Below are 60,948 nucleotides of genomic sequence, written 5' to 3'. Positions count from 1 at the left end.
CATGAGAAGAGTGAAGAATCAGAGTCTAGTATCTCAAACAGCTAGTTTTCAATAAGAAATTACAAGAGACTCAAAGAAACAGCAGTGTATAAAAATGTGACTCCTAAAAGCAAGCAACAAGCCAGGCACCAGTGGCTTATACCTGTAATCCTAGCTACTCAGGAGGCTGAGATCTGAGGATATAATTTCAAAATCAGCCTGGGAAGGAAACTCTGTGAGCCTCTTATTTCCAATTAACCATGAAAAAGCCAGAAGTAGGGCTATGTTTCAAGTGGTAGAGTGCCAGCCTTGAGTGAAAAAGGTAAGAAACAGTGCCTAAGCTCTAGGTTCAAGCCACAGTACAGGCACACATAAAACAAAGCAGGCAACAGGATAGCATCTGGGAAGGACCAAGGCTGATGTTTTACAAAGACTTCAAGATTTTGAGAGGTTGAATTAGGAGTCTTTGTTAAAAGGCCAGCATCTGCAGGTCGACTGTCATCTCAAAAATCTATAGCTCTGAACAGAGCTTACACAAAGCTTTTTTTTAAAAAAAACTTACTGAAATAGCCCATCTTTAATGGTTTCATGAATGTATCATGTAATTGTAATTATAATGTATTCCATAAATGGCCTTACTTTGCAAGGGCACACCTATACATCCTTTTTTTTTTAGTTTTTAACTTTTTTCTTTATTGTCAAAGTGAACTACAGAGGGGTTACAGTTTCATATGTGAGGCAGTGAGTACATTTCTCATCCAACTTGATACCTCTTCCCTCCTCCCTCATCCCTCCCCGCCCCCCACAAAGCTTTTAAAGATAAAGACTGGGTGAAGAAGAAAGATGGCAGAGGTGCAACTGAAGTTTGACTGAGCTCTCTCCAAGAAACCAGTTTGAGAATTACAGTGCTAGAAAGTCATACCAAGTGAGCTGTAATAGTACAGAGACTCTGGCCAGAGAGTAAAAATTAAAGCAGCCTGCTTAAGAAGGCAGATTTGAGCACATGCCAGTACCAGTAGTGGCAGCAGTCATGACAATGACAAGACAGAGCTGGGACAAAGGCACCAGAGACTGATTGCCGGTGGCTTTCCCCTCACCTCCAGCACAAACTGGATGATGAGGAGTGGAAATCCACATCCTGCTGACCATAGACAAATGCAGATCACAGATGTCCAAAAAGCCAAGGGAAAGCATGAGTATCTCACCAAAGACAACCTCATTCCTTCTCATGGAACAGCTTTTGGAAGGTAGCCCTTTACCCCTACCCAAGAGGAATGCTATCTTTGATACTGGCACAGATCCTGCCAGAGCAGCTAGAAGATAACTCACCTGCTGAGCCAGCTGGCAGTGAACAGGAATCCTGACTGAGGGCGGCGAGGATTAAGGAAAAGGAAAAATAAGGCAAGAGAAAGAAGACAAGAGACAAAGATGGGGTACGGGAAGTCTGCAGCCATAAGGTTGAAACGCAAGACTGCAGCCATGTTTATTCTTAACTTCCAGCTTATATGCAGTTTGAAAACCAGGAAACAGCATAGGCTTAAAATTCCAGAACACAAAACGCTTGGAGTTAGCAATACCCCACGATAGCTAAGACAGGTTGAGGTTGGTTAACATAAGAATGGACTCCAGAGCAATATCTGATGGTAGCTAAGACAGGATGAGATTGATTAACATAAGAATGGACTCATGGCAAACATAGTAAAGCATTTCCGATTTTCCATTAAGCCATGTCCTTGCACGTCCTTGAAAACACAGCCAGAGGTCAGGAAGAATTTAGCTGCTAGCTCGGCTCCCAACAAACTCACAGTGACTATGGCACCATTTTTCAACAGGGCAAAGGAATGTGACCAGTGAGAGTCAGCTCCACCCAGAGAAAGGTTGCCCCACTGAGGAGAAGGAAGCTTCTCCTAGGGAGGAACAACTTTCTTTACCAGGTAAATAACATCAAGAGACAACCCCACACCTCCACAGAGAACAAAGACATTCCATTCATATAGCAGCCAAAATGGCAGCTTAGCTGGCTGCAGGAATTAAAAAGACAAAAATCTGTAAAATCTCACTGAAAAAATAAAATACAAAAAACGGGATAGGCCATAAAAGCTGAGTGTGGCTCCAGACTGGGCCAAAAGAGTCTCAAGAGCTAGCCCTTCTAGGAAAAGCTACTGATTCCAGACACATCACAACCCCACCCACACTCAAGCTCACTTGCAAAAACTCCAAGCTACTGAAGCTAGCCACCTTGTTCCTCTGTGACACATGAAATAGATTGCTCTCCCACTAAATTAGTCTGGGAGGAGGGACACAGAGACCCCAAGTCTGTAAGCCTTTTCTGCCCACTCAAACAAACTGATTTGAGGAAGCAACTAAGCCACAAAAAAAATTGACCACCAGAGGAAATGAAAGGTTCCATCCAGAGACTGGATAGCAGACACAGAGGAGACACAAGATCCCCCAAAGAAGTTGAAGAAAGTTATATATATATATTTCATTTAATTTTTTTCCATTTTTTTCTTTTTTTCCTTCTTCATTGCTGTTCTGTTCATTCCTAGACAGCAAAAGGTGATTACTAGGCTTCCTCCTTCATTCTGTTCATGCTTAATTCAGGCCAAATTTTGATTGCTCAATTCTCTATTTTCCAATCTTAGTATTTTTAATTTTAGTATTACTACTTTATACATATATAGTTTTTAAATTTTTTATTTCTTTATTAAAATTTTTTTCTTTTCTTGTTTTATTTTTTCTTTACCTGAATTTAGGTCTTAGTTTTCTTCCTTCTGTTCCTTTCCTTCTCTATATTCTTCTATTCTTATTTTATCATCCTATTTTTTCATTATACGTCTTCATTCCTTTGTTTTCCTTAGTTCATTGATCACTAATTATTTGTCATTCAGCTAGACTGTTTTTGTGTTCATTTGGACTGTGTCAAAGTGGCTCATTGAGTTATCCTTTTGGTCCAAATTGCTGCAAATCTCATGACATTTTTGTTCACTGATTACAACTATATATAATCCCCACACCTGCATCATAATATCCTTCCCCTAACAAAGAAAAGCAGAGATAGGCAGGGGAATAGCTACCTTTGAGTTTGAACCTCTAAAATCAGTGCAATTACAGGACTCAGGGTTAGTTTTTGTGTTAAGACTGTGTTCTGTGGTGGTATTGGGTCTACTGTTATATAAAAAAAAAAGAAGAAGAAAGAGAGTGAAAATATCTATCTATGGATTGTGAGCCTCTAAAGCCTATGCAATTACAAGGTTCTGGGTTGGTTTTTGTCTTAAAATTGTATTCTAGTGTAGAATTAGATCCACAGAAACACCAAGAAAAATGGTAAGTTAAGAAACTTCAACTATCACTCAAAATAAACAGGCAACAGAACCATCAATGAAAAATCTAGAAGATAATTCTCAAAATGCTCTGCAAACACTACTGGCAAACATGCTGAATGAAAAGATTCAAAACCTATATATGGCTATGCCTGAGTGTGATGAAGCTAACCAATGATTAATAGAAGAATTCATGAAAACCAGAAACAGAAAGCTGCATGAAGGAAAGGGTGTCCAATGAAAATATAGCTACTCAGCTAAAGGATTTGAGAGAGAACACTGAAAAACAAATCAAGGAGGTACACAAGTCCAAACAAGATCTGAAACAAAGCTTCAATAAAGAAATAGAAGCCATCAGAACTGACCAATTAGAAGGAAGGCAAATAAAAAACAAAACAGAAAGTCTTGACAGCAGAATAAAGGATGCAGAAATTGATATATCCGCAATTGAAGATAGTCTAGACTATGTAGAGAAAGAATGGACCATTACTGAAAACAAGCCCAAGAAACAAGATGGATCCCTACAGGAGATAAAAGATATCATCAGAAAATCTAACTTAAGGCTAATAGGTATTGAAGAATGCCTAGAGAAGGACACTAATGGAATAGGAAATATATTTCACAGAATCCTAGCAGAGAACTTCCCAAATATCCAAAAGGATAGGACCTCCAGATACAAGAAACACTTAGAACTCTAAACAGACCAGACCAGAACAGGACATCCTACTGTCCCAATGTAATCTACACAGGATCAATAGAGACCAAGGAAAGGACCCATAAAGCCTCTAGGGAGACAATCACCTAAAAAGTAAAATCAATCAGAATAACTACAGATTTCTCAGCAGTGACCATGAAAGCAAAGAGAGCCTGGAATGAAGTATGCCATGCTCTAAAGACAAACAACTACAAACCAAGAATAGTGTACCCAACTAAACTCTCATTCATAGCCAAGGGACAAATAAAAGCCTTCCACATCAAGGAAAAAAAAATGAAACAATATATCTAAGCCAACAATACAGAAAATACTGGGAGATGACACATAGAAAATCAACAAGAACCAACAAGAAACCAACAAGAAAACCAACAATATTGGCAGAGAAACAGCCTTAAACAGAGAACCAGATAATTATAGTAAGAATTGACAAGTCACAGTCCCTAAGAAGGTAAATAATGTAGCAGGAAAGACCAAACACCTCTGAATCCTAACTGTCAATATTAATTGTCTTAACTCTCCAATTAAATGATATAGAGTGCCTAGTTGGATCAAAAAGCAAGATCCATATTCTGCTGTTTTCAAAAGACATATCTAGCCCACAACACAAACATGTTCTGAAAGTGAAAGGCTAGAATAAAGTCTATCAAGTAAATGACCCTCATAAATAGGCTGGTGTTGGAAACCTAATATCAGATAAAATAGACTCCAAATTAAAATTGATGAGAAGAGACAAAGAAGGCCATCAGATACTAATAAAGTGATTTCTCCTACAGGAGGATATAACCATCCTAAATATCTATACACCAAATGCTGGAGCACCCAAATTCATCAAACAAACACTACTTACACTAAAAACCATACGCAGATTAATTGTCGGTGACTTTAACACACCACTGTTGTCTCTGGATAGATCAACATGGCAAAAACTCAACAGAGAAACTTCAGAACTAAACAATTTCATAGACCAACTAGACTTAACAGACATCTACAGAATATTCTACCCAGCAACACCAGAAGATACATTCTTCTTGGTAGCACACAGATCATTCTCCCAAATAGATTACATTTTAGGGCACAAAGAAAATCTGTGCAAATTCAGAAATATTGAAATTATTCTCAGTATGCTCCCAGAACCACAATAGAATAAAATTATAGCTCAACACAAAAGGTAGCATAGAAAATCCTGTAACTCATTGGGATTCAACTCATTATTGAATCACCTGTGGGTTATTGAAGAGATCAGAATGGAAATTCCAACATTTATGGTAGTTAACAAAAATGAACACACAAAATACAAGTTCCTCTGGGGTACAGCAAAGGCACTACTCAGAGGAAAATTTATAGCTCTGAGTGCATACATCAACAAATTGGAGAAATCTCAAACCAACTATTTAAGGTCTTTGAAAATGAGCAATAAGCCAAACCCCAATCCGGTAGGTGGAAACAAACAACTAAAATTAAATCAGAATTAAATGAGAGTAAAAAAACAACCATAGAAAGAAACAACAAAACAGAATTGCTTCTTCAAAAAATTAACAACATTGACAGACCCTTAATAAATCTTAGAAAAAAGAGAAAAGAGCACATCAAAATAAAATCAGAGAGAAGAGTAGAAACATCACAACAGAAACACATAAGATTCAGAACATTATAGGATAATACTTTGCAATACTTTTATGCTAACAAATTTGAAAATCTGGAAGAAATGGAAGAATTTCTAGCAAATTTTGATATTCCCAAACTAAACCAAGAAGATTTAAACCAACTAAATAGATAAATATCATGTAATGAAATAGAAACAGCAATAAGAGACCTCCCATCCAAGAAAAGCCCAGGACCAGATAGATTCACAAATCTATAAGGCCTTCAAAGGATAACTCATTTCAATACTCCTCAAGCATTTCAATGAAATTGAAAGCAAAAGTTCACTACCTATCTCATTCTATGATGTCAGCATAACCCTCATCTACAAACCAGACAGGGATTCATCAAAGAAAAAAAAATGTATACCCTTTTCTTTTCTTTTTTTTTTTTTTTTGCCAGTCCTGGGGCTTGAACTCAGGGCCTGGGCACTGTCCCCGAGCTTCCTTTTGCTCAAGGCTAGCACACTACCACTTGAGACACAGCATCACTTCCATCTTTTTCTGTATATGTGCTACTGAGCAATCACACCCAGGGCTTCATGTATGCTAGGCAAGAACTCTACCACTAGGCCATATTCCCAGCCCCATATGCCCATTTCTTAGATGAACATTGATGCAAAACTTCTCAATAAAATTTTGACCAATTGAGTTAAACACCTTATAAAAAAAATTGTACACTATGATCAAACAGGATTCATTCCAGGGAGGCAAAACAGATTACACAAGTCAATTAATATAATCCATCATATTAATAGGAACAAGGCCAAGAACCATATGATCACCATATATGCAGAAAAAGCATTTGACAAGATCCAACACCCCTTCATGATGAAAGCTCTCGAGAAACTAGGAATTCATGGAACATTCCTCAATATAATAAAAGCTTGTATGACAAACGTACAGCTAGCATTATACTTAATGGTGAAAAGTTAAAGCCATTTCTTCTAAAATCAGGAATGAGACAAGGATGTCCACAATCTCCACTCCTCTTCAATATAACATTAGAATTCCCAGCGATGGCAGAAATGCAAGGGGCCAACATTAAGGATATTGAAATAGGGAAAGAAGAAGTAAAACTCACCCTCTTTGCAGATGATATGCTCTGGTAAGTAAAGAACCCCATAGACTCCACTTCCAAGTTACTTGAGCTGATCCAAAACTTTGGCAAAGTAGGAGAGTATAAAATTAATCCTCAAAAATCAATGGCTTTTCTGTATACCAGCAATGAGAAGAGGGAGGCTGAAATCAGGAAACAACTCCTTTTGTAATAGCCTCAATAAAAAACAAAAACAAAAACAAAAACCCAAAACCCTAGGAATCAACTGAACTAGAGAAGTGAAGGACCTCTATAATGAAAACTTTAAAAACTCAGAAAAGGAAACTAAAGCAGATTTAAGGAAGTGAAAAACCTTCCATGCTCCTGGATTGAGAGGATTAACATCATGAAAATGGCAATACTTCCAAAGGCTATCTACAAGTTCAATGCAATATCCATCATTATCTCAACATGGTTCTTCAATGAAATAGAAGAAGCAATCCAAAAATTCCTATGGAATAATAAAAGACCCCAAATAGTAACAACAATCCTTAGCAGGAAGAACAGTGCTGGAGGAATATCAATACCACTTCAAACTCTATTACAAAGCTATAGTAATAAGAGCAGTTTGGTACTGGCACAAGAACAGGCCTGAAAACCAAGGAAACATAGGTGACGACCCAGAAATGAACCCGCAAACCTATGGCTACCTAATCTTTGATAGGGAGGCAAAAAAAAAAAAAATAGGATGGAAGAAAGACAGTCTCCTCAACAAATGATGCTGGCAAAATTGGTTAAACTGTAGAAAACTAAAGTTAGATCTTTATATGTCACCCTGCACCAGAATTGGTTCCAAATGGATCGAAGACCTAGCAGTTAAAGCAGATACCCAGAAAACATTACAGGAAGGAATAGGAGAAACACTTGGGCTCCTTGGCACAGGATGAAACTTTCCTAATAAAGACACAGAAACACAATAAATCAAAGAAAGGTTGGACAAATGGGATTGCATTAAACTACAGGGCAACTGCATGGCAAAGGACATAGATAACAAGATAAATAGAAAGCCCATAGATTGGGAGATCTTCACTAGCCATACAACAAAGGACTCATATCTAAAATATGCTTAGAACTCAAAAAAATGAGTTCCCCCAAAACAAATTCTGAAAGAAACAACTGTCCCTTCAATAAATGGGCTAAAGACTTAACAAAAGACTTCTCTGAAGCAGAAATAAGAATGGTCAATAGACACATGAAGAAATGCTCAACATCTCTATCCATAAACGAAATGCAAATCAAAACAGCATTGAGATTCCACCTCACCCCAGTTAGAATGGCCATTATCAAGAAAACTAATAACAACATATGCTGGTGGGCATGTGGCCAAAAGGGAAGGCTAGTACACTGTTGGTGGGAATGTAAATTTGTTCTACCACTCTGGAAAGAGGTTGAGGTTCCTCAAAAGACTAAACATAGAGCTCCCTTATAACCCAGCAATTCCACTCCTGGGCATTTACCCAAATGACCACAAACAAGGCAATACTAAATCTACCAGCACAACCATGTTCATTGCATCATTATTTACCATAGCTAAGACATAAAATCAACCCAGACACCCCTCAGTAGCTGAATGGATCAATGGTGTATATATACACAAGAGAAATTGATGCTTCCATCAGAAAGAAAGACATTGCCCCATTCCTAAGGAAATGGAAAGAGTTGGAAAAAAATAATATTCATTGAAGTGATCCAGACCCAAAGAAATATAGATTCCATGGTTTCCCTTATTGGTAATAACTAGTATATGTCTAGGAGAGTCCTAGCTGTAATTAACAAGGGCCAAGCCACCTGAATAAAGCAGGAACCCTTCAGGGAAAACACTCTTTCAAGATTAATAAAAATAAGCAAATTACTTTGATAGAAGAGATGCTATTTCTCACACAAGGAATATGTAGAAGATCTGCATGAAGTATATATGAATTTAATGTTTAAAATCATGAGACTTGGGTCTCATGACCCCAAATATCTTATTACATATTGGAACATCTGAGGAAATCTGAAAAAATCCAAATTCTCAACATTTCTGGTCTCAAGCATTTTTGATTATCTATATTTAATTTTTATAGAAAAGGAAACATGAAACCCACCCAGAAAAATGGCCAAGAGCTGATCATAGTGGCAATATGCCTATACTCTGAGTATTGGAGGCAAGGTAGGAGGATCATGAAGTTGAGGTCAGCCTGCCTACATCGTGAGTTATATAGGTTGGTCTGGTCTTAGGACAGATAGAAGAGGCACCAGAGAAATAAAAAATAATAAATATAAGGACTAGACTCAGAAATTAGAATAAGAAAGAGAACTAAAACTAGAATAACAAGCTCCCCTCCCAGCATCTTATCCATTCAGATGCTAACTTACAAGAACAGGGAGACATACAGGGGCTGTCTGCATCTGCCTATGGGTGTGAATCTGCCTTGTTCTTTGAGATAGTAAGGAGTTGCAAACTCTTCATGAATGACTAAGAGTTTGAGAGTTCTAGGAGGCAGAAAATTGGAGAACAAGTCTGGAAAATCAAAGTCTGGAAACTTAACGATTGTCTTTGTGTTTTGGGGAGGCCTAGATCACTTTGCTAAGTTTAAAAATAATAAACAATACTCACCTAAGCCACTCAGGGCCTTGTGCTTGCTAAGCTATCTTCCCACTACTTGAGCCATAGTGTGGCTCAAGTTATTTTTGCCCAGGCTGACTTTGAACTGTGATCCTCAGATCTCACCCTCCTGAGTTACTAGGATTATAGGCATGAGCTACTGGCCTCTGGCTGGAACTTATTATTATTATTATTATTATTATTATTTTTGCCAGTCCTGGAGCTTGAACTCAGGGCCTGAGCACTGTCCCTGGCTTCTTTTTGCTCAAGGCTAGCACTCTGCCACTTGAGCCACAGCGCCACTTCTGGCCGTTTTCTATATTGTGGTGCTGAGGAATCAAACCCAGGGCTTCATGCATATGAGACAAGCACTTGGCCACTAGGCCAAGGAACTTACTTTTTGACCCAACCAGTCTACCTTTATGGCAAAGGCACAGGCTGATTATTCTAGCAGTGTATATAACCAAAACACTAGTAATAATCCAAAGAATATGCAAAGGGGAGTCAATAATTATCACACATTTATATAATCCACATACTAGAGTGTTATGTATGTGTAAAAAATTAAACGAGCTGTAGAGCAATTGTAGAATCTATTGTTAGGGAAAAAATAGAACAGAAGAAAAATGTATAATTCTGTTCTTCATGTAGAAAACAGAGGTGCTAAATGTATGTATTATACATACATGTGGGTTATGCAAAACAACATATGTCATCCTAGCTACTCAGAGGCTGATATCAGAATACAGTATGTAGATACATGTGTCTATATTGTATACTGCATTCTGATATCAACCTCTGAGTAGCTAGGATGACAGGTTTGAGCGGTCTACATCTGTCTTTCTTTTGTAAATTTGACTTTGAAACTATGTAAATGTTGTACACTTTTATAAAAAAAATTAAATCACAAAAAAGGAAGGAGTAAACAAGAAGGAAGAAAGAAGATTTACTCTCTAAAAACATAGTAAAACACACACACACACACACACAAGAATCCCTCTGGTAGTTTATACTTATAATCCTAGTTATCCAGGAGACTGAGATCTGAGGATCATGGTCTAAAGTCAGCCTGGGCAGGAAAGCCCATTTATTTCCAACTGACCACCCCAAATCCAGAGCTGTGGCTCTAGTGTTAAAGCTCAGAAAGTGGGAAGGAGGGGAGGGGTGGGAACAGTCAACAACTCTTGGTGAAAAGTTTGGAATTTAGTCTAAGAACAACAAAAAGTAATTGCAGAGTTATATAGCCCTGGGAAGGCTTCAAATGTCAGTAGATATTGAGAGAGGGTAGTCTTTGGGGGATGGAGATGGAGATGGGCAACCAAAGCAGGGAGAGTGAAGAGCCATTTAGTGTAGCTACAGCAAAATACCAGAGGCTAAGAATTCATGGTTCTGAAGATCCAGGGAATGAACTAGACATCTGCTCAGCTCTGGTCAGGGTCTCAAGGCAATGGCATCACATGTACGTGATGTATGAAACAGAGGCTCACATTGCGAGACAGAAAGCAAAGAAGATTTAGGGGACATGCCAAGCTCATGCTTTGTAACAACCAACCTGCTCTCATGGGAACTAGGCTACTACCAGACCCAATGAAGGTGGTATTAATCCATTCATGAAGTAGAGTCTCATGTCCTGATTACTGCCCCTAGGCCTCCACCTCTTAAAAGGTCCACTACCTGAACACTGTTACTACACTGGGGCTAGAGGTGTCAAGATATAAACTTTTGAAGACCATGGTATCATCCACAAAGTCTGTGCAGGAGCCAATTTGTGCCCTCCTCTCTTTGCTAGGTGGACTCCTTTGCTGATATCCATTCTCAGATCTGCAGACTCTCCGTTTTGAGGATGAGTCCTGGTTGCCCTATCTGCTCATCCAGGGTCTCATATAAATGCCTGCTTGGCATCTCCATTGCTTTTCTTTGTTTCATATTTAAGGTTAGCAAGGATTTATTTGGCAAAGAAGAGCAAAATGAGAAGAGAAAAACAAGGAGAACTAGAAAAGGAGAGATGAGCAGCCCTTCACATGCAGAGGTGGGAGCAAGAGGCAAACACCGAATAGCTGCTACTGAATTAGTCACTATTTTAAAGTCTTTCCAGGACAAACTTGAATTTTAAAGTGAATGTACTTTGTGAGTCATCCACACTTAGGGTTTTATGAGTTTTGCTTATTATATTTAATTTTATATTTGGATTCTTTTCTCTGATAATGAAAAATCTTTATTCTTAACATGGCATTTGCTTTTATAACTGGAGTGTGTATATAGTCATTTCCTTGTTTTTATTTCATTTTTGTGCTGGTACTGGAGCTTGAACTCAGGGCCTGGGCACCATCCCTTACCTTTTTCACTCAAGTTTTTTTTGTTGCTCTTGTTGTGCCAAGCCGCGAAACAACCACCAAGAAGGCCACCGAGACTCAGACATTCGAAATGCAAAAGCAAGGCAAGGCTTTATTCAAGCGAGCTGCAACTCGGGCCTCGTCCTACCCACCGACACAGTGGAGGTTAGGAGGGAGCCCCGAGCTGTGATTACACAGGCCTTATAAAGGCAAAAACAAAGTTACAACAATCAGGTGTTCAAGCAAGCAAGATTAGGACGCAGGTACAAATCTGATTGGCTCAGGGCTCGAGGCACTCTGGGGGCAGTCAGAGTTAAGCATTCCCAGCGGTTAGAGTTCTAGACCGACTGGGCCCTAATGGGCTTGTCCTGGGTTTGCTCACAGGGCCTGCTTATCTCAGGTTCACGTGGTAAAGTGGGGTTCGTGTGGTAAAGTGGGGCCTGACTTCATAGTCTGGCACTTCACTCTTAGCCTAGATTCCAAACTTCTCACCACGAGTTTTTGTCTCTTCCCCATCTCTGACCTTCTTTTCTCTCCCCTGCTTGCTGTCTACCGCTAACTCCCTCTACTATGTAGACCCATGTGTTCCTCAAACACATTAGTCTGGAGGGGCCCCCCTCATCTTTGGGGGCTGTTTCCTTCTTGATCAAATTTTAACCCAAAGGCCACCTCATCATGGAATTCCTTCCTGAAACTCTCTAAACGTCTGTGGAGGAGTCACTCTTAACATATCACTCCACAGACACGTTTCCCCAGTGCTGACTTTCGATATTATCATTTTATTTGCTTTTTGTTTGTCTCCCATAGTAGAATCTAAGCTCTGAGATAGAGACCCAGCTTCTTTAATATTATATCCCCAGGATTTTGAACAGTGGCTGCTACCTGGTCAATGAACATTTGTCTAATGAATGACTGATTTGGATTTAGTATCCTTATAGCTTTGATGTTAGGCAACTCTCCATTTCTATAACAAAATGCCTGAGGTGGACTACATTTATAAAGAAAAGGGACTTATTTGAGGCACAGTTTTGGAGGCTGAAAGTCCAGTAAGTATGGTGCAGGCTCTGAAGCCAGCTCTTACCATGGACTGTGGTATTGGGAGTATAGGTGGGAAGCAGGGATCACTTTTCAAAACAGGAAGTTAGGGTCTGGGTCAAGCAACAAGCTCTTGAAAGAACTCTTTCCAGATGCACTCCCTACCCCCATGAACTCAGGACCTCCTAAGAGGGCTACCTCTTTAAGGTTCCATCCCCTTTAATGGAGAAATTAAACCACTGTAATTTCTAAATCTAGAAAAAGATCCCTGAGCTACCATTATTTTTCAGTCTACACATTGTTTTGTTTTATGCCACTTGCTATTTCCTTACCAGCTGCTTTATAGTAACTAAATCCCAGCAATGCTATAAAGATATTAGAAAGAATACTTTATTCAAAAGCCTATGAATCAGGGGGTTGTGTAAAGAGGTTACTGTAATCTAAATGCCCTGAAGTCAGTGGAATGCACCCAGTGCCTCCCAGAGGAGATTTGGCAGGCCCCCAGGCAGCTCTGGCCTAGGAGACATTGAGGGACCCAGCCAGGTCTTCAGCAGCATCAGCAGAGCAGACATGGAGGAGGCTCTGGGACAGTTCTTCATCTTTGTAGGGCTGCTGGTGTGCCTGGTCTGCCTGGCTAAATGCATAAAATTCTCCCGATGCATTTTTCTGAGCTTCTGGAAAGTGTGGCCAAAGTCCTTCTTGCAATCAATGGGCCAATGGGCAGGTAAGGGGAGCTTTCCATCTTGTGTTCATTGTGTGCTACTGCTGAGTCTTACTTATGTCTCAAAGATATGTTGTGCCTTTGCTCTTTGAGAGCAAAGATGCAATTCCTTTGGCAAATCAAAACTATTAAATGTGTGAAATTTAGACAGTCTGAGTGAGATTAGAATTGTCTGAACAATAAGATGCCATGGGCAAGCTAAAATCAGGAGGAAAAGTATGTTCCCCAACTCTTGTCTAGGTGTCTATCTGTTCAGCTCCACTTGCTGGATTATCTCCTTTTTGATTTTTGCAGTGTCATCTCCAGATTTCTTAAACCCTATGATACTTTCCTTTGAAATCTAAAGGCTAAGTCATGTTATTTTTTATTATTTTTTTATTGTTTTCTAAGTGCTTTGGTAAAGTAAGTGTGTTGAAAAATCAAGGCAACAGAAATCTCTCTGGAGCCACATTTTCCAGATAGTTAGATATGGCACTGCGTCATGAAGAACTTCAGTTCCTCAAGGGGGGTGGCGGGGGGATGGTTAAGGTAAATGTCCTGAGGTTAAGGTTTTAACATCTCCTTGGAGGAAATGCTAAGGTCTTTGCAAGTTGCTTTCTTCCCAAAGTTGGACATTAAAAATAAATAAATAAATAAATTAATTAATTTAAAAATCCACTGACTTAAGAATAAAAAGGGAGAATTTAAGTAACTTTAGACATATCAACCAGAGTTAAATAGCCAAGATTGTCAAAAGTTTAAGGAGCTACCAAATAAAACATAGAATACACAGTTAAATTTTTATTTCAGATAAACAAGAAATACATTTTTAGTATCTTACAACCTAAATATTGCATGGGATCTACTTATACTAAACAATTATTTGCTGGTTTCCTGAGATTCACACTAAATGGGCATTCTGGGTCCTTATTTGCCAAACTTTGCAAATGTGTAAACTTAACAATAGAAGTTATTTTTAAAAAACTTACCATCTGGCAAAGAAAGTGTTTAGAACTTGGGTTTATAACTGATGCTTCTTATACTGTGTGTGTGTGTGTGTGTGTGTGTGTGTGTGTGTGTGTGTGTGTGTATGTACTCTGCCCTGTGGTATAGCATTCTCTCTCTGGTGAGCTTGCTGAGTTGCTTAGAGTTTCAATGTTTTGGGTTCAAATACTCTGTTCCTCTCATATTCAAACAACCATGTGCTGAGCCTAGCCTCTGCCTGCTAAAATGCAGGGCATGGACCCTCTCAGAACATGCATTCCAAAAGGAAGTTCACATGAGACTTAGACTATTGTGCTTTGGTTCAGTATTGAACAGAGCTATCGTTAGTTCAGGGGCAGACATCAGAGAAATATATTTTCCCACTGGAGATGAGAAGAAACTCCATATAGTAGAGTAATTGAGAGCCTTAAAACTCTCCAGATACAGCACCCTAAGTTCTGTATTTGTTTTCTAAATTATTTCATTGGTATAACTTCATAGACCTGGGGCCCCAAAGTCTGACAGTTTAGGCTCAAATCTTGGTGACACCATTTTTTAGCACTGAGACCTTGATCAAGAACATTCTGTCCCTGGGCTTCTTCTTTTCATGAATGCACAGAAGTTAGGAATGGTACCTGCACCATAGGCTCACTTTCAACATAAACCAAATGATGTCACTTGGAAGAGTGGAAAGTAAGCATTTGGTAGTTATCAGTTGTTACTACAAACATGAGTATCTTAGCCAGGCCCTATGCTGGGTGGTTTTGAAGACCCTTCCCTATGTAGGAGAAAGTAAGATTCAAAGTCTGTTGAACTTAGCAGGAGCAGAGGCATGCATGCATCTACTCAGGATTTCCTAAGGACAGATAAAAATCACAACAAAATTGTTCACATTAGGGTGCTTCTTCCATACTCTCCTTTGATGCTTGTACATCGTGGCTTCCACCTACTCTTAAGTAAGTGGAGTGTATCTTTTGTTCCCATAATTTTTAAAGCATGACCTTTAACTTGTGAGAGTGAAGGGCAGCTGCAGGAATATACTACCAAATTGTAAAATTTGAATTCATGATGTTCATTTAAATGAGGTCTAGCCTAGAGCCACATTACTAAACAAAGGACAGTAGGCCTATTTGATTGTGTATAGATGCCTTGTCTGTACACAAGGAATTCTCAGATTACTTCAGGTCACTGCATTCCCTTTGTGCCTATTATAGTTTGGTCTTTGCTAGTTCTCTGGCCCACCGAGGCCTGGAAGGCTGTTTCCTGTGGAGTACATATGAAGAGGGGGCTGAAATCCATTTCAGAAGGAGCCTTGAAATGTTCTTGGAATGACCATTGGGCATGTGGGTAGAGCGATAGCAAGGTACAGAGCTTGCCCTTGAGGAGTGAAGTCTTGTACTGTCTAAATTTTCAGAAGCCAGGATAAAATATTTCTTGGCTGAGTTCTTTGTTGAATTTCAAAGTGTTTTCTACAGTCTCACCAACTGAGGATAGATTGAGGGGCAACACTGATCAAGATACACTGGACTCATGAATTGACATGTGGGATCGAGACCCCTGTATATAAGCACTTGCAGATAATTTTCTGCAAGCCGTCCTCAAAGCAAAACATAAAAACCTTCCAGGCACCAGCAACTCACCTAATACTAGGAACTCAAGAGGCTGAGACCTAAGAATTCTAGCTCAAAGCCAGCCTGGACAGACAAATCTGAGAGACTCTTATGTCTCCACCAAAAAGCTGTAAGTGGAGGTGTGGCCCAAGTCTTGAGTGAAAAAACTAAGCAAAAGTCCCAGGCCCTGAGTTAAAGCCTGACTATTGGCACAAACAGAAAATCCCATAAAAACTTTGATTTTGAATGTTCAGAGAAAGGTCATCAAGGGCTAAGAGGTCTCAAGTAGAGCAGTGCCATCTAGACAGTTGGTTTATGAGGAAATGTAGACAGCAATGAAGAGTTTAGAGCTGTGTCTTATTGATTACAACCCATCCCCTCTCTTCACAGTGATCACTGGAGCAGGAGATGGCATTGGAAAAGCATACTCATTTGAGGTAAGGAGTCTTCAATTATTCCTTTATGCTCAGGCTGCCTTCGAGTGATCTTCCTGACTCAACCTCTTGAGTAGGTAGGATTACAAATGTGAACCACCACATCCAGCTCCAAAGTTGTCTTGGGGATGTTGGGATTTGTTTGTATTGAATACAACTCAGACATGTGACATCACCTCCCAAACACTACATTTCTGAATTTCTGAATATACAGCCATATGTACTCATTCATTTAGGAAGAAAAATGTCTTTTATAGACAAGCAGACTAAAACTTTTATAAACTTGTTTTTCTCTCTCTCCTTTCTCTTTCCTCCTCCTCCTCCTCCTCCTCCTCCTCCTCCTCCTCCTCCTCCTCCTCCTCCTCCTCCTCCTCCTCCTCCTCCTCCTCCTCCTCCTCCTCCTCCTCCTCCTCCTCCTCCTCCTCCTCCTCCTCCTCCTCCTCCTCCTCCTCCTCCTCCTCCTCCCCCTCCTCCTCCTCCTCCTCCTCCTCCTCCTCTCTTACTCTCTCTCTCTCTCTGTCTGTCTCTCTCTCTCTCTCCCCCCACCCCCCCCCCGTCCTGGAGATTGAACTCAAGGCCTGGGTGCTGACCCTGAACATTTTTTTTTTTTTTATCAAGATTGACACTCTAGTGAGCCACAGCTCCACTCCTGGCTTTTTGGTGGTTAACTAGAGATAGGACTCTATAGACTTTCCTGTCTGGGCTGGCTTTGACCCATGATCCTCAGATCTCAGCCTTCTGAGTAACTAGGATTACAGGTGTCAGCTATCTGCATGGGATTTGTAATCTTGTTCAATTAAAAGAAGTTACTCAAGGATGGTAGTACCTCTCCTAGTGATTGTTTAAGGAATCTACTGGTGGCACTGCTATTTTCTAGTGTAATTGTGTCATAGTATTTATATACTTAAATACAATCTTTAAAAACTCACAAATACTTTTATTTATCCTTTATATTCAGTTAGGGGATATATTGATTCAGAAATTATGTAGGCAAGATGTTATCTGTGACCTTTAAAGAAGGTTAATAGGCATTACAAAAGATATTATAAAGGGCTGGGGATATAGCCTAGTGGCAAGAGTGCCTGCCTCGGATACACGAGGCCCTAGGTTCGATTCCCCAGCACCACATATACAGAAAACGGCCAGAAGCGGCGCTGTGGCTCAAGTGGCAGAGTGCTAGCCTTGAGCTATTATAAAAAGAAATTCTGGCCAGGCACTGGTGCATCATGCTTTGTAATCCTAGATACTCAATAGACTAGGACCTGAAGATTGTAGTTCAAAGCCAGCCTGAACAGAAAAAGCACATGAAACTTTAACTCCAATTAACTAGAAAAATTTTTTAAAAGCTGGAGAGAGAGAGAGAGACAGAGAGAGACAGAGACAGAGACAAAGACAGAGAGACAGACAGACAGAGAGAGACAGAGACAGATACATACAGAGACAGAGAATCTGACAGAACAGAGAGCCACATGATTAGCATGTTTGGGTATTTTTTTCTATGATCGCTTCTCTGTAGATAGATACTCTGTTTTTCCTTCAGTGTTGAGGATTGGACAGAGGGCCTTGTGCATGCTAGGCAAGCACTATATTGAGCTATACCCAGCCCGAGAGATAAATCTTTAAAACTACATTCAGAAGCTGCAGGTATGGATCAGTGGTGTAGTACCATATTTCCTTTAGTGCTGGGGACTGGACACAGGTTCTTATGCACACTAGGCAAGCACTGTATTGATCTGTACCCCGCCTGATAGATAAAACCTTAAAAACTACATTCAAAAGCTGCAGCCCTGGGTTTAATCCTCAGCACTGCATATATTTAAGATTGGTGCCACTGGCTCATACCTATAATCCCTAACTACTTGTGAGGCTGAATGTGGGAAGATAGCTGTTTGAGGCCAGTTCAGGGAGAGAAGTTTGTATAACCTTATCCCCAAAATAACTAGTGGAAACAGGGCTGGAGATGTGCTCAAGTGATAGAGTATCAGGCTAGTAATCATGAAGCCCTGACTTCTTAATACTCAGTACTGAGGACTACCCAGTTCTCAGCACTAAAAGAAAAAGCCCTCAAAACGAACAACACTATATGTAGAGATGTGGCTAAAGTAGAATAGTGCCAGCCCTGAGTGAAAAAAGTGAAGGGAGGGTTCAATACCCCGAATTCAAGACCCAGTACTGCTACCAGAAAAAGAAAAAAAATCTCTTTATCCACATCCTTCCTTCCTTGTTTATTGGTGCCAATTAGTTCTGATGTATTTTGGCACAGAGTTCTTTAGCTTTATCCTGTTTTTCACTCAGACTCTTGAATTTGTAGGTTTTCCTTGTTACACATCTGGAGAATTTTCCTCCATCACTTTTTTAAAAATATAAAATTATTTTATTTGATGTTGGCACTATGTTGTCCAGGCTAATCTTGAATTTATGGGCTCAAGGTATCTTCCTACCTTAGCCTTTTGAGTCTACAGGCATGTACCCCCATACCATGATTTAGACATCATCTTGCTATGTTGTCTAGGCTAGCCTTGAACTCATGATCCTCCTGCCTCTGACTCTGCAGTGCTGAGATTACAGGCAGGTACCAGCATATCTAGCTTCCATTATGTCTCCGCTCTCTTCTCTCTTCCTAGTCCCTCAAATACAGGAATGCTAGATCTTTTTAATGACCTTTGAGATTCTGTTTATGTTTTCTGGTGATTTTTTTTTCCTCTGTGGCTTAGATTGGGTAGTTTCTATTATTGTATTACAAGTTCATGGATTTTTTTTGGTCCCTTCAATTCTAGTATTGAGCCTATCCATTCAGTTTCTAATTTTAGTTACTCTATAATTCACTTAAAAATTTTGGCAAAACCTCCCATGTTCTTCATGTGTTCATAATGGCTTTAAAATATTGTTGGAGGTCCCAAGATATCAAAAAGACATCTGCACTTACATGTTTATCGCTGCACAATTCACAATAGCCAAAATATGGAAACAACCCAGATGCCCCTCCACAGATGAATGGATCCAAAAAATGTGGTACCTATACACAATGGAATACTACATAGCGATTAAGAATGGTGAAATATTGGCATTCGCAGGGAAATGGTCAGAACTTGAACAAATAATGTTGAGCAAGACAAGCCTAGAACACAGAAAACAAAGGGGCATGATCTTCCTGATATATGACTGTTAAGGTGGGGGAAGGGGGAGACAGTAGAGACCAGGTCTGTGAAACCAAAAACTTCTTTTTTTTTTAACTAAAATATGAATAGGCAGCCTTTCTTTTATTTCTAAATCCATTTAAAACCTGTGCTGATTGATGGTAAATATATTGGTTGTCATGAAATATCAAAGATAGTAGTCATTATTTTGTTATATCAGAGGCCATACATTTTCTATTTTTGTGTGTGCTATCAAATACACAAAGCAACATTTATTTGATAAGGAAACTGAGAGAAAATGGGTTGGGGTTGGTTCCGACTTCTTAGCTTATCCCCAGTCTTGATGTCTACAGACTGTTCAGGAACCAGCAGGCTACTTGGCCATCAGGGAAGGCCTATGGTACGGGCAGGAAGGGATCCTGTGCCATAGTTCCCACTCTCTGTCACCTGCTTGGTGACCTCGAGGTGACTTGAGAGCTCTCCCTGACTCGGCTGTGCAGTCCAGAAGCCACAACTTCCTCTAGGAAACTGGTCTCTACTGTCTCTCCGTCACCCCATCTTAACAGTCATATATCAGGGAGATCATGCCCCTTTGTTTTCTGTGTTCTAGGATTGTCTCGCTCAACATTATTTGTTCAAGTTCTGACCATTTCCCTGCGAATAACAATATTTCACCATTCCTAATCGCTATGTAGTATTCCATTGTGTATAGGTACCATATATATATATATATATATATTTTTTTTTTTTTTTGGCCAGTCCTGGGCCTTGAACTCAGGGCCTGAGCACTGTCCCTGGCTTCTTTTTGCTCAAGGCTAGCACTCTGCCACTTGAGCCACAGCGCCACTTCTGGCCGTTTTCTGTATATGTGGTGCTAGGGAATCAAACCCAGGGCCTCATGTATACAAGGCAAGCACTCTTGCCACTAGGCCATATCCCCAGGCCCTAGGTACCATATTTTTTGGATCCATTCATCTGTGGAGGGGCATCTGGGTTGTTTCCATATTTTGGCTATTGTGAATTGTGCAGCGATAAACATGTAAGTGCAAATGTCTTTTTGATATCTTGGGGCCTGCTGTTTCGGATAGATGCCAAGGAGTGGTAAGGCTGGGTCATAGGTAGGTCTATATTGAGCTTTTTGAGAAACCTCCATACTGCTCTCCAAAGTGGTTGTACTAATTTGCACTCCCACCAACAATGGAGAAGGGTTCTTCTTTCCCCTCACCCCCTCCAGCATTTGTTGTTGCCTGAGTTCAGAGTATAGGCCATTCTCACTGGAGTGAGGTGGTATCTCAGGGTTGTTTTTATTTGCATTTCCTTTACTACCAGGGATGTTGAAAATTTCCTCATATGTTTCTTTGCCATTTTTATCTCTTCTCTTGTGAAGTCTCTCTTTAGCTCTTTTGCCCATTTCCTAATTGGTTTATTGGGCTTAGAGGGGCTTAGTTTTTGAGTTCTCTGTAGATGACAGATATTAGGCCTTTGTCTGTTGCTGTGCTGGTAAAGCTCCTTTCCCATATGGCTGGCTGTCTTTCTATTTTGGTGGCTATGTCCTTAGCTGTGCAGAAACTTTTTAATTTGTAGTAGTCCCATTTGTCGAGTCTCTCCCCTAACTGTTGTGCCCCTGGGACTATATTCAGGAAGTTCCTTCCTGTGCCTATAAGTTCTAGCGTCTTTCCTACTCTGTCCTTCAGTAGTTTCAAGGATTCAGGTCTGATATTGAGGTCCTTGATCCATTTTGAGTTGATCTTGGTGCATAGTGATAGGCTTGGGTCTACTTTGAGTTTTCTGTATATGGCTGCCCAGTTCTCCCAGCACCAGTAATTGAAGAGGCTGTGTTTATTTCATTGTATGTCTTTAGCTCCTTTGTCGAATATCAGCTGACTGTAAGAGTGCGGTTTTATTTCTGGATCTTCAATTCTGATCCATTGGTCTTCCAGTCTGTTTTTATACCAATACCAGGCTGTTTTTGTTATGATGGCCCTAGAGTAGAGCTTGAAGTCTGGTATTGTGATACCTCCTGCACTGCTTTTTTTGCCTAGAATTGCTTTGGCTATTCTTGGTCTTTTGCTGTTCCATATGAGTTTATGGGTTTCTTTCTCTATTTCAGTGAAGAATGTAACTGGGATTTTGATAGGGATTGAATTGAATTTGTGTAACAATTTGGGCAATATGGCCATTTTCACCATATTGATTCTGCCTACCTATGAGCATGGGAGATATTTCCATCTCCTTGTGTCTTCTTTGATTTCCCTTATTAGATTTTTATAGTTCTCATTAAATAGGTCCGTCACGTCCTTGGTTAGGTTGATCCCTAGGTACTTTATTCTTTTTTTTGGCTACTGTAAATGGAATTGTTTCCATAATTTCCTTTTCTGCTTGTACATTGCTGGTGTACAGAAAAGCTGCTGACTTTTGTGGATTGATTTTGTATCCTGCTACTTTGCCAAAATGGTTTATTAGGTGTAGGAGTTTGGGGACTGAGTTTTTTGGGTCCTACAGATATATAAGATCATGTCGTCTGTGAATAGGGATAGTTTGATTTGTTCCTTGCCGATGTGGATCTCTTTGATGTCCTCTTCTTGCCTTATTGCTATGACTAGGGAATCCAGCACTGGTTGAAAAGAAGTGAGGAGAGTGGGCATCCTTGTCTTGTTCCTGAGTTTAGGGGGAATGATTTAAGTTTCTCTCCATTTAATATGATGTTAGCAGTTGGTCTGCTTTTATGGCTTTTATTGTTTTGAGGAATGTTCCATCTGTTCCTGTTCTCTCCAGAGCTTTTAATAAGTATGGATGTTGTATTTTGTCAAAGGCTTTTGGGGCATCGACTGAGATAATAATGTGATTCTTGATTTTAGTTCTGTTGATGTGGTGGATTACATTGATTGATTTATGGATGTTGAACCATCCTTGTGACTGTGGGATGAAGCCTACTTGGTCATGATGCATAATTTTCTTGATCAGTTTCTGGATCCTGTTAGCTAATATTTTATTGAGGAGCTTTGAGTCTGTGTTCATTAGTGATATTGGTCTGTAGTTCTCTTTTCTTGTTGGGTCTTTGCCTGGTTTGGGGATGAGTATGATATTAGCTTCATAGAATGAGTTTGGGATTTCTCCCTCTGTTTCTATTTCGTGGAAGAGTTTGAGAAGTATTGGTATTAGTTTCTCACTAAAGGTTTTATAGAATTCGTTGGTGAATCCATCTGGGCCTGGGCTTTTCTTTGTTGGGAGGTTCTTGATTACCCCCTGTATCTTGCTGTAGGTTATTGGTTTATTTAGTTGATTTATTTCTTCTTGGTTCAGTTTGGGCAGTTTATACTTCTCTAAGAATTGATCCATTTCTGTAAAATTATTGTTTTTAGTGAGTAGAGGTTCTGGAAATAGTTCCTTATGATTGCTTGAATATCGTGTGTACTTGTTGTAATTTTTCCGGTGGAGTCCCTGATTTTACGTATATGAGTCTCTTCTCTTCTTTTTTTTAAAGTCTTGTGAGGGGTCTGTCAATTTTATTTATTTTCTCAAAGAACCAGCTTTTAGTCTTATTTATTTGTTGAATGGTCTTTCTATTTTCAATCAGATTTATCTCTTCTTTGATCTTTGTGATCTTTCTCCTCCTAGTCATTTTAGGTTCAATCATTTCTTGTTTCTCCAGTTGTTTTAGTTTCATCGTGAGGTTATTCACCTGATCTGCTTCCATTCTTTTAATGTGAGTGACGAGGGCAATGATCTTGCCCCTCAGTACTGCCTTAGCTGTGTTCCATAGGTTTCTTTGTGATGTATTTTTATTGTCATTGTGGCTTATGAATTCGTTGATAGTGTCCTGCCACTGTGTTGTGCTGACCCTAGCGTGCCCCTGGTGGGGGTTTGCTGGTCGCTGATACAGCATGGCGTGGAGGCTTTTCTCTTCTTTGGTTCTTTTTTCCACTCTGTATCTTGGTCAGAAGAGCTCACCTCTCAGGAAGTTCTTCCTCCTGTGTGGATTGCTCTGGGGCCGGTGTTGTTGAGGGGCGGCCCACCCACTTATGCGAATTGCGCCAAACTGAGTGGGCGCTGCCGCTGGGGGGCTCTGCCCTCTTGTGTGGGTGCGCCCATCAGAGCGGGCACTGCCGCTGGGGGGGCCCTGCCCACCTGTGCGACGTGCACCTACCACAGCTGGTGCTGCCACTGAGGAACCCTGCCCACCTGTGTGGGGTACACCTACCAGAGGAGCCCCAGGTTGTTGGGGTGTGCTTGTGCCCTCCCATGAGTTTGTTGTGGGGGGTGGTATGTGTGGGCCTCAGTGGGATCAAGTGTCCAGGCGTGGGTTATAGCACTCACAGACTGCGCCTCCGCTGTGAGAGGAGCATGTGATCGGGCCCAGGTGTCCCTGCTGAGCTGGTATTGCCCACCAGCGCCTGTGACTTTTGTTGAAAAAGTCTGCGAGGCCCAGGCGCCTCAGGTGCAGCTTCCAATGCTTGCCGATCCCTGGGCCCCTGTTGGGAAGTGGGTGGGCTGGTGCGGCCAGTTCAGGCTCCTCTGCTGCCTTGGCCCTGCTCTGCTGCTAACTCCTGTGTCTTCCCAGAGCCTGATGGGATCTTGCCACCTGATTTGGGGATTCTTTGTTCCCTCGGGGTGAGGAGGGGGAGGGAGAGAGTTCTAGCTCCTTTGTAGGGTTTGGGTCTCTGATAGCTGGTCTCCTGTTGGGGGAGGGGGTAATGGGGAACTTACTGGTCCTGGATTGTGTGTGTCCCGCGCTGCTGTTGGCCCTTCGGGGGTGGGGTGCTGGGCGGTCATTTGGTGGTGGCAGCCCCAGCTCTCCCCTTCTGCACCGCTCGGTTCCCCCGCCACTCACGTCCGATCCTGGCCTTGCGGTCCCGAACTTCCCGTTGCCGCCGTCTGTCTCGATTGGTTCCCGCTCCCCCTGGGTTCCGTGGAGTCCTGCTGTCTGGACTCTGCGCTCCTGGTGTGACTTTTTGGCAGTTGGTTTGTTATTCGCCGGGTCCCCTTTCCCAGCCTGTCCCTGTTCGGGCCAGGGTCGGCGGATGGGGGGAGGGTACCCCAGAGATTTTCCGGCTCCGTGCAGGTTATAGGCTCTTCTTTTTTTGTTCTTTTTCGTTTCCTGCATTTCTCTATTGCTTCTGGCTCCTGGTTTTGCTGGGTTCTTGCTGGGGTGTTGGGTGCTGGAGTTCCCAGCTCGCTATTCAGTTGGAGCGAGTTGGGGTGCCTCCCTACTGTGGCGGCGCCACAGTAAGATATCACAAGTAATGTACACACTGCCCTACTATGTAACTGTACTCTTTTTGCACAACACCTTGTCAAAAAACCTTTTCTTTAATTAATAAATTACAAAATAAATAAATAAATAAATGAAATCTTGTTGGGCAATCCTAAAATCTGTATCATCGCAACCTTGTCATCAAATGGTTGTTTCCCCATTTAAAGCATGATTGGCCTGATTCTCTGCATGATTAGGTCATTGTTTATTAAATGATGAACATTTCTGGGTTTATATTAGGGGCCTCTGAGCTAATACTAGTCTGCTTATATTTGGTCAGTACTGGCATTACTTCTACAGGGGCAGAGGAATATGTCTACTTGTTTCAGTCAGGTGATGGAAGTGAAAGTTCTCCACTCGGCCTCGGATCCTACTTGCTATGTATGTTGGGGGAGGACTGCGGGGGTCCTGGGTCCTTAGCAGGTCTCTGTTGGTACCAGGCACTGAGTCGAGGAGGGGTGGGATGCCCTCTTTGCTAATACCCATAAAACTAAACTTGTGACTGTTAGGTGGTATTAAAAGTCCTGGGTCTCTGTGAGGTCTCTTCCATTACTATCCCAGGAGTAGGGAAAGAAGAAAAGGCTGGCGGGGGGGGGGGCGCGGGTGTTGCTACTATTTCATTGAGGGCATTTCCTAGTCCATTCTTCATTGTCCAAACATAATACCTGAGGCTGTATGTTTAAAAAAATAAAAGAAGTTGGCTAACCTCTTTTGGAGGTGTAAAGTCCAAGATTAATTTTCCTTTTGGTTTCAAGTGAAGAATAAAGGCCTCATAGTGGAGGATATCACATGGTGAAGCACCTGAAAGAGTGTTCCCATGATGATATAGGAAACCAGAGGGCAGAGGAAGATTGGAGGAGTCATGGCTATTCCTTTTATAGAAGCTCATTTTGTTTTTAGAAAAAGACTAAGGTCCCAAAAAACTACCTCAATCTCTCCCAATAGAATGCCCCCCCCCAAAAAACCTAAAGACCTCTCTCTAGGCCCTACCACTTAGGACCCACTATTCACCACTACCATTACACCAAAGACCAACCTTTGAAGGAGAAATCACATCAACTGTAATAGGGTAGAAGTTTGAGTCTTCACTGACTTTATAGATAGTGGCAATGTTAACAGAACCTTGAGTTTTTGGACCTCAGGTCCAAACTCCAGGAGTTTTTCATTTCAGATCTGACCACTTGCCTCTGAATGCCATATAAAGTAACACAATAAAGGGCATAGAAAGGAGTTTTATTATGTGGCAGTTACAGGAAGCAGCACCTAATTACACTGTCAGCAATCCTAGAAAGTACAAACATTTGCCTTAGGTGAAACAGGGAAGATTGGTGGCAGGGGGAGAAATATGTATAATGATTAAATGTGCCCAGTCACAGGTATGGCCTGGTGGGCTTTTAGCTCAGTTTTTGTCTCTCAAGGATTTTTTTTTTAAATCACAGAACCATTTGGAGGGACCAGGTAGTCTGTCACCAGTGCCTGGTGGGTAATCTCCTGAGCGTTTGGCTGTTCTCTTTCTTTCGAGAAGTTTTACATGTGCCACAGGTAAAAAGCTATTGTCTGTCTGAGGAGCAGTTTGCCTTTTACCCCAAGATGCCAATAGGCAAATCTTTTCTTTCCTGGAGATGACTGCAAAGTGACTTCAGGAGAGAATGGCTCAGAACAAAGGACATAGGTGTAAGATGAAGAATCTGGATGCCCAGTTTTTATTTTCCTTTTATTTAGTTCATAGGCCTAACAAAAACAGCTTTTAAGTTGCTTCTTACAGTGACAGGCTAACAGTCCCAGCTTCTTTCTTCACTTTCCCTAGTCCCAACTGGCAATATAGATAGGGAGTCCCTCATTATATAAGCCACCATGCAAATCTTTTTTCCTGCTTAGTCTTTGGGAGCAGAAGAGAAAGTGCATGATTTTTCCCCCTAAGGCATTTGCTTAGAGCACAGCATTTAGTATAAATATTTTTTGATGCTACACTTCCTCTGGTCTAGTCCTTTAGTTAGAGGGAGAAAGCTTTCCTTGGAACTTTCTACATCTGCCCCTGGTGGCATTTCTGATTTGCCAGTTTCTCTAGTTTAAATAAATTTGAAATACCTGAAGCACAAAGAAAGCCCAGCAAATCACCACTGTGGTGTTCCTCAGGTGCTAGCCCCCCTATTCATCTTAATACACACTTTAAAAAAACACACAAAACTTGTTCTTAATTGTGGGAATGGAGAGAGGTACTAACACTATCCTTGTGGAGACCTATTCTATATTGCATTTTAACCTATTCTGTAGTTATGGTTAAAGTGGCAGGAGAGGCTTTGCCTTCTGTTAAAGGAATTTCAAGCAGTACTAGAGAGAGGTGGGAAAAAGTAATGCAAAGGAATGGGCCAGGGAGAGGAAGGGCGGGCTCCTGCTCTGTTCACATAATTTAAGACAACCATTTCTACTCCCTCAGCACCTGAATTCAAGCTCTCTCTTTTATTCTCTGCCACACAGAGGAAGCCCTGTCTTTCCTTGCGTTCCCACCGCTCGTGTAGATTAGCAACTCCAAGCACCTTCCCCTGACCCAGGCCCCACATCGAGTCAAAGGAAAACAAGGCCCATTCACCAGAGTGGCGGCCATTCTGCCCTGGCGTGGCCCTGGTGGGTTCTGGAAAAGTCTGTGGATGGCAGCTTAAAGCTCTGAAAGGGGCAAGACCATGTATGGGGCCTGTCAGCCTGAACCTTCTGGAAATGAGATTGAGTCCTGCTCACCCAGACAAAAGGAACAATGCAGGCCCAGACAATAGAGTGTTCTCCCTGCCCCCTCCGGGCCCAGACCACTTCACTGGGAACCTTTAAATGCTCTGTGGCTCTTGAGACAAATGGCACAATTAAGGAGAGGCTTGAAGCCCACCAGTCAGAGAGCATCCTTTGTGCTGAAAATGCAAATTGTTTTCTATTTAATGGACAATCTCCCCTTCAGGAAGCTGGGGAAGTGGATTGTGAGAGACAAAGGTGCTTAATTCTTTAACCATCCTTTTGATGGATTCCAGTACTTAAAGTTGCAAGAGGGGGTGGTGGTGAATTTTCTCTAGAAAGGGAGACTTGAGGATGCCACTAGTGGGGAGAGGGGGCTTGAAATGGGACTGTCACTAAGATTTTTAAGTTATTATTTTATTTTTTAAAGACATTATTAGATTGTGTGGTGATAGTTCAGTGTAGCTTTAATTTGCATTTCCTGAATGGCTAATGATGTTTATGTGTATATTTTTAATTCAAAGAAGTATAAAAAAGAAAATAGTAACAACAATAAGAAAACAAAAAGCAGCCATCTCTTTGTCCAGATAAAAACTGTTAAAGGTAAGGAAGTAAGAATACTGGGTCTAGCCAGCGCCATCTTGGCCACATGGTGAATGATGGGGAATTGGACCTAACTGTTGCCATCTTGATTTAGTAGAGACAGGGAAGTTCCATCTTGTTTTAGTAGAGGCAGGGAAGTTCCACCCCCAGTGGATGGGCATGTCTGAATTCCTAGAGGCAGGGGTGGGGACTTGGATGATAGGTTACTGGACCTGTCAGTCCAGTGCCTTGAACTTGACACTGCCCTCTGACCCTGATCCTATTTAGTCCTAGACAAGCTCAGAGACCATTGTCCCATGCCTCATGTTTCTCCTGTAGTCACCACAGTGTCCCACTTCAGCTTTCCACTGGAGTGGATCTGGTATGTTGATGTTGTTTCTCTGGGCTTTCTTTTCTCTCCTATTCTCATGGCTCGTTTTCCAGCAGTGCTAAGTGTATTTGAGGTGGCTGTAGGTCTTTGAGACAGGAGTCCACCTGCAGCTGCTGGCTTTCTAATACTTTCAATTCAACTTCTCAAAATGTGACTAATCTGTTTTCCCATGTCTGAATTCCCATACAACAGTAAAAGCAATGCAGGCATAACATTAGAAAATCCAAACATACAGGAAAACATAGAAGGAGGAAATTAAGTCTTTTTTTTTTTTAAAGCAACCTGAGTTCTCTCTGTAAAGGTAACCAGGGTCAAGAGTCTCCCAAGTTTCCTTCAGAAAATAATAAGGAAAAAAAAATCATACTTTTCAGAAAAAAATAAAGAAAATCCATATATATGTATATACATACATACGTTGATGTAACTGTTAATGGTATGGTGAAGAGTGAGAGGAAGACCCAACATTATCCAGATTCAGCACAGAAAATGGGTGTTGATGGACAGCTAGCTCTGTGTGGGAGAATGGAAAGAACAGGGCTCCTCAGCTTCCCAGTCTCCATTCAGTTCACAGAAACTTGAGATCCACAGTGGAAAAAATATTTTGAGGAATCTCACAAAAAGAAGAATCTCACAAGGTAGAAGTTTCGCAAGGGTTTATTTTTTGTAAAACAGGTTAAAGTAGAAAAACTAGGAAAGAGAGAGAGAAAAATTACCTGCTTCCCCCATAGGAAATGGGATAGAAGACTCAAAATGGTGATTCTTTATGCTTTATACTTTCTGAGCTGGGAGAATATATGTGCTTGAGTCATCTAGTAACCCCTAAACATTAGAGACAATGTGTTTTGAGTGGGTCTAATACCCCAAACATGGCTATTAAGGATCTTTTTATTAGTCTAAAACATAGATGTGTGACCTAGGCCTACCCAAAACACAAAGACAGTAAGTGAGTGGAAGGAATTCCATTTGCCAGCCATGTCCCTCTAATTTGCTGTCATATCTACCATACACATAGTTTGGGTTGTTTTTTTTTTTGTAGCTTTTTTCTGGGTGCCTGTTGCTCATGTCTGTAATCCTAGCTACTCAGGAGGCTGAGATCTGAAGGATCACAGTTCAAGCTCAGTCCAGGCACAAAAATCTGAGAGTTTCTATCTCCAAAATAACCAACAAAAAGAAGGGCTGGAGGATCAAGTAGAGGGAGTACCAGCTGTAAAAAAAAAGTGTGAGACACTAAGTTCACATTTCAGTGTTGGCTATTAAAAGAAAAGTTTATAGCTTCTTAACATCTTGAAGGAGACAGTGAAAGACATATCTGCTACCTTTATTAATGTAGATGAATGTATTATTATTAATGAAAGGACAGTTTTTGAGTCATTTTTGTCTGCAGAAGTCTGCACTTCCTCCAAATAATCAACTTGAAATATGCAAAAGAGATACCTTTGGGGTGAATATGGACTCTCCCTCACATTGCTTATTTACTAACAGGCCAGGAGACTTAGCAAAGGCACAAGGAGGTCTCATTCTTTGTAAAGGTGCCGGGATGTCCCAGATTAGTGATGTGCCAACTCATTTTTAATCAGCTTCATTTAGAGATGGACGTTGTCATGGATATGTGGAGCCAGGGATGTGGATTGGTAAAAGAATTTACTAAGACAGGCAAATAGGATCTTTTAAGATGCTAGTACAAGAAAGGCAGATAGGCAGCTAGGCAGAAGAGTGCAGTGATGGATCTCTAGCACCTGCTACCCAGATATGCAGCTGGGGATAGGCTTTTGTGGGGTTGCTTGGATTCTGTTGGTTGGCTATTCTCTCTTTTTGTGGACCCCCTGATTGGCTGCTACATTTGCAGATCATAGTTCAAATTTTGTGCACAAGAAAAAGCTTGACCATTGGTTTTTGTATCTGTGTTTCCTCTGGCTATTTCTCAGATTTGTGTGGCTTCCTCATTCTGTCAGGCCTGTTTCTTGTACTTGGCTCACCAGTATTTCCTGAACTTTGGTATTTCTCTGTCTGCCACATTCTCTCTGTCTCTCTGTCTCTGTCTGTCTCTCTGTCTCTGTCTCTGTCTCTGTTTCTGTCTCTATCTATCTATCTATCTATCTATCTATCTATCTATCTATCTATCTATCTATCTATCCCAGTCCTGGGGCTTGAACTTAGGGTCTGAGCACTGTCCCTGGCTTCTTTTTGCTCAAGGCTAACACTCTACCACTTGAGCCACAGCGCCACTCTTGGCTTTTTCTGTTCATGTTGTGCTGAGGAATTGAACCCAGGGATTTGTACATGCTAAGCAAGCACTCTACTACTAGGCCATATTCTCAGCCCAGTCATGTTCTCTTAAATGAAGGCCTCTTCCACAGACCAGAAAGTTGAGTTTTCTTTCCTTTCCTTTTGTTGCTTCAGGAATAATGTTGTAAAGCATGCTTGTTCATACATTTGAACACATAACTTTACCAGTAACTGATAGCTTAACAGATATAAAAACAGGTATGAGAGGATTAGAGGTCTTTTATTTACATTAGCATGAAATTTTATGCATTTTACTTTTTGTTATGCCAATGTATAAAAACACATATTCTTGGCTGTTAATGCACAGAGAATATTAGAACAAAATACTCAATGAAAGGTTGTCTGTCTGTCTACCTCCATGTTTGGGCAGTTTGGGGGCCATTCTTCAACATCTATGAGGGTTCCCCACATCCAGTGTAGCAGACAAAGGCAGTCACAGTTCTTGAGGGGAAGTCTCTGGCAGTTACAGGTCATAGAGCCCTAGAGTTGGCTCCTGGTTTAAAGTCACTTGGCTTTTCTGTATCAGACCAGCCCAAGGGGAGTGAAGTACTGTCCTTGGATGTTACTATCTGTTTCCTTTGTCCTGTGTAGGCCCACCTTCTGTCAACAAGGGCACCCTTCTTCCTAATCTCTAGCCCTCCACCCATCCCTTTGCCTCTCAGCGTGTTCCTTCCAGTGGCCTTGACTGAAAGCACGGATTTTTGTTTCTTTGGACTCTTTGCATTTTTCCTATGATGTTTCATTCTATCTGTTCCCAGCTTTGAATTTCTTAGTTACATGATAGTGTGCTGTGTGTGTGTGTGTGTGTGTGTGTGTGTGTGAGAGAGAGAGAGAGAGAGAGAGAGATACAAAGAGAACAAACAAGAATGGACATAATACATAGTTATCAAAAACTAATAAAAACTTGTGTCCCTAATCAGTCAACCAAACTAACAGAACATCAATGTGTCCTTGAAGTTGCTTGTATGTCATTCTTTCAGTTTCCCTTTCCTCACCCTTCAAAGGTAAATACCATTGTGAACATTATATTAATGATTTCCTTGATCAAGAGGCTGAGATCTGAGGATTGTGGTTTGAAGCCAATCTGGGCAGGAAATTCTGTGAAACACTTATCTCGAATAAACTACTAGAAAAAGCCAGAAGTATAGCTGTGGCTCAAGTGGCACTAGTCTTGAGCAAAAGAAGCTCAGGGACAGCACTTGGGCCCTGAGTTCAAGGCCTAGGACTTGCACCCTCACACAAACACAAAATTTAAAACCTCATTGTACAACTACTTAATGATAAACTTTTAAAATATATGTGAAACAAAAAAACCCATAATATCATTATATCATTAATGTTTTACCAACACTGCTCCTGGCTTACAATTTAGACCTTGCTTCTATTTTCCAGCAAAGAAGAATGTGGGGGTTGGGGCTGGAAATGTGGCTTAATGGTTGAATACTTGCCTAACATGCATGAAGCCCTGGGGGGGATGGGGGAGAGAGAGAGAGGACCTCATGCTCTTGCTTGGCTTTTTCTGCTCAAGAATGGCACTCTGCCACCTGAGCCATGGCTCCACTTTTGGCTTTGTGGTGGTTAATTGGAGATTAGAGTGTCATGGACTTTTCTATTCAGACTTTAACTTTAACTGACTTTAAATGGTGACTCTCAGATCTTAGCTTCCTTACTAGCTAGGATTAAAAATATGAGTCTCTACATCTAGTTTCTTCAATGTTTTTGAATAGGGTATAGTTGCATATTCAGTTCTGAAAGTTTATAGGATTTAGGATGAGGCTGTAATTGTGGCTATTTAGACAAATTGCTCAAAGAATAGACTAGTATTTTTCCTTCATTGTTGTAAAAACATAGTTTTAAAACATAAATATGTGTTTGCACTTGTTAAAGTTTTATTCAACTTAGTAATGAAAAACTCCAACAAATAGATACAAGGAAGGGGCCATTGAGAAGCATTTAAGCAACCAGTTGTAGTCTGTTGGGAGACAAGAGCAAAATACTATCACCACTTTCAATCCCAGCTACCTTTCTGCAGGGCCGTGACCTTGCACCTCTGGGTGGCTTCACCATGAGACTATGAAATCAGCCCCTCGCGTTTCTAATCTTGCTGGCTCTGAGCTATCTGTACCTTCATCAGCTGAGAACTTCTCTGTGAGAACAAAGTTTCCTGCCCAAGGACGTCAGATAATATCAAGCAGACTTACTAGAAAATATTCTAGGGTACGCTTAATTTTTCAAAAAACAAATAATCATCAGTTTCTTTGCTTCTAAGCTTGGGATGGTGTTTAACTGTTTAATATCAAAAGATAAAACTCTCTATCAGCATGTGTTTGGCTTTATTCATTGCTAAGATTAGGGGTAGCCTTAACTAAAATGTAAACTAAAATGCCAAGTACTGGTGGCTCATATCTATAGCTACTCAGGAAGCTGAAATCCAGAGGACTAAGGTTCAAAGCTAGTCCAAGTAGAAAAGTCCTCAAGATTTTTTCTCTAAAATAACCATTCATGGAGGGACAACTTAAGTGGTGGAGCACCAGCCAAGCAGGTAATCTCAGTAAGCGTGAGACCCAGAATTCAAACCCCAGTACCACAATAAATACATAAATACAAAACAAAATGGCTAAAGGCAACTGCAAGAAAACATTAGTAAACAAGAAAATTAGATTTAGTAGGCAGAGTCTTGCAAAACTTAAAATTGATATAATTAGCTCAATAAATAGAAAATAGAGGTTGGGCCCATAGCTCAACAATAGAACATTTGCCTGGCAAGCACAAGGCCCTATGTTCAAACCCAATACAATATATAATCAGCACCAGCGGAGGTTGAGAGTCATTACTTTGGATCCATTGTCTCATGTTGATTTCTTTCATGTTCATCCTCCTTTCCAGGCTCTCTGTTCTCAAGTTTGAAGTGATCTTTTGGTTTATATCATTTCTTAGAAAACACTTATTACTTTGTATATTTTTGCTCCTTATGAATAAATAACTTGGATACTTACTAACTCAGATGTAGTACTTGTCTTTCTGTATTTACTTTGGATGAAAATTTAACCATTCTTGTAAATTACTTCATTAAAAAATTTGAATTTGCATTTGTTATACTATAATTGATTTCAGTGCTCAATTACATAATATAAGATAAAACTATGAGGAGTTTACATCAAAGGGTGGAGCTACTAGATGGACAAAAAAGAGCCAGGAGTAAGGTGAGTTAGGCAGGAGGACTATGAAATCCAGGGTGAGTCCCTCCTTAAGTTGTCTACCTGGATTCTTCACTTGTCTCATCCTATTTCTGGTTCTGGGAAAATAACCTGGATTCCTGAGTCACTGTGTGGAGGAGGCTGTCCTGCATGCAAAGTGTGCGCCAGCTCTGGATTTGAGCCCTAGCAGTGAAAAGTGACAGAGAGAAAGAGAGAGAGAGAGAGAGAGAAAGAGAGAGAGAGAGACACAGACAGACACAGACACACACAGAGAGAGAGAGAGAGAGAAAGAATATTGTGGAATGAAAAGTATATACTTGGGAAACACAAGCGAAAGGAATAGGATTATCGCATTACCTGAAGAAGAAACAATGTGAGGAATGAAATATGGACTTATTTTTTTATTCAAATCATAGAGATTTGGAGCAGATTTGTTACTGCCAAATTGCTTCTCCTGTGTTGCCTACCACAGTTATCAAGGAGAGAAAGGCAACAAAGAAAACAGAGTGAATGGGAAAACTACAATAAGATAGGAGAAGTTAGTGTAACAAATCTGCAACTTCAGTAAGTGTGTCTTGGTAACATTGGCTGATAAATTAGATACTGAGATGAGCCTTGACTGGATGTTTAATTCAGGAAAGATGAAGAGTAAGAAATGGGCCTGGAGATATCTCGTGGGTATACAGTTTAGCATGTGCAAACTCTGTGTGTGTGTGTGTGTGTGTGTGTGAGAGAGAGAGAGAGAGAGAGAGAGATTGAGAGAGAGTAGAGAGTAGGAGGGAAGGAAGGAGGGAAAGGAAAGGAAAGAAACGGAGAGGAAAGAAAGGGAGAGAAATAAAGAGAAGACAAAGAAAGGAAAGAAGCAGGGTAAGAGGGAGGAAGGAGAGGGAAGGGAATGGAGAGAAAGGGAGGAGTAATTGGGTGTTGCTGTGAATTATGGGCAAGGTTAATAAGCCCAGTGGAACAAGCCTGTATCTTATCTACATGGGCAGTATACCCTGAGAGATTGAGGTTCAAGGCTGGACCAGGCATAAAAGTTCTTGAGACACTCCATCTCAACCAATGGTTAGATTAAGCATCCCATGCCTGTCATCCTAGTGATGTGTGGAAGCACAAATAGGAGAGTCAATATCCCTGCCAGCCCTGACTTAAGTGTGAGATGCTCATACCAAAAAGGGCTAAAAGTGTAGCTCAAGTGGTAGAACACCTGCCTAGAAACTGGGAACACTGAATTCAAATTCCAATACCTCAAAATAACAAACAAGTGGAAGTAATTACTCTTCTGTCCAAAGAGCTATTTAGAAGGGTGATGGGAAAATATAAAAACAGATTTTTCTCTTGGTATTTCTTGAGATTGTTTTTTCTTTGTAGTAGTACTGGGAATTGAACACTGGGACTTGCACTTGCTAGACAGATGCTCTACTACTTGAGCTAAGCCGCTAGACTTTTTGGCATTTGTTATTTTTCAGATAGGGTTTCATGTTTTGACTCAGACTCCTACTTAAGTTCTCTAGCTGGGACCACAGGTGAAAACCCTCATACTTAGCTTTTTGGGTGAGATGAAATCTCACTAACTTTTTGCCTGGGTTGACCTTGAACTGCTATCCTCCCAATTCTTACTTCCTGAGTAGCTGGAATGTGGGCTGTCACACCTGGACCTTTTCAAATCTTTTACAATGAGAATGTGTTTGTATATTTTATTAAATTTAATTTGGAAAACCAAAATGGAAAATTAAAGCTAAGGCTTTAACCTGAGATATTCTCCTGTGGATGGTTTTGGTGAAGAGTTACTATTTGGGGACATCTGCCTGGGTGATTCTGAGACCATAGCCTGAAGAGAGAATTAGTTGCTAGATTAAATCATGGATTCTTGCTCATCATTCAGCTTCTTATGTGTTTTATATAAGAAAAAGTCTTCATTAAAATCATAGCATATGAGCCAAGAGTCATTAGCTCATGCTTGTAATCCTAGCTACCCAGGAGGCTGAGATCTGAGGATTGCATTTCCAAGTCAGCCTGGGAAGGAAAGTCTGTGTGAGACTTTTACCTCCAATTAACCACCAAAAAGCCAGATGTGGAGGTGAGGCTCAAGTGGTAGAGCATTAGCCTTGAGCAAACACAGGCTAAAGGAGAATATCTGGAACTTGAGTTCAATCACCAGTACTAGCTCAAAATAGATAGATAGGTAGGTAGACAGACAGACAGACATCATAGTATTCTCTTTCCTTGGAAGCAGATACAATAGGCCCTGATGCTTAATATGTCTGTTTCTTGGGATGGGGAGGGACATCTCTCCAGATTTCTTTGGATACCTAAGTCCTGGGTACAAAATGCCATAGTGCTTTCTGCCCATAATCTACTCCCATGCTCCAGTACATTTCAAAGCTTGTCCTGGTTAATTACAATACTTAATATGGAGTAAATCTATTAAATAGTTGGTATAGTCTATCATTGAGGAAATGGTGACAAGGGCAACAAATCTATGTTTTTTTTCTCTTTTCTTCATCTCCAGGACTTTGAATTCCAGGACACAGCAACCCTCCTGCTTGGACTTTAGATTTCAAAATATGCATTCAGATTATGGGTCTGTACAAGGAAGAACAAGTTCCTTGTGCATTGAGCTGATTGTGGTGGTGCACACTTGTGTCCTAACTATTCAGCAGGCAGAGATAGGATCATATGGTTGGAGCCCAGACCCTGCAAAACAAGTGCCAGACCTTACCTGAACCACAAACTAAAAGGACTCGAAACATACTTAGATGATAGCCAGGACGAGGTCCTCATTTCAAAACTTAGTACCACAAAGAAAGAAAAAAGAAAACAATCGTGTGTGTGTGAAAACACCTGTGTGCACACTCATGCACAGTGGTACTTGAACTCAGGGTCTGAACACTGTACTTTGTCTTTTTTTTGCCCAAGGCTGGTGCTCTACTTTTTTTGCCCAAGGCTGGTGCTCTACCACTTGAGGTTAATTAGAAATAAGAGTCTTATGAACTTTTCTGCCTGGGCTGGCTTTGAAGTGCAATCCTCAGATCTCAGCCTTCTAAAGAAAAGTCAAATGTTTATGGTCCTTTTAGACTAGCCTGCTGTGGTTACTTTGCTCATAGTTCAGAAACTTTGCTCATATTCTCCACATTTAATCCCAGGAAAAGAAAATTCCTCACCCTCCAACAAAGTATATGAGCTGGAGACCCTTGCACTCAGGATCATGAACTCTTATTCTTTTTGCTTAAAGCTTCACAGTAGACTTCCCTTGTCTGCTCAGTATCTTCTTGTGTTTGGATTTCCTCCTCCCACCTCTAGCTGGCAAAACATGGACTCAACATTGTGCTTATCAGCCGGACACTGGGAAAACTACAAGCCATTGCCACAGAGATTGGTGAGTGATTCCCCAATAACAGAAGTGTTTGTGGAGCCCATTAGCTAAGTCTGCCTGCAAATTCCAAACTGTTCTCTGGAGCGTCAGCTGCCATCTGTTCCAAAGGGAGCCCAGGGCAAGATTTAAGGTGTAGGCTTTAGCCTACCCTGGATTCTGCACCAAGTGAAGCAGGAAGATGAATAGACATGGAAAAGGCCACTTCCTTTTTTGATCAGGTGCCTTCACATTTAGAGTCAGCCCCAGCTGCTAGATAGCTTCTGCATTCCCTCTGAAAGCAGAATCTTTTTTTTCTTCAAATTTTTATTATCAAACTGATATACAGAGAGGTTACAGTTTCATACATTAGGCATTGGATACATTTCTTGTACTGTTTGTTACCTTGTCCCTCATACCCCCCTCCCTCCTCCCTCTTTCCCTTCCCCCTGCCCCGGAGGTGTTCAGTTCACTTACACCAAACAGTTTTGCAAGTATTGCTTTTGTAATTGTTTGTCTTTTTTTTACCCTGTGTCTCTCAAATTTGGTATTCCCTTTCAATTTCCTGCATCCAATACCAGTATACACGGTTTCCAATATACTCAGATAAGATTACAGAGATAGTGTAGGTACAACCACAGGAAGGTGATACAAGAACATCATCAATAATAGAAGCTACATATACACATGGGACGTTGAAAGTAGTTACAACTGTGATATAACAATTGTTTCCTTAACATGGAGTTCATTTCACTTAGCATCATCTTATGTTCATAAGGGTATAGCTATTGGGCCTTGTGATGCTCTGCTATGACTTGCCTACACCTGTACTAATTATTCCCAATAAGGGAGACCATAGAGTCCATGTTTCTTTGGGTCTGGCTCACTTCACTTAGTATAACTTTCTGAAAGCAGAATCTTCATGTTCCTATGTCCATGATCTGTTCCTTGCAGGAGGTTGAGAGACAGTGCTTACTGCTGGACATCAGATTTTAAAGAAAGATCTGATCCAGGCCTGCAATGCATGGTTGCAAAGGTTATATACTATACTATATAATGTTTCATTATGATAATTTGCTTGGAAGTGCTCTTAGTTAAGATTGACTTCTTTTGGAATATTTGAAATGTAATAATGATTAATTTGATAGTTAATAAACTTTTCAACTCAAACAGGAGTCTTCAATTCTGAAGGAAGACTTGTTAAAACCATGGCTGGCTTTGTTTGGAATCAGTCTTCTTTCTTTGGGGGCAGACTTGGGATGGGAGATGAGTCTGGGAGGTGTGGGGCCCTGGAGTCACCCCACAAGTCACAAGGGCTTGGTGCCCTTGAGAAGATGAATTCAGCTTTTGTTCTAAGTCTGGATACCAGAAGTAACTTTGATTAGGACCAAGACATTCTTGAGTGGCTTCCTCATAATGCTAAAATGTCCTGTTTATCATCCTTTTGAAAAGCAAGCTGTGTCTTTTAAAAATTAAAAACACCCCTTATTCCCAAACTATATCTCAGGATTGTTAGATGCAGAAATATTAGTTTGAACTCCAATACTAACACCGTTCACTAAGGAACTGATGAACAGTGCCTGTAGCTTTTTGATCTGCCTGAAAACTTCTGCACAGGCATGATATTGCTGAACCGTGTAGAAAGCACACTGAACACAGAGTGGAAGGGGCTATGGAGGTCCTGGGGCATGCTAGCTTCTCAAGCCTTAGTTTTCTGCGCTGGAAATAAGAATAATAATATCTACTCAGCTGGGCACCAATGTCTCATGCCTGATATCTTAACTACTTAGGAGGCTGAAATCTGAGGATCATGGTTTGAAGCTAACCCTGGCAGAAAAGCCTTAGAGACTCTTACTTCCAATTAACCCACAAAAATCTGGAAATGGAATTGTGGCTTGAGTGGTAGAGCACAAGCCTGGAGCAGAAATGCTGAGATGGTATCCAGGCATTATAATAATAATAGCTGCTGTACAGAGTCAGAGGAAGGTCAAGATGGAATACTGTATATATAAATGCTTAAGAGCTAGATACATAACAAAGGTTTGTGTGTCTGTGTAGAACTGACCTGACAATTTGCATATCTAGCAAGTTTTCCAGGGATGCAAATGTGTGCTGTACAGACAGTGGCCCAGGAGAACCACTGCATCAAGTCTATTTTAATGCATGTACTTGTCCCTACAGGCACTCTTAAAATTTTTAAAAACTAAACTCTCTCTTGAAAATCTTTTAGTGCTACCCATCATTTATCTAAGATGTTTCTTATTTCTAATTTATGCATCTGTGGTTTTCTTGATTTTCTGCTTAGATAGTAGGGGAGCATCTAAGGAACCTCTTGGTGGTGGTAGTGGCAAGGGGTTTTATACCTCTGTTCATCAACAACAACAACAAAAAAGTTTTGTGTTTTCTTGAATACAGAATGTACTACAGGAAGAAAGGTGAAGGTTATACAAGTAGACTTTACCAAAGATGACATCTATGAGTATATTAAAGAAAAACTTGAAGATTTAGAAATTGGCATTTTAGGTAAGTAGATTACAATATACAAAGTCTGTTGTAACGTATCAGTGATCTAATTATTTTAACAACACTTGATTATCTCATGGTAGCTGGGATTTAACCCAATTGGGGGGGGGGGGATAAGGGGTTTGGTGCCTGCCCTGGGCTTGAACTCAAGGCCTGGGTGTTGTCCTTCAGCTTTTTTTTGCTCAAGTCTAACATTCTATCACTAGAGACACAGCTCCACTTCAGGGTTTTTGGTAGTTAGTTGGAGATAAGGGTTTCATGGACTTTCTTTCCCAGGCTAGCTTTGAACCTCAATCCTTAGATTGTAGCCTCCTGTGGAGCTAAGACTTTAGGTCTGAGCCACTGGCACCTGGCTCTATTTTAATCCATAGCATTAGATTGAATATTGAAGTTCAAGAGGCTTTAGTATATTTTAAAAAATCATACGTAATTTCCTCACTGTAATTAAACCATGTGGCAAAGACTATAACTCTTTCTGTATATGCTTCTTGAGGAAATTTCCAACCTGCCATTTTGACACATTTTTGTTTTGTCTCTTTCTGCTAGTCAACAATGTCGGGATGCTTCCAAACCTTCTCCCAAGCCATTTCCTTAGCACCTCGGATGAAATTCAGGTGGGCCTGTGCTCTTCTAGGTCTGATTTCCTTTCACTCAGGTACTGGGTCTCAGGACTGGGAGAGGAATGGAAAGACCATGTGGCCAGAATTCTACATTATGTTGGGGTAATATCTTGAAAGCTCCCTTTGTTTTCACCTTAGATCTTGATACATAGTTAAGGGTACATCTTTTCATAACCATCTCTTGGAAAAAGACATATTTCTGCTTCTCTGCTCTCCAAAATTGACCTGCTCATTTTCCTGTTGTTTTGAAACTCTGCATGCATTCTGCTTTATATGAGGATAATTCTACACAAACAAACTCATGAATACAGAAACAAGCCAATCCTTTGGCTTTGTCTGTCTTCCCATGTAATAAACCCTGTTCAAATTTCAGTGAGAGGGAAGTAGAGCTATCTCTCAGGGTTCCAGAAGTGCTAACCCTGTTGATACCTACATCTACAAATGCTCAAATCCCTTATAAAAATGGTATAATATTTCTATAGCTCCTATACATGGCCTCTGAATACTTTAAACCATCTCTAGATGACTTATTATTCCTAACACAATGTGAAGACTTCATAAATATCTGTTTATTGAATAATCTATGGAATCATGACATAAAAAGATAAGTCTGTGTATGAGTATATATACAATTTTTGAACATTTTTTGGTGATATTGGGGTTTGAAATCAGGGCCTCATATTCAAGAGGCTTGCTTGCTCAGGCTGGTGCCCTAACCACTTGAGACATGCCTCCAGCTCCTTTGTGAACATTTTTGCTCCACAGTTTGTTGAATCTGAGAATGCAGAATATGTGGCTTTGCAGAGCTGAGATTGTACACAACACAGACTCTGTGGTTAGTGGTTTTGGAAGTCTAATAAGCTAGAGTAGATTATAGTTTAATACATTTTACAGTTCTTGAAGACACTTTGTGGACTTTCTCCAGGCTCTTGATTTTTGAAGTCATGGTTATACCAATTTCAAATGTTCATAATGCTGGTGATCTTCAATTCTGCAGATGTTCCTATGGTTCTATTTAAACCCTGAATCTGCTGCCAGATGGCTGAGACATTTCTACACAACTTCCCCAGACTCTTCTTTTAACACATGTCTAGCCTTGTGATCTTTATTTTCCACCCTGCTTCTGAAACACGTTTGTGTCTCTCCTTCAGCAAATTCTGTTATTGTTTCTCTTTATTCCTGTGTTTGTGTTCATCGCTGGGTGCTCCTCTTTTCCCCTCTCTTTGCTTAGGTGATTCTAAACATTTATTTATACTTGTTTCTAAACCAAAACCTCTATTTTGTATCATTCAACCATTCATCTCCTCTATTCCCTACACTGTGGTCTACTACACACACATGAGCTAACCCTTCTTCTTGCTGGAAAGTGAATATAGATACTCCTGGACATATGATGGTCTCCTACCGATAAGCAAGTCTTACGTGGAAAAAAAAAATGTGTGTACTACACTTGAGCTCTGGAGCATTGTAGCTTAGCAACATAGCACACTATAGAGAATTGGTGGTTTCCCTTAGGATCATGTGACTGACTGAGATACTTTCACTGTCCAGCATTGTAAAAGACTATTATACAGTCTGTCACTAACTGAAAAAGACCCAAATTTCAGAATTTGAAGTATGACTTCTACTGTATACACATTGTATTTTATACTATTGTAAAGTTGAATCATCATACTTTGGGGACATCTGTATCTTCCTGTAAAAAAATTATGACTTTATTTCTTCCTAAATCTTCAAGAAAACTTAAGGGGCTTGTATTTAAGATCACATACATATAGAATCATACAATGAATGTCAATCAGATCTTTCCCAGTTTTAACCCATGCTTGCTGACCATCAATTGGGAGCCTAATTTGCATTCTGGGTGAATGATGGAGCTTCTCTCATTTCATAGTTCAGTCCTGCCCTTTCCCAAGACCATATCTCCAGGTCTGAGCTGATTCACGTGTTATTTATTGCAGAGTCTCATCCATTGTAACATCACCTCAGTAGTCAAGGTATGTGCTCAATATATGTAAAATGCATGAAATGTAGTAGTTTCTGGGATCTGGCAGCTGAGCAGCATCAGCCCCTTCTGCTGGAAAAAGAGAATACTTTCACACACGTTGAACTATTCCTGACTGAAAGACCATGTCCTCTCCATATTGCTTCTGTTTTCACCAAGAAGACAGGGATGGGTTCATTCTCTCTTGTACCTAAGTCCTGTTTTTACATTTCATTTTGTTACATGTCAGAACAGAACAGGTCTGATGCTGCAATTATTTAGGATCCCCAGGATATTTTTTTAATTAATACCTTTCTTCCATTTAATTCTCTTTGTAAAGAGAAGAACATTCCCTGTGGGAAAAAATGACATGAGGGTATGACTTGGGCTTTCTGGGCTTTTCCTCTTCAATAACCATTTGTTGAGTTGAAGCTTAAGGTCATTTGTTTACTCCTCCCTCTTTGTTTGTGCTTTTGCTTTCTACAATTTTAGTCCTGTAGTCCACAATGGTCTGGAAAATTCAAAAGAGGAATTCTATATTGAGACAGAGAGAAAAAGAGACCACGTTCAAATCAAGTTTATTACAATACATTATTATAGTTGCTTTATTATTCATGGTTAATCTGTTACTATACCTAATATATAAATTAGACTCTTATCATAGACATGTATGAAACACAACCCAGTATATTTAGTGGTTAGGACTGTCTTTGGTTTTAGGTATACAGTGAGGGTCTTGGAATGTAACCCCAAAATCAATAGGGGTTGCTGAATTCTGATCTCAGCACAGTTACTAATTAGTTGGACAACAAAGGATAAATTATCTAACTTAGAATATTGAAAGAATGTTGGGCAGAGTGGTGGCATCTTAAGTACATTAAGTTCTTGGGTCTTCTGATTTAGTTCGGGTACCCAGTTTTGGATAGCATGACTTCCTCCAAGTTATTTTGTCTTATTTGCAAGAATTAGGAAAAGGTACCTTTGAACTGGTAATTTAAGAAAATGGACACAGCATGATGACACATGAGTTGGCTCTGTGTATGTGTGTCTTTGTGTGTGCACGTGTGTGTGCCAGTCCTGGTGCTTAAACTCAGGGCCTGTGAGCTGTCCCTGAGCTTTTATGCTCAAGGCTGGCACTCTTCCATTTGAGCCACAGTTCCACATCCACCTTTTTGGATGTTAATTGGAGGGCTTTCTTTCCTGTCTGAACTGGCTCCAAACCACAGCCCTTAGATCTCATCCTCCTGAGTAGCTAGGATTACAGGCTTGAGTCTCCAGCAATTAGCTAGATGCTTTTGTGTGAACAAAATGTTTCCACATCCTCTGAGCAGTAGGGCTCTCTAGGTCTACCAGGGTACAAAGCTAGAGAGTGAGCTCTGGAGCCTGTACTTGCTCTATAGGAGTAGGCACCATGTTGAATTCACAAACTTCACCAATGTATTGGTGGTCACTCTGGAAAGTCAGTTGAACTGCAGCAGTGAAGGTATGATCCTCGACTTCAAGTAGTGGGAGAGAAGGGACAGATTCAGTCTCATAGGGACTAGCAGTAGTGGAGGACTAATTTCCCAACATAAGGGGGACAGGCAGAGAGAAGCTGATCAGCTCCCCCCTCCCAAATTATTTTCATGTGGATAAGTTGGACTGACAACTACTTTTACTTTGGGTTATTTTTCTGTAAGCATACTCGTATATTATAGTTTTCTGCTGTTATTATTGAGTATAAACATTCTTTTTATGCTTAGTAATCAGTGGCTTTTTAAAACTCCTAGCTGATATAGTTTTACATGTCGAACTGTTGTCTGCAGCCTTACCACTAAAAATCTTTCATATTATTTTACACATTGAGTTTTCAGTCTTAGGCTGTTTGATCAGATGGGTTTCCCCAAATGGATTTGACAACCCTCTAATTCCTTCAGCAGAAAAATGCTTTGATTTGGGGTTTTTTTTTTTACATTTTATTTATTGATGGACACTAAATTCCCTAAGTAACAAAGAAAAGACATTAAAGATTTATTTCTGAATATGCCATGTTCTAATTAGCCTTGCTGTTTGGAAGCATGACTAATGTAGCTTAATTACTTCAAAGATGCCATCTGGAAATAGTCACATCCTCTCGTGTCAAGGGCAGAGATGGAAGATGAGAGCAAGGAGAAGGTGGGATAAGAAATCAAATGTTGAGGTCTTTGGGACAGCCCTCCCTCACTCCGTATCCAGTGTTGGTTCTCTACTTGGGGTCATTCCTCACACAGAGGACAGAGGCTCTGGAGGAGACTCCTAATAGGGGTGGAGTCAGGGAAGTGTGAGAGACAAATCTCATCCTTCTTTCACCTCCCCCCAAAGCTGGTGTTTCAGAGGCAGTTTCTAGAGATTTCTGCTGCCCACCCTTCCACCCCCAACCCCTAGCAATGGGAGCATTCTCTGGAGGCTCCCTGACACAGGTGCCAGGGCCTGGCCTATGGGCTGAGAGCAGTGATAAGCTCTACAGAAATGCTGCTGTACCACCCTAGACAACGTGGAGAAGTGGGCAGAAGTACCTGCTGGTTCCTGGTCTCCCTGCTTCCTCTGCCCCCTCTTCTTCCATTTGGATCCTCTCCATCTCAAACCTGCTTCTGGGACAACTTTGAGTCTGTTCAGTTATACTTTATAGAACATCTTAGTATGTGCAGCTGCCATCTGTTAATTCTTAAAATGTGACCCTAGTAATCAATTAAAAACTCTTTGAGTAGACTGTTGGGTATGCCAAAGTGGCTGGCGGACTTCTAAAGGGAGAGGTGGTAGATTGAGATGCAGAAGGAGATTCTCTACATGTTGTAATCCTAATGGACAGTTGTGGGCCACATGCTGTGTCCACGAAGTGCGTCACACACCACCAAGCTGTACATACTGATGCTGCTGAATGGAGAGGCCTGTACAAAATGCTCTTAGATCTGAGTTCATGAGTGAGGTGTGTGGTGGCAGGCCTGCTTTCACTGTCACCTTGAATAGAGTCCCCTGGGAATCGTGCTGTTTATTGATGTTATAGACATGGGTCAATGAATTACCATATTTTTCAATACATAACCTCATTTCCCAAGAGGACTTCAGTGTGAAGAAACTAGAGGCCCCCAACAGTATGCCATTAGTCTAGGTTATTTTCTGTTGAGGTCCAGTCAGATTCTCATGTTTCTACAATGACCGTTAATGAGTGCCAGCAATTTTCAAGGTCACCTGCGAAGATCAAACTTCTCTAACCACTTCTCCCAAGGTCCCTGGCTCATTGTACTTTGTTTCTTAGTCAGGATTTTACATTGTCCTTTTCTTATAGATGACACAGATAATTCTGAAACAGATGGAATCAAGGTAAGGTCTTGCTTTTACCAATGATGAAAGCTGTAATGAAAGGATTTGAGATTATGGGAGGGGGAACAAACATTTTGAGCCAGGCGAGATCTTCAAACGTGCATACATATTTGAAGGTCAAGTATAACACTACTTGGAGAGAGGAAGAGTTCTGTTATTTAAGCACACATTGGATTTTTTTAAAAAATTAACTCATGTTGAGCCTAAAAGAAGCAAGTTGACCTGAGACCAAGACCATGGCTTTGTGATGACAAATTTCAGCTTTTTTTTTTTCAAAATGAATACTCCAATTTACTGGTTAAAAAGTCTGTATCACTTTCCTTATTATTCCATGTTTGTATCACTCTATTACAGCACCCATTTGGGAGCTGTTTTTTCTCAGGTGGTATTTATTTAAAAATAAGTGATTGATAGTTTCATTCTCCCCAGAGTAAGAAGGGACTTGGAATTGTATTCTTAATTGCAGTTCCTTATCACAACCCCTCATGCATCTAACTAGGGAGGATTAAAGTTACTGAATTTTAAAAAGGCTACTAATGCCCATAGAGACTTGTGAAGGGCATCTGAGTAAGCAGTTGGTGGGCTGTCAAATTCTACCCAGGAGAAATTCCTCCATGACATCTCTTCTGCTGTGGGACTCTGTTTCCACTAACAAGCCCTAACATCAAGTGATTGTTGAGTACCCTCCCTACCCAGTGTCCTCTTGAACATAAGTGAAGTTATATTAATCATTATTGGAAGCAGATCAGTTAGCGGCCATAGATGCCCAGAGAGGATGCAGTTTGACAGCATTCATATAGACCTATCAGTTTCTTTCAATTCAAGGTGGGATCAAGCAGTGAGGCAATGGGAACTTTGCTTCTTTGCCTTTTAGGCAGAAAGGTCTCATCTTGAACATTTCTTCTGGGATTGGCCTCTGCCCTTGGCCTCTCTACTCCCTATACTCAGCTTCCAAGGTGAGTGATAAGACATCCACATCCCCACCCCCTGCCTCTTTCTGTGTCCTCAGCTTTATGAAAGTATAATTGACAAATAAAAAGGGGAAATAATTTACAATTCATAGCATGGTATTTTGATATATTATATATTGTGGAATAATTAAATCAAGCTACTTAACACACCCCAGCCCTTATAAATTTACTTTTGGTATGGTGAGAACATTAAGATCTATTCTCTTAGCAACTTTAAAGTATGCAATATATTATCATTAACTATAATCATTAAGGCATACACAATAAATCTCCAGAACATTTTCATCCCACATAACTGAAATGCTGTTTTCTTTGACCCACATCTCCAAGCAGATGCTAGTGGCAGCACCTCCTTGATGTCTTTAAATGGAGGGAGATTATGTAGTCTAATACCTTGGGTATTTCTACTTCTCATTGCAGGCTTTTGTGTGCATGTTTTCCAAGGCTCTACAGGTGGAATATAAAGCAAAAGGAATCATTATCCAGGTGAGGTGGACAGTTAGGATTCCTAAGGGATAGGAACTCTGGACCTCTAGGATCTGGGAGCCACTGCAAGGCTGACCACGCATGTGCAGCAGGAGGAGAGGTGGGCTGGGTGAACTCTATGGGATCCTATAGCTGTACCACTCCTCCTGCTGTTCTGGCTTCTCTGTACCCTAGGGACAGAGGAGGAAATTGAGCAAGGATGTGGTTGATAAAAGTGCTGTGGACCTAATGCTGCAACAGAACAGAAATCAGAGACTTGTCTAACCATCTTTTCCTTTCTGATGAGATGGGCATATATGGTAGGAATTGTGGAGAAGAAACAAAAGAAAACTGGGAGCTTGGGTCATATTGGAACTAAGGGAATGTAGGGGGAAAGTCTTCCTTAGGGGACTGTTGATCTGTGTTGGGCTAATGGAGACCCCCCCCCACTCTGGTTTTGGGGCTGATGGGAAAGAGGAGGAACCATTATGGAGAGTAATGCTCTTTATGGGCTGACTAGTGTCATGGCCTGAAGTGTCAATGATTTACAAATTCTTGGTTCACCCACAGAATTCAGTGATTTCTGAAACTCACAAAAAGTAGTTTTATTTTATTTTTGTTAGTTTAAACCACTAGAAGTGACAGCATACCAAAAACTTATCTTAAGGGTGATTGCTTTTCAATTAAAATGTCAGGTGAAGCTGAGCTGGCTTATGCCTATAATCCTAGCTACTCAGGATGCTGAGACCTGAAGATCAAGGTTCAAGGACAGGGTAGGCAGGAATGTCTGTGAGACCCTTATCTCCAGTTAACTATCAAAAAGCTGTAAGTGGAGGCTGTGGCTCACGTGGTAGAGCACTAGCCTTGAGTAAAAACGCTCAGGGATAGCGTCAGTACCAGCATGGTTACTACAAACTAATCAGCTACAGGATTAAGTAGGCAGATGGGATTTGATGTTAGGAATTTGGCTCAAAACATTGTTTCTCAGCCTTGGTAACCTCTCCTCTTCCTCAACCTTTTCTTCCTACTTCACTTCCTCCTCCTCCTCATCTCCCTTCTTCTCCTCCACCTTCTCCTCCTCTTTCTTTTCCTCCTCCTCCTTCTTCTTTTGATGTTGGTACCAGAGTTTGAACTCAGGGCACCAGTGCCTCTTACTCTTGCTTGGCTTTTTCACTCATATCTGGTGTGCTGAATCACTCAAACCACACCTCTAATCTGGCATTTCTCTAGCTACTTGGAAAATAGTCTTAAGACTTTTCTTCCCAAACTGGCTTCACTACTGGCTTCAGATCTCAGCCTCCTAAGTAGGAAGAATTACAACTATGAGCCATCAACACTGGGCAGTGAGTGACTTTGTCCTGCTTATCTGTCTCCCTACAGTCCCTTTTAATACCCTGTTGAACACATCTCACCACCAGGGTTCTCTTTCTCCTTCCATGGTGGCTGTCTAGTCTCCAGCTCCCAGAAGAAGTTGGGACTTCCCTTTTGTAACTGCTACTTGGCTTATGCTGAGATTGCTGCAGTTTTGTGTTTTTTTTTAAAAAGCAAAAAACAAAAAGTAAACAAAATCTCTGGAGCTTAAAACAACAAAGTAAATTCTGCATGCTTAGGATGAACTGGCAAAAGACAAGAGGGAGGGCTTGGAGGTGTTGGTGGAGCGCTAGCCAATTAAGTACCAAGTTTGAGTCCCTGTTTCTTTTTTTTTTTTTTTTTTGGCCAGTCCTGGGCCTTGGACTCGGCCTGAGCACTGTCCCTGGCTTCTTCCCGCTCAAGGCTAGCACTCCGCCACTTGAGCCACAGCGCCGCTTCTGGCCGTTTTCTGTATATGTGGTGCTGGGGAATCGAACCTAGGGCCTCGTGTATCCGAGGCAGGCACTCTCGCCACTAGGCTATATCCCCAGCCCGAGTCCCTGTTTCTAACAAGAAAAAAGAAAAGACCTCATTATAGTGACTAGAGACCCCATTAGATGGGCAGCTGCTGTCTTGAGAACATTGTCAGTGGAGATATTAGACTTTAAAAAGAACTGGAGTTTTTACAGAATTTCCCTTTGCCAATGAATGAATCTCTGGCCAAGAAATGACACATGGTTCTTCTGCTCATAACTCATTGGCTAGATCTGGTCACAAGGTCTCATTTTTTCACCAAGATTCAGGAAGTTGCAATTATATCATGTGTTAGTAAAAGAAAGAACTAAAATGCCTTGATGATTTTATTTTTTTTCCAGGCCTGGGTTTGAACTCTGAGCCTGGGAGCTGTCGATGAGCTTCTTTGCTCAAGGCTAGCACTCTACAAGTTGAGACACACCACCACTTCCAGCTTTTTCTGAGTAGTAGTTTATTGGAGATGAAGCTTCACAGACTTTCCTGACTGGACTGGTTTTGAACCATGATCCTTAGATCTCATCCTTCTGAGTAGCTAGGATTATAGGTGTGAGCCACCAGCCACTGGGCAAGGTATATTTTCAGATCAAGTTATATTTTCTGTTTGTCTTTGAGCTAGAGTCATGTCATATAGTGCAGGCTAGCTTAGAACTCATGATCCTCCAGTATCTGCCTCTGATTGCTAAGAGGGCAGGCATATACCACTATACCTAGCTGGATAGTATTTTTACCATAAGTCCAGTCTATGTAATACTTGAGATGTAATTATGCCATAATTTTTTATCTGAACTTGGACTGTAACTGGGACATTGTAGTTTTATTTTCCAAGTCTCTCAGTTCCTTAGAGTGCTTGGAAGAGCACTTGAGCAACCTGGTAAATGGTTAAGGCCTTGTCTTGAGAAAGCAGTGACTTGTATCAGCTAAGCTTTCAAAACTTTTTATAGGAAGCAAAGGGAAATGATGAATGGGAAAACACCTGTTAATTCTCAGTCTTCTTGGGATGAAGCCTTTATTTCATTTATCTTTTCCCTTTTTTATGCCAGTAGTAGAACTTGAAATCAGAGGCTAATGTTCTCACTTGGCTTTTTCTCTCAAGGCTGCTGCACTGCCATTTAAGCCACATCCCCACTCTGGCATTTTGTTAGTTAATTGGAGATAAGAGTCTCAAAAATTTTTTGTGTTTTTTTTTTTAAACAAGACTGGGTTCAGGGCTGGGGATATGGCCTAGTGGCAAGAGTGCTTGCCTCATATACATGAGGCCCTGGGTTCGATTCCCCAGCACCACATATACAGAAAATGGCCAGAAGTGGCGCTGTGGCTCAAGTGGCAGAGTGCTAGCCTTGAGCAAGAAGAAGCCAGGGACAGTGCTCAGGCCCTGAGTCCAAGCCCCAGGACTGGCAAAAAAAAAAAAAAAAAAAAAAAAAAAGACTGGGTTCAAATCGAGATCCTTAGATATCAGCCTCCCAAGTAGCTAGAATTACATGTGTGAACCACCAGTGCCCAGCTTCTGTAATCTTTATTTTTAATTGTAGGTGCTGACTCCATACGCTATTTCAACCCCGATGACAAAGTATCTCAGTACCAACATGATAACCAAGAGTGCTGATGACTTCGTTAAAGAATCACTGAATTATGTCACGATTGGAGATGAAACCTGTGGCTGCCTTGTGCATGAGATCTTGGTATCAGTAACTTCTTCTTTTCTTAAAGCATGACTGAGAGGGTGGGCAGGCAGAGCTTGGCTGGGGATAACCCTAGATGTCCCTAATGGCTTCACTTATCCCTTAGAACAGAAAGTGGCTCCCAGAAGCTCTTGGGTAAGAAAAGACCAATACGCCTGGGTGTTGTCTTCCTTGTCTGTGCATTATAGTAAACATTTAACTACTGGCTCTCCCAGGGTATATGAGTCTGTTTTCCCATTGTGGCAACAAAATACCTGAGATAACAACTTAATAGAAGAAAGATTTATTTTGTCTTAATCTTTCAAAGGTTTCAGTCCATAGTGGGCTTGATTCATTGTTTTGGAGCCAAAGGTGAGGCAGAGCACCATGGTGGGGAACATATTTTGGATTATAGCTGCTTACCTCTTGGTAGCCAGAAAGCCAAGCATGAGAATGGGTTTCGGGACAAGACATACCCCTTCAAAGACGCAGCTTATGACCCATTTCCTCCAACTATACCCAGTCTCCTAGCAGCCCATTCAGCAATGAATTCATTAATTCTCACTATCTTATCACCTCAGTGGCACTGCCAGTCAGAAACTAAGTCTTTAGCCCAGGATCTTTGGGGCAGACAGCCCACACCCCAACCATACCACAAAGGAAAAAAAGAATAAGGCCACTTTGAGATGTTTCTTGGTGCAAATACACCAACTAAGGCTGATCTTTAGCCACCAAGATGATGTCACTGCCCATAAATCAAAGAGGAGTTCACTGCCAGTTTTTGTGAGCAAGCACCAACCAGATAGATCTAACACATCTTAAGCTCTGCAAAATTTGGAGATAAAGTCAAGGACATATGATATATGAAGATTTTCATGTGGGTGAGGGAGAATACTGGGGTTGAAACTCAGAGCCTTAACCTTGCTGTGCAAACTTGAACCATTTGAACTTATTTTTCTTTACTTCTTTCCCTTACTTCTCCTCCCTCCCTTTCTCTTTCCCTCTTTCTCTTCCTTCTTTTTTCCTTTCTTGTTTTCCCCATGGAGCAATAGCTTTACTATGAACTTGACTGCACAATGGTATTGGTGCTGCTGAACTCAGGACCCCATCATCTCCTGGGAAGAAAACATACAGACTTCCTGAATATGGACTTGGTGCCATAGCCGGTCCATCTCCAGGATTTGTTCAGTATGTGTAACAACCTCTTTACCTTCCCAACAGTTCTGTGACTGTGGTCCTCTAGCATGTTGCTATTTTAAAATGAATCTATCACATCTGTAAAGTGTGTTCTTGAGACAGTAGTCAGCTTGGAAGACAGCTCCTACATGATTTGCTACATGATGCAACTCCATATGGCCAAAGTTGAGCACTTTCTTGACATTTTTTTCCTCTTTTGAGTTTTAACAACACATTCTAATCTCTTCAGGTAAATAGATGGCAAGAACAGTCTAGGAAAAAGAAATTGTCTCCTTCATCACTACATTCACCCTCATTCACCCTCTGCATTAGTACCTTCCCATTCCTGCTGGTACCTGCCTCCCAAACAGTTCCTGTTTGACTTTCCAGTCATTCATGTTTTAGTGTATATTAATTTCACAAAGTTTCAACTATAGTATTTCATACGTGTATATCTAATGTTTTAATCAGATTAAATGATCCTTCTAGCTCATACCTATAATCCTAGCTACTCAAGAGGCTGAGATCTGAGGATTGTGGTTTAAAGCCAGCACAGGCAGGAAAGTCTCTAAACTCGTATCTCTAATAAACCACCAAAAATCTAGAAGTGGAGCTCTGGCTTTAGTCTGAGTAAAAAGGCTCAGGGACAGTGCCTAAGCCCTGAGTTCGAGGACCAACATGTGCACATATGCACATGCAACGCCCCCCCCCATTACTCTCTATGATTCACCAGATTTCTGTGAATTTCCTTGTGCAACATTCATACATACCACATTATATTTCTATCTTAATCATTTGCCATCATTCTCTTTCCCTCTCCCTTGTTCCCAAACAGTTCCAAGTTATAATCATGTTCTGTGTATATATGCGTATATTATCTGTCTGTCTGTCTCTTTCTTCATCATCCATATCTTTAGGTCTAGATTTCACAAATGTATGAATACCTGTGATAGTTGGCTTCTTGAATGAAATTGTCTTATCTCGTGCAACATGATCTCTAGCTCCAACCATTTTTCAAGAAAGACACTTTGTTCCTAAAGACAATGACTATACACTGATGTGTTTGTGTTGTAGCTCCTTGGCAAGGCTTTTCTCATCCGCACTTGTGCTTCTGTTTGTTGAAGGCGGGCCTCCTGAACCTGATTCCATCCTGGACTTTCTACAGCAGTACCTTCCAGAGGATGCTTCTGACCCACTACACACACTACCTGAAGAAAAACACCAATGGCAGCTAGTGCAACCCCAGCTGTCCTGGAACCTATCCCCCTTCTCTTTACCAAGTTCCCTGTGGCTACCAGAACCAGAGAAGCAGGCCTACACCTTCACCTGGCCAAAGGTAGAGAAGGCTCATGTCACCCACACAGGATTTCAAATACACATTGTTTTCCACTTTACTCAAATCTAGAGATTTTTTGAAAAGCTCTTGTGTAAAAATAGGTGTTATGCAATGGGTTTTAAAGCTTTCATGCAGGAGGAGAGGAGGGTATCTATGGGTGACATATGAAGGATTTTTGTAGTTGTAGGCTTACTAAATAAATGTGCTGAGAAGAAACCTCTGATCCTTGGGATATTGAGAATAATCATATATTATCAGTTACTTTTATAGCTGTGGGTAAAAGTCACAAGTGACTTTCTGAGCTTGCCAAGGCTTCATTAGTTCTAAAGCATACACAAGTTCTCAAACTGGGTTCCTCAGAGATTCAGGAAACTCAATAGTGTGAGGACAACAGCTGTATGGAGCCAGTAAGGAGCCAGCTCCTTCCCCATTATTTCAATAAATGTAGCCTCAGATTTATCTATTTTAGTTATATTCATGGTTTTATGTAAGACTGTAAAGATACAGAAGAATCTGCAGTAAGAGTTGATAACTGTAGAAATGAGATTTTTGCAAGTCTGTAAGCCTTGGATTGTTGGGAACACATGGGGTGGCGTGTCCAGTCCTAGATCTAGAATCATCTGAAGGCTGGGTACTTGTATGTCTCACTTTTGAGGGAATTATTGGCTGGGACACCAGTTGTTGCTGTGAGCTGGATCACATGAATGTTGGGACACAAAACTAACTTCTAAAGAGTATCACAAATATAATAAGATATTTTCCTGGCTTCTTTTGGTAAATACAATGTTCCACATGAATCTAATTATAAATATTTGTCCTAGTATATGTCAGGTATGAGGAATTATGTGGCCTTTTCACATAACTGAGTTACTTTGACCAAATAACTCAAAAAGTGTGGGCTTTGGGTTTCTGGAGAGCCTATCAAACTTGATAAAGTTGCTTTTGAGACAGATCTTGCACACCCAACAGCTTAGGTAAGAAAACAAGTGTGCTTCAGTTTATATAGCTGGGGTGGTTTTCTACTTATGTGGCATAGGAGTTCTTTATTCCTCAGGCGATTTGAATGCTGGTCCAACTGGCTTTTTGAGAGTCTCTAAAGTAATAAGGAACTTCTTCATAGTTCTGGTTTGTGTCTTCAATGTCCCGCCAAGCTCATTTGATGAAGTCTTGGTCCTCAGATGATGGTTTGGTTGGAAGGGAAGGAAATCTTTAGGAAGTGAGAGGCGTTAGGAGAACCTTTAGGAGGTGGTATCTAGTTGTAGGAAGTACTTCATTAGGGGTGAGCCTTTCTCCCCTACCCCCTCTGTTTCCTGACCACCATTTTGCTTCACTATAGATTTCTTTCCCTGGCACAGGTCCAAAAGCAATGTATCAGATGACCATGTATTGAAACCACTGAAAACTTGACCCAAACTAAATCTGTTCTCCTTTTGAGTTACTTACTTTGAGCATTTGTCACAGCCAAACAAAGCTGAGTAACACAACAGTAGAGGCCCCCAAGATGTTGGTTGGTTTGGAGATGTGTGTGTGTGTGTGTGTGTGTGTGTGTGTGTGTGTGTGTGCATGCGTGTGTGTATTTGCTGGTCTTGGGGCTTGAACTCTGTCCCTGAGGTTCTTTTGCTTAAGACTAGTGCTCTACTACTTAAGCCGCAGCACCATTTCTGGCTTTTTCTGCATACTTTATTGGAGATAAGAGTCTCAGGGACTTTTCCTGCTTGGGCTGGCTTCGAACTGAGACCCTCAGATCTCAGCCTCTTGAGTAGCTAGGATTACTGGTGTGAGCCATCAGCACTTGACTTGGCTTAAAAGTCTTTATCTACATCATCCTTGGTACTAGATAATAGCTAACATTTGTTGAACATTAGTCATAGTCAGGGACTATCCAAAACCTCATGATAATTTAAGAAGTATCTTCATTATTACTTCCTTCATTTTACAGATGAGAAGATGAGTGACAGAAAGATTAGTAACTTGTGAAGCTTCACCAGGCCAGTGTGAGCAATGCTGGGGTTTAGATCTGGGGTATCTTCTTTACATGTACTTAGGCTAAAACATAAGAGCAAGGCTCTATTAGAGCTATGGCTATTTCATTGATGTAATGGTAAGATATGAACACTACTCCTGTTATGCTTTGGAGAAGTGTCCCTCAAGCTTGTGTGCTAAAAGCTTAGTCTCCAGCCTGTGGCAGTATTGGGAATTGGTAAATGATAAAGAGGTAGGCCCAGTGGGGACAGGCCCTTGAAGAGAATTGTGGGATACTGGCCTCCTCTTCTCTCTGTCTTTGCTCATCTTTGGTCATGAGGTTAGCAGCTTCCTCAACATTCTGGCCATGATGGTTCACCACAGGCTAAAAGCAATGGGCCAATTAATCTGGCCTCTAAAATAGTGAGCCAACATCAACCTTCCCGCCTTATAAGTTGATTCAGGTGTTTTGTCACAGTGACAGAAGACTGGCTAACAAAACAAACCCTACATTCTTTACTTTGAGATATCATGGAGACAAAGGGAGGAGTCAGGCTTTTATAGCCAGGCCCACATGTCTGGATTTCAATACTAATGACTTTCCAAATTTGTCATGGTCTGGGAATCATTCAGAACAGGGAGGTCTGCCAAATTGGGCTGACCTTTACTTCTGTGGAAGAGTATTGGGCTCTTTGTTTCTCACCCGACTGTGTTATCTATAGAGCCCTTGGGATCATAGTGAACAAAATCAGAAGCTTGCCATTGTGATCAACAGTTCACCCTGCATCTTCCCAGCCTTCCATCTGTGCTCCCTCTCAGAATGCCAAAGACTGGGGAGTCCTTTGGACAACACAAGGAGCAGGAGAATGAGGTGATTATGGACTGCTGCTCTGAAAATACTGGCAGCTATTACTGGGCCAGCTCCCTGGGGTGTGATCCCCTGCTTGCTCCTATGAATGGGAACCAGAGGGTCCCACTTGAAAGGCTTCTGAAGCCAGCACTTGCCAGAGAAAGCCAAAGATGGTCATGCTGGGGCCAACATGATTTTAATCAGGTGTCTCGATTTCTGAGGTCAAAAACTGTCCTTGCTGCAGTTCATTCCCCCAGGGTCAGTTGGGCCAGGCTCACTACTGCCCTCTAAGGGTCTAAAGTGAAGCTCTAGTCCTCTACAAAGCTTAGAACAGAAACCAAAGTTGTGAAATAAACTCCTCAATTTGTTTATTTTTCACTGGTACTGAGGTTTTGTACTCAGGACCTCACACTCAAGCACTCTACCACTAGAGCCACATGTACCTTTTGGTTTAGTTATTTTTTCAGTAGGATCTTGTGATTTTTGTTCATACTGTTCACTCCTACCTGGGCTTTCCATACAGCTGGGATTGTAACAAAGAATCACCACACTTGGTTTGCTTTTCAGATAGTGTCTTACTTTTTTTAAACCCAGGTTGGCCTCAATCTGCAGTCTTCTTATATCCACCTGCTATGTAGCCAGAATTATGGGAATATGCCACCACACGTAGCCTTTATTTAATTTTTGAACAGTCGTGTGTGTGTGTGTGTGTGTGTGTGTGTGTGTGTGTGTGTTATATGGCTATTAACATAGCAAGCAATGAAGGAGAGAAGAGAGAAGGCTCTATTTCTATGTTACAGGAGGCTGATCCTCTTTGAGCCTTGCCCAAATCATTGGTAAAGGAAAACATTTGATTTTGTGTCCTACCTTTCTCAAACCAGCTGTGCATAAAATATGGGAATGGTAGAAATAGAATAGGAAAGAAACATCATCAGTTGTCACTTCTAGAATGAACTCTTCTCCACTGATTGTAGGTTCCCTTTTATAACATTTATTTATTTATTTGTGTTGTACATGTAAGTCTAAGTGCAGATTTTATGTTCCTGCTTTTCTCTTGAGATTACAACATAAGAAGCCAGGTATGGCAGTTCATACCTGCAATGTCAGCACTTAGAAGATGGAGGCAGGAGGATCATAAGAGTCTTGGCTAAATAGCAAGAACTTGTCTAAAAAAAACAAACCAAACAAAACTATTGTAGCATAATATTTTTTTGTATTACTAATCATGATTTATGATGGTTTTTTTTTTTTCCAGTCCTGGGCCTTGGACTCAGGGCCTGAGCACTGTCCCTGGCTTCTTCCCGCTCAAGGCTAGCACTCTGCCACTTGAGCCACAGCGCCGCTTCTGGCCGTTTTCTGTATATGTGGTGCTGGGGAATCGAACCTAGGGCCTCGTGTATCCGAGGCAGGCATTCTTGCCACTAGGCTATATCCCCAGCCCTATGATGGGTTTTTAACACCTGTTTATATGATAGAACATAATTTGTTTTGCCATCCACTTCTATTGGGCACTTAGTTGTTTTTCTGATTGAAATATTTTACTGATAATGTTTTAGTGTGTGTGTGTGTGTGTGTGTGTGTGTGTGTGTGTGTGTGTGTGTGTGTACCAGTCCTAGGGCTTGAATTTAGGACCTAGGCTCTGTCTCCAGCTTCTTTTGCTCAAGATAGAACTCTAGCACTGATGCATATCTCTACTTCCAGATTTTGGGTAATTAACTAGAGATGCTCACATACAGGCCTTGGAAACCGAGGTTCAACCACCAATGTGCTTTGTCAGCAAAGATATCTAAAAGTTGTTTATTTTCTCAGGCATTGACTACATGGTGGATATTGGGTTTTACAGGCACCATCATAGCACCAGCTCAGGTGCCATTATGCCATGCCACGTGTTCTCTGTTAGCGTGTTTGTGTCCTCCTGCCCCCCCCCCAACATGGCATCCCACTGGAGTTGAATTGGTTTATCAAAATATGGTTTCTCCATTTTATTTATTTTTATTTTTTTACCAGTCTTGGGCCTTGGACTCAGGGCCTGAGCACTGTCCATGGCTTCTTTTTTTTCAAGGCTGGTACTCTGCCACTTGAGCCACAGCTCCACTTCTGGCCTTTTCTATATATGTGGTGCGGGAATTGAACCCAGGGCTTCATGTATACGAGGCAAGCAGTCTTGCTACTAGGCCATATTTCCAGCCCGGTTTCTCCATTTTATAATCTGAAATGTTTTGTTTGCTAGCAAAATTGTTTTTCTAACTGACCATGTGGCTCTAAAATATTGGGCAAAAAATGTCATTTACTATTGGAATTCCAAAAGAGTCTACAGCTGAAATTCATTTTTGTGCATTGTAAAACCTATGTGTACAGTGTGTATATGTGTTCCGTGTGTATGTCTGTCTGTGTAAACATCATTTGTTAGTGAAGTCTTAGAAAAGGGAATTGAAGAAACAGTGTAAGGAGAAGATGATATTGGTATGTCTTAAATTCATACAAGACAAAGCTTGTTAAATTGGTGTCCAGCATGTCGTTCTTTATATGACCATCTAGCTATAAATCTGTGCTAAAACTCTCATCACATCTTCTGAGTTTTGTCATTTCAGAATTCTGGCTAGTAATTGTTGGTCAATTCTTTACAAGGTGCAGGTAAGCTCTAGTCTAGTCCTCTTGGTCTCCTTGTTTCTTTAATTGGGAATAAAAAATAAAAAAGGGCTTTTTGTGGCAAAAACTCCTTGGATTGTAGTTTGAAGCCAGCCTGGGCAGAAAATCTTTCTAAAAACCCATCTCCCCAGTGGATCCCAATAGCTCAAAAGCCATGTATGTATGTTCATATAAGACAAGGATAAGCAAACTCTATTGTTGACGATACATTTAAAGTCCTAGGTGAATTTCCGTTGGTGTAGGCCACATGGCTACTGTATATGTTTTTGGTACACGGTGTATTGTATATATGTCTACCTGATCTAGGGAAGGGAAAGAAAAGCAGGGTGTAAGATATCACAAGAAATGTATACACTGCCCTGTTATGTAACTGTACCCCTTTTGCACAACACCGTGTCAAAATTTTTTTTAATTAATAAAAAAATAAAAATAAATAAAAACCCATCTCCCAACTAACCAGCAAAGAGCCAGGCTGGAAGCATGGCTCAAGAGACTTATCTCTACCAGCCAAATGCTGCAAGTAGCACTGTGGCTCAAGTGGTAGAGCACTAGTCTCAAGCAGAAGTGCTCAGGAACAGTGCCTCAGCCCTGAGTTCAAACTGTGAATGCCAACTGGGGCAAGCCATCCCAGCAACAAGCACCTGACCCCTGGGACTCAGCTAGTTCAGGGAACAAGGATCATGGAGAAGAGTAATAGGAGAATGAAGTCACATCCTAAATGGAGTCACTTTATCTCACCCTTTCAAAATTAATCAGAGCTGGGGGATCAAGAGATAGTAGCTCGTCCATCTAATGTCCATACCTGAGTATAAGAACTAGCCAAGTCATCCAATTTTTAATTTTGTTCCCTAAACCCTTCCTTTTGCCTTATTTATTTATTTATTTTTGTCAAGCCCCTGCCTCATGAAACTTCTTCAAGGCTTCAAGGACTGGCATCTACCACCAAGGGACCCTGCTGCTCGCCTTCTCCTGGAGGGGCCACATTTCTGCCTTTTACCCCTAATGTCGATGCCCCTTGCCAGCAGGAAGCAGCCCTTTTTCATAACTATTAAAAGGCTGGAATGTAAGGTCTGTCCCCTGAGGGTTCCATTGCAGATGTGCCCCCATCTCATTGTCTCCACCCAGTTCCCTGGGTAACTGCCTTACTTGGAGGCAGTTACCTCCCCCTTCCCTGAAGTCACATCCTAATCCACCTAGCCACAACCCCATGCCCCTGCCCTAGATAAGGCAGGGCCCAGTGGGGGTTGCCCCTTCTCTCAGGCCATGCATCATCTTGGCCACAGGCCAGCAGTTCTGTAATAAACTTTTCTCTCCTGCCTGAATACAGTGTGGCATTCTCCTTTACTGGCTATCTACTTTAAAAACCTAACCCTCTGTAGTTTAGGCTGGCTTCAAACTCTCCATCTGCATGCCTCAGTCTCCTGAGTGATGGGATTATAGGTGTGCCTTTTTATTTTTGAGTTTATTTCACATGAGAATATATCATCATGTGATTATTTGTTCTCTAACTGGTGGACATTTGGCTTTCCAGTATGTGGACATCTTAGCTGAAGTATTTTTGTGAACATATGTTTTCATTTTCCTTAAGTTTATGCTTGGGAGTAGATTTACTGGGTCAAAGGGTTAGTATATTCAACATTTTATTTTAACTTAAAACATACAAAAGTATATTCTTTTGCCAATCTTTTGATGTTAGGCCAAGTCCCTTCCTTTAAGTCTGGGTCCACAGACTGCAATTGTGGCTTGTCCTCTTAACCAGAATCAAACCCATACAATGCGCCAACCACAGTAGGGACTTTGGAATTCCTCAAAGTGGAGAAGAATTTCATGCCATTTGAAAGTAACCAGAAATGCACTGTGCATTGACAGATTCAAAAATCCCCTCTACAATCATAGTTGTCTTGGCCACACATACTTCGAAATAATAACTTGTATTTATTTTCCCTGTGCTCTGGTTTGGATGCATAGGAAAAGTTAATCCTCAATGTCCTGGTATTCGGAAATGAGACCTTTGGGAGGTCTTATTTGGTTGGGCCCTGAAGGTTCTCCTTCATAACTGGATAAACGAATTCATGGATTAGTGGTCTATCCCATGCGTGGCTCTGTTGTAAGTGAAACAACTGTTCTATCTAGCAATGTAACACCCCCTGCCATGTTGTGATGTAGCTGGGA

General features: G+C 41.0%; 1 protein-coding gene across 1 annotated transcript; it reads left to right on the top strand.

The window, feature by feature from the left end:
* Positions 1 to 12,983: 12,983 nt before the first annotated feature.
* Positions 12,984 to 53,214, top strand: Hsd17b3 (hydroxysteroid 17-beta dehydrogenase 3). Its single transcript, XM_048331148.1, has 11 exons — positions 12,984 to 13,435; positions 16,396 to 16,442; positions 37,311 to 37,386; positions 39,775 to 39,882; positions 40,429 to 40,496; positions 42,464 to 42,499; positions 45,791 to 45,825; positions 46,700 to 46,781; positions 47,217 to 47,282; positions 50,675 to 50,824; positions 53,104 to 53,214. The coding sequence occupies exons 1-11, from the start codon at positions 13,282 to 13,284 to the stop codon at positions 53,212 to 53,214; spliced, it is 933 nt and encodes a 310-aa protein (XP_048187105.1). The 5' UTR covers positions 12,984 to 13,281.
* The last annotated feature ends 7,734 nt before the right edge of the window (positions 53,215 to 60,948 follow it).

This window comes from Perognathus longimembris, chromosome 1 (assembly GCF_023159225.1).
Source record: "Perognathus longimembris pacificus isolate PPM17 chromosome 1, ASM2315922v1, whole genome shotgun sequence".
Lineage (NCBI taxonomy): Eukaryota > Metazoa > Chordata > Mammalia > Rodentia > Heteromyidae > Perognathus > Perognathus longimembris.
Note: the sequence above shows the minus strand (reverse complement) of the source record. Positions and strands in the feature narration are given on the sequence as shown.

Excerpts from the sequence above, each read along its gene's own strand:
- Hsd17b3 (XM_048331148.1), top strand. The coding sequence starts at position 13,282 with ATGGAGGAGGCTCTGGGACAGTTCTTCATCTTTGTAGGGCTGCTGGTG. Across the intron at positions 37,387-39,774 it reads AGCCATTGCCACAGAGATTG|AATGTACTACAGGAAGAAAG; the intron begins GTGAGTGATTCC and ends TCTTGAATACAG. Across the intron at positions 39,883-40,428 it reads TTTAGAAATTGGCATTTTAG|TCAACAATGTCGGGATGCTT; the intron begins GTAAGTAGATTA and ends TCTTTCTGCTAG.